This window comes from Ovis aries, chromosome 2 (genome assembly GCF_016772045.2).
Source record: "Ovis aries strain OAR_USU_Benz2616 breed Rambouillet chromosome 2, ARS-UI_Ramb_v3.0, whole genome shotgun sequence".
Classification (NCBI taxonomy): domain Eukaryota; kingdom Metazoa; phylum Chordata; class Mammalia; order Artiodactyla; family Bovidae; genus Ovis; species Ovis aries.
In genome coordinates, this window is record NC_056055.1 from 123,218,147 (window position 1) to 123,290,235 (window position 72,089).

At 38.7% G+C, this 72,089-nt stretch overlaps 1 protein-coding gene across 1 annotated transcript; it reads left to right on the forward strand.

Annotated features, from left to right (window-relative positions):
* The first annotated feature begins 20,356 nt into the window (after nt 1-20,356).
* On the forward strand, nt 20,357-25,633 carry LOC114113058 (MYND-type zinc finger-containing chromatin reader ZMYND8-like). The gene is made up of 2 exons (XM_027964731.3): nt 20,357-20,402; nt 20,630-25,633. Exons 1-2 carry the CDS (start codon nt 20,396-20,398, stop codon nt 24,124-24,126), a joined length of 3,504 nt encoding a protein of 1,167 aa, XP_027820532.1. The 5' UTR covers nt 20,357-20,395; the 3' UTR covers nt 24,127-25,633.
* Nucleotides 25,634-72,089: the final 46,456 nt, after the last annotated feature.

A 72,089-nucleotide genomic window follows, 5' to 3' on the forward strand; every position in this document is an offset into this window, starting at 1 on the left:
GACTCCAAATGCAGAGTCTTGAATAATTTTTACTGAGCTTATCACCGGTTTTACCAGCTGCAGTCATTGACTGGAACTATTTACATCTCATATGTGTTGCCTCACAAGAAATACATACTTCATATACATAAAACTGCTGTACAAATTTAGCTCCAATTTTTAAGTCAATTTTAGATTTTGACTTCTGCTTTTCTTAGAGATGTGCTCTTTTTAAAATTTCTGCATGTTTAGCATGTCATGGTTCATGATCACTGTAACAAAATTAATAATATGGAGAAAAGAAAGGAAAAAAAGAACTCATAAGTAATCCTGTTTCCCTGAGTAACTGATGTTAATGATTTGTGGTATAACCTGCCCCCACAAATTCCTTGGTCAATATGGTTTTCTTTCATTTGGATTAAATTTTTTTTTTATTATAGACTGATTTCAGATACAGCTATACAATATCTTTAAAATTTTTTTATTTTTAAATTCTATCATCGGAATATAATTGCTTTGCAATGTTCTGTTTGTTTCTGTTGTGCAATGAAGTGGATCAGCTATATGTATACACATATACCCTCTCTTTTGAGCCTCCTTCTTATCCCCACATCGCACCTCTATAGGTCACTGCAGAGCACCGAGCTGAACGCTTGACCTATACAAAACTTCACACTAGCTGTCTATTTTATACATGCACAATGTCATTTTTTATTACTAAAGCTGTAAATTAATTTCTTAATATCAAATACCTTACCAACATTCAAGTTTTCTCATTTGTATGAAAAGTTTATATTTTCTTAAATAGTTTATTTGTTCAAATCGGTATCCAAGAAAGGATTGTTCATTGTTATTGGTTATCTGCCTTATCTCTCTGTTCTGTTTCCATTCTTCTTATATTTTAAGTTATTTGCTAATGAAACTGGCTCTTTTATCTCCTCATTTTCTCCAGTCTGAATTTTAGTGACTGTGTGGCCATAGAAACACAACCTGGTTTTTGTCCCCTACATTTAGAGGCTTGATCAGGTAAATGGTTTATATCTTTTTTTGGGGGGAAGACTCTGTATAAATGGTGTATTTTGGTGTTTATTTTTTCTTTCCTTCTGCCACATCAAGTGGCAGGCATGTGGGAGCTTAGTTCTTTGGCCAGGGATCAAACTCTCACCCTTAGAATTAGAAGCATGGAGTTTTAACAAGACCGCCAGAAAAGTCACAGTATATGTACTTTTATCAAAAGAGAAAACGATTTGAGAGTGAAGGCCTAGATTTGTTCTTGCATTAGATGTTGTGAAGATGAGTAGTTTATCATTCCTTCCTACTTTATTAGCTGGGATATCTATAAAAAGAAACTCTATGCTGCTTATCAGTTGATACGGCTGTGGCTGAGTCTTGTTTCCCAAAGGAAAGGCCGGATAAAAGCTTGATTGTGTTTCTAATTGAAAATAAACTCCAGATAATGTATCTCTTAAAAAAAAAAAAAATACTGAAGCAGGTATTCTCCAGGGCAATCTTCCTGACCCAGGAATTGAACCTGGGTCTCCTGCATTGCAGGAGATTCTTTACCAACTGAGCTACAAGGGAAGCATGAAGTAGACACTTAGAGATTTTTATTTACTTAACTAAAAATAAATGAGAGTTTCAGGCTTTCATTCTGTGCACAAAAAAATATAAGTAGATGTGCTTTTATATATCTCCTTGGAAAAAAATCCTTATGATTTTCTGCAGAAAAAATACTTCCTTATCTGTATGTTTGATGCTACTAAGAATGGCTGGTTGTTTTCCTGATGGCAGATATGCTGCTATTTATCATGAGCTGTGGAAAATCTGTGAGCAGTAGTGTTGAATCAGTGGGAACATTTTCCTTCAAATTGCTAGAAATCATCAAAATGAAGCCTGTAATGCTTGTCAAGTAGGCTCTGGAATAACATTTTGTAAGTTTGGGCAGCAAAGAAATGCTTTGTCACAAAAGTGAGAATGATCTAGGTAGGATTTTTTAGGCAGTTTAGATACTAGAATGGGAACCACTGAGAAATCAGTTTATCTGACAGTCAGCAAAAATGTAAAGGGTCTCTGTAAGCATCTTGCAAAGGGAAAATTGAAATGATCAAATAAGGCATACTCTTTCAATAAATAAAAATCTACATGAAACTCTGGACATGCTCAGTAAATAAAAAGTTGAGAAGGGGACTGGCAGAGAGAGTACAGAAATCCATAGGTAAATGTTAGGTTTCATTTGCAGGTAATCACTTCATTGTGACTGCACATGAGAATTCTTGGAGTACTTAAAAAAAATACCGTGCCAGTGAAGGGCCTGGACAGATTTGTTTTGTCTTGTTTTTTGTTCCCCAAATGATTCCTATAATCTCATAAGGTCTGGGAACCACAATATTACATGACTTGCCCCCAAAACTCTATTCTAGCCATTTTTTTAGTGATGAGCAAAACCTACTAGATTAACTCCTTTATATCATCTATTATAAAACTGTAAATATTAAAGGGGAAACAAACAAAAATTACTGAAATTTAAGTGTGGTGATGCACTTCACTACATCTAAGCTTCATTATTTTACAACCAGGAAGGGAGGAAATTGTGGAATCTTCTCTGAATCGTACTAATAGAGAATTATTGTTTTTCTTCATTTTGTGGCATTTAAGGAGGTATTGTAAAAATATCAGCTTGGGTGCCCCTAAAAGTTATTGTCCCTTAAAAGAAAATAAAAAAATCTAGTTATCAGAATATTGTTTTAAGGAAGTACTTGCCAGGGAAGCTCGAATGTGAGTTGTGAACAAAAGAGAGAGACCCTAAGATCAAACTTTTATTTACTCATGTTGATGCACTTATTGTCTAATCTGTGATAGGGGAGGGACAATCTCTGTTTTGTTCATTGTCAGAGACACTCCTTCCTCGGAGTCTGAAACATAGTAGCTGCTTTGTATATGTTTATTGAAGCAGTAAAATTTATTAGAAGGGAGGGAAAAAGCTGATGGTGGGCAACCTGTAGAGAAAACATTAAGTGCCAGAGATGTCCAGGGCTGTTGGAGAGGGGAAAACGTTGCTTCTGATATAATGACCTTGGGTATCTCATAGAATTAGACTCCTGATTTTGGTGGCAAGAGAAGGATATTACTAGGCTGGATGAGTCTTGGTGAAGGGGTATACATATCATTTGGATTACCAGGCTGATGCTGGCTCCAACTCTTAGGGTTCTATCTCCTGCAGAAGCAAGAGAAGCTAGGGCCCAGGGACAAACAGCTACCATCTCAGAAGAATCACCGTTATTTCATCGTTTTAATGAACTATTCATTTTAAGGTAAGAAATACCCCACAAAAATACTCTGACATAATGAAGAGTGAGAGACTTGGAAGCATGGAAAGTTGGAGTTACTCTTTAAAGCAGTGTTTTAAGATGGATAGTTTCATTAAGTCATTGTGACTTGATTGGAATAGATTTGGATAAGCTTGTTTTTTGTTTGTTTTCCCTTAATTTTTACAGTTAAAGGAATACTTGTAATAATACACTACCTAGAGAATTTGTACCTTCATATCTTTCACACATTTCATTGGTATGATGTTATACTTTTGTATTAATTGTATTATATCATATATATTAAAATTACAACTTGATTTATATTGCCTCTTCTTTTCCTGTTCTATTTTTAATGAATTTTTCTCTTTTCAGCAACACAGGGTAAAATAAATCAGCAAGGGCAACAATAGACTTTTAACAAGAGTTTCTGAGCAAACACTACCCAAAATCTGATAATATAAATATAGGAAATGAAAAGCAACAGAAAAAGAAAATAAAAAAAATTCCACTAACATTTTTATCAGCCCTATCATATTGAACATCAACTTTTCCTTATTTATAGACATAATAATTTTCTATATTTATAAGAAAGATTTTCCTGGCAGATGGGTGATAAAAGATACCATATCAGCATTACTTTTTTTTTTTTTTCAAAATTCTGACAAAACTTTTGTCAAAACTTGTGAAGGGAATTTCAAAAGAGAGTTATTAAACTGTATTAGATAGTCATTTAATAATAGAGAAAAAGTGTTAATGTCAGCAGTTAACATCAGCCAAGTCAACCAGCATTATAACTCAATTATAACTTAGGCTAGATATGAAACAGAAGAGACACAAAAGGAAAAGTCATGTGCTGTGTTGTTTGGGAAGTACTGCCCTTAATTTGAACTCTTTTGACTGGAACATAAAATCTCAGGAAATTCAAGCCACTAGAAATTCCGCTTCTTTCTTGGCTAACATAGTAGCACTGTGTAACAGCTGAAAACCACATTTTTGTGTTTGTCATTTAATTCTCTTCTACCACCTGCGGGTGGCAAACGATCTTTCCACAGTTGCCAATTGTAGCTTTGCCATCCGATGGACAAAATGGAGGATAAATTTAACTTTCTGGAAACATTTTGATCCACTAGTTATGTATGCTCTAGATAGGCTCATTCTCATTGGTCGTCTAGAATTCGCTACTGCATAAGTGGAGTGGGTGCTGTAGGTTCAGTTAATTGGCAGTGTACTGAGATAATAATTGCTATTTGAAACTGTTCAACAAAGCTGTTTAAACTAAAGGGAGATGATGGACAAACCTATCATGAGTTTCTGTATCTAATTAGCTGAAACAATTAGGATAAAAGGAGTGACTCAGCTGAATAAGTGAACATACTTTAGAATTCTGTGTACTTGGATTCAAATTCTGCTTCTTTCTCCTTATTGCAGTGTGGCACAGAAGTAAGTTTTATTACCTTTCTAAGTTACAGTTTCTACATCTGTAATATAGGAATTATTTCTACCTTATATATTTATTCAGCCTTCCTCGGTCGCTTAGATGGTAAAAACATCCTCCTGTAATGCAGGAGATACTGGTTCAATCCCTGGGTCAAGAAGATCTACTGGAGAAAGGAATGGTTACCTACTCCAGTATCCTTGCCACGTCCATGGAGAACCCCACGGACAGAGAAGCCTGGCGGGCTACAGACCATGGGAACACAAAGAGTCAGACATGACTGAGCGACTAACACTTTCATGTACCAGACAGTGAAAAAGTACTCAAGGTGCAGTGCTCAACAAAACAACTATGGCTATTGATTTAATGGAACTTACAGCATAGGGAGGGAGGCATATATTAAGAATGAAAGTGAAAGTGAAGTCAGTTGTGTCCAACTCTTTGCGACCCAATCCTTGGAATTCCAAGGCTCCACAATCCTTGGAATTTTCCAGGCAAGAATACTGGAATGGGTTGCCATTTCCCTCTTCAGGGAATCATCCTGACCCGGGGATGGAACCCGGGTCTCCTGCATTGCGGGCAGATGCTTTTACCGTCTGAGCCACTAGGGAAGTCCACAAATAAATATATTAAGGATACCCACAAATAAATCTATTATTTCAAATTGGGAAGCTGTTGTGAAGGAAAGTATTGTGAAGTATGCAATATCATGAGAACTCAATTTAGGCTGAATAATTAGTGAAGTTTTCTGCAAATAAGTTATGTTTGGTTTGAGATTGGAATAATGAATATAGGTGTTTTGTGAAATGGAAGGAGCAAGGAAGGAAAAAAAAAAAAAACATTTTAGGAACAGGAAACAGCGTGTGGAAAGGTATAGCACTTTCAAGGAACTGACTGAAGATAAAAGGAGTAATTATAGTGTGACTTGAGGCTAGATAAAGAGATTGTAGAGGGATTTGGCCATGTAAGAATTTGAAATTTCATCTTAAAAGCCAATGAAAAAGGGTTAAAGCAGGAAAATGATAAAATCACACTTGCAATTTTAAATGGTTAGCTCATGTACTATTTGGAGAATGGACCAGGGGAGAGAGACTGGCCTAAGCTGGATGGTTCTAGGTGCAGTCTGGGGGAAATATGGTGGTAGCTTCCAATACGGTTGAGATGAAAAGATGGGATTCATAGATAGCCAAAGAAAACATCATTAGACTGGTGATTGATACAGAGAAAGGAGTGGAAAAGGAGAGACACTTGCCAGTGTTGATTCTTGTTCAGTTTTGAGGAACTGAGAATATGGTTATTCTGTTCAGTGAACAAGGAAACCTCAAAGAAGACTAGCTTTGGAGAAAGGATGTTTGGGACATGTTGAGTTTTAGGCAACTTTGACACATGTGATATATACAGGAGGTCTTCAGATTTGTAGATCTGAAGCTGTAGAAGAGGTAAAACATAATGATACAAAGTTGGGAATTATCAGTGATTTGATGTCTATTGAAGTCAAAGGTGTAGATTAGATTGCTTAGGGAGAGAGTAGAGTATAAGAAGAAAAGAAGGACAAAAACTAAGCCTTTAGGGATATCAGTATAGTCTAGGTAAAACACCAGATACAAGTGAGGGTGACTGAGAAGGAGTGACTGAAGTTTTGAGAAGAATATGGCATCCTCTAAGTATATATTTCACGCAGTAAAAACACTTTTAAACTGTTTTTGAGAGTACCTGTACTATTTTGTATTTCCACCAGCAAAATATATGATTTCTAGTTTGTCCACAATCTTGACAAGCACTGAGTAGTGTCAGTTCTTAGTCTTCAAATTTTTTTTTTCTTTTATTAGGTGTGTATCAGTTTAGTTCAGTTCAGTCACTTAGTCACCCCCGACTCTTTGTGACCCCATGAAGTGCAGCATGCCAGGCCTCCCTGTCCATCATCAACTCTGGGAGGTGCTGTAAAATCTCATTTTATAGGTGTGTATAGTAGTATCTCATTGTTTTAATTTACATTTCCCTAGTGGCTAATAAGTTTGTAACTTTTTCCACATGCTTATTATGTGTACATCTTCTGTGTGTCTTCTTTGGTGAAGTATTTGTCCAATATTTTGCCCATTTAAAAAATGGATTTTTTTTTTTGTACTGTTGAGTATTGAGTTCTTTATATATACTGGATATAAGTCCTTTGTTAGATATGTGAGTGGTATTTTCCCCCAATCTATATAGCTTTTCCTTCTCTTATCAATATCTTTTATGGGAGAAAAGTTTTTTGTCTTTCTAATCTCAGTATACCATTTTTGAATTTTATAGATACATGCTTTTGGTGTTTGATATGTGGAGGGAGTGTGTAATTTCCTTGGTTCTCTCTTACCACAAAGATTTGAAATAGTGGACCAGTGTTACAGCTGAGTTTTACTTGGTAAAGAAAGTCCATCCCTGAGGTGCGTAGGTGGGCCACTCCTGCAGGAGAGGCCCAAATCCATTTTGGCTTCCTCTTTTTATACATTTTGTCTCCTCCCCCCCCCCCCCATCTGCTTTATGCAAATAAAGGCTAACCAGGAAGGGGGCATGTTTGTTTCACCAGAGGCTCTCACTTCAGGATTCAGAGTTTTCCTTTGTTCCCTTTATGCGGGCTTTTCCCTTTCTTTGTCTGTCATTTAGCCACTACCACTTGGGACTCCTAGTTCCTATTATAACTACCTAACATATCTAAGAACTCTTTGAAAAGACCATCATTATGCTACACTGAATTTGCTTTGTACCTTTGTAAAAAGTAATTATCCATATACATGTATGGGTCCATTTCTGGATTCTCTGTTCTCTTCTGTTGATACCATATTGTAGCGTTACATTAGATTTTGAAATTAGGTAGTGTTAGTCTTTCAATTCTGTTCTTTATGCAGGTTGCTTTGTCTATTCTAGACCCTTTTTATCTCCATATGAATTTAGAATCACCTTGCCAGTTTTTACATAAAAGTCTCCTGGGCTTTTGTTTGGAATTGGGCAGAATCTGTAGAATAACTTGAGGAGAAATGAGACTAGATAAGTTTCCTTGAGAGAAGAAGTAAAATTCACATTTTGCCTGCAATGGTTATGCATTGAGTGCTTATGTTTGGGCTGGTGGGCAGAAGAAAATGTGAAATGGGCTCCAAGAAAATTAAATGTGAAAAAAGGTAAAAGAAAGAAGAATATTTGATTATTAGGAATGAAAATCCTGGTAGGGTTAAATGAATGATTATTAATTATTGTGGATTCAATACATATGCAAGAGACATTCAAAAGATACTGAGTGATTTAAATTTGAGAGAAAAGCACACTCTTTTCACATAAAAGAAACATTCAACACGTAATGGCTGCTCTAATGGATGCAAGACAGAGTAATGCTTTTAGCTGGATTGGGGAGAGATTATACCAGAAGAGTTGAACTGAATTTTTGTGCACTGTAATTTCTGTCTTAAATAAAATAACAGTAACCACTGTGATGCTATCCATTTCCCTAACTCAAATGTCTGTAATTAAGAAACTGAATTCATCCATCTCTACTTATTATGAATGTCAGAGTTTTTAAGCCTTAATAGCTTTCAGAATGCTTCTCAACTGAGGAAGATTTCACAGACTTGAATAAAAATGTCTCAAGGATATCCAGGAGCTAATGGATGACTTGTTTCCTTGTTCTCTATGTCTTTATTAATAGATACAAAGAGAGCTATATTAGATGATTTACCTCATAGACTTTAAAGTTTCTGCTTTCTTAGCCTATTTATTTCTGTTGCTATTTTAGTACTCAGTAACACTTGAAGTACTTAGATGCCTTAAGAGGTATGTAATGATTCAGAGACTAGGAGGAAGGGACTAGTCAGGGATCAGTACAGAAGATGCCTATGAGGATTGGCTAGGCAACCAAAACCCTCTCTTTTCAACATGAAAGTCTTTCAAGGTAGACTTTGTTGACTTACCAACTCCTCTGCCTCTTGCAATAACAAAACAGGAGTTAATATTTCAAATGCTTATTTTATAAAAGACAAGTTGCTAAGGTCAGCTCTTACCCTGAAGAACACTAATTTCTTTGTTTCACTGCATTTCTCAGGGCACTGTGGTTATCTGTAATAGTCCAAATCAAGGTTTGAGATTAAGTAGAGTCTATACTCTGCCGTAATCATCCTCTAAATATGAGCCATTTTCCTGAAAGGGAGTTTCTAAAAGGTCTGACATACCTCATAATCCAAGGTTTAAAACTTTGTGGAAAACCTATAAATTTATAGTGTAGATAATTTGATCTTACTTCTTAGGAAGTGATCTTGTTCTTCATCCACTTAATGCATCTGTAATATCTCAGGGCAGGACTTTGAGGTGTTCATTAAAAGTTTGTTGAATATATTGAATAATTGGTAGAACAGGGACTAGGATCTCAGTTCCCTTAATTACTAGTTTTTTTTTTCTAATTACTTTAAAAGTAAAATTTAAGTTCCAACAAATTAGACACAGTAAATAAATTCCCTTACAAGAAACCAGTTTACAAGTGTTCTGTTGTTTTTATTTTTAAACCCAACTAACAGCCCGACAGCCAACAAGTTTAAGTCTCCCTATCCTTAAAAGTTTGGAAAAGTAGTTTAAGATATTCTGCTAAGCCTCCAACAACTGACGAGTTTCCTTCCTCATATTTTGAATTGCTACTTCATTGACTCAGTCTGACACCAATATTGCATTAGCCTGCTTCACAAATGGGTAATGGAAAGATAAGGGGATTAAAACTTCTGGAGACATATTTGGCAATAAAAATATCGAATCTTTCACTAGGCTACCGACAGCATTTGGACAACACACAGATCAAATTTTGAGGCGTTCTGAGTCACAGAAATGATTTAAAGGGGCCTAGAAGCAATGTAAAATGAAACTGGATTTCAACACACCTGGGAGTTATTGGTATCTAAACATATCAGTCTCTACTTCTTTTGCAATACAAAAAAAAAAAAAAATCTAAATGTTGGCATAAAGATAATCTGGGACTGTCAAATAGAATTATTTACAGCATAGGAACTCATTAAAGGGAATATATTAAAGAGTTTTCTGAATTTTATTTTATTACAAATTCTCAAAGGCTTCCAGGGTTCTATCTGTCATCACAATTCTCAAGAGTTGAGCAGTCTTTTTAAAAAATATAAGTTGTGGAGAGTTGTTCATATAACAACAGGTGAGTTTCCTATAGGGGTGTTACATTTACCTTTATATTAAAAAATAATTTAAATTAAATAAATACTTAATCATAGTTGAAAGGCAGGCTTTCCAGGTGGCTTTAGTGGTAAAGAACCCACCTGCCAATGCATTGAGACACAGGAGACGTGGGTTTGACCCCTGGGTAGGGAAGATTCCCCTGGAGGAGAGCATGGCAACCCACTCCAGTATTCTTGCCTGGAGAATCCCATGGACAGAGGAGTCTGGCAGACTACACCCATGGGGCTGCAGAGTCGGACATTACTGAGGCGACTTAGCACACATAGTTTAAAATGTCAAAAAATGTTAAATGTTATGAAAAACAGTCATACCTGCAACCTTCCCAACACTATCTTACAGTATTTTGGTAATTACTTCTAGTATTTATCTCCATGTGTGTGTATTAGTCACTCAGTTGCGTCCAACTCTGTAGCCCACCAGGCTTCTCTGTTCATGGAATTCTCCAGGCAAGAATACTAGAGTGGGTAGCCATTCCCTTCTCGAGTGTCTCCTCCTGACCCAGGGATCCAACTCGGGTCTCCTGCATTGCAGGCAGATTCTTTACTGTCTGAGCCACCAGGAAAATGCATTTACTTCCATATATCTAACCAACTAAATACTCCATTACTTTGCTTTGTCATTTTTGAACATTATGTGTTGACTTTCTCCTGTAGTGATTGCAGATTTTATGTCTCTTATGACCCCCTTTTCTGCTTCTTTAACTATGTATGGTGATATTAAATTTTTCTCTTAAATCCATAGTTACTCCTCCTATAGTATGATAATATGAAAAAGATTAACTACCAAGCCAAGTAGTTTACCTTGTTTACATTTCTGTTTTGTACAACATTTTGCTTTGCAGCTAAGAATCATGCTCTTCCTGCTTTAGAGAATTACCTAGTTTTCTTTTCCTTTTGTTTATTTTTTTCTTTCATTTGCTTAATTTTCTTTAGTCTATGACATCTCTGTTCTTCTGTCCTCTGTAAAATGCCTTCTATTACAGTTTTCCTCAGTCTTATCAGTTAGTATATCTACTCCAGTGTTGTTTGTCTTTGGTAAATTAATCATAAATCTGACATAATTCCACTCTCCGCAGATATAGTTGCTTGCTAAGATCTGCTGAAATGCTATTTTGGGAACTCCTGTTTCCTCTCCCCTTGAATCTCTAATTTCCGTATTTCTTTTCCTTGCCCTATCTTCTCTGGTAAATCCATGATATTGAATTCATGAGAAGTAAAATTTTAATATCCTTAGTGTCAGATAGGGTTTTCTTTTTTCTCTACCCTATTCTTTGACTAATAATTTGGATTGATACACACATTGAGGCCAGAAATGATTTGGCCTTGGCAATAAGAAGGTCATGTTCCACTGCCTTCTGATCTTCATAATGTTTTTTTCTCATTCTCTTTGTGTGACCTAATCCTTCTAGGATCATCTGTTTTTTCTTGTTCTGAAACTCTATAACGATGTACCTTGATACAGATCTTTTTACATCCATTTTGCTAGGCAGTATTCAAAGGACACCCATTTCCTTCTGTTTAAGAAAATCTTGTATTTTTTGTTTAAAATAATTTACTTTCTTTTAGTTTCCTTGTTTCTTTTTTTTAAAGGACTACTTCTTCATCCCAACTTAATCAAGATATAATTGACATATATCATTGTGTAAATTTAAGATGTACAACAGGATAAATTTGATATATGTGTATACTGAGAAATGATTACAACATTGCTGCTGCTGCTGCTGCTGCTGCTGCTGCTAAGTCGCATCAGTCGTGTCTGACTCTGTGCGACCCCATAGACGGCAGCCCACCAGGCTCTCCCATCCCCGGGATTCTCCAGGCAAGAACAGTCGGTTGCCATTTCCTTCTCCAATGCATGAAAGTGAAAAGTGAAAGTGAAGTCGCTCAGTCGTGTCCGACTCTTTGCGACCCCATGGACTGCAGCCTACCAGGCTCCTCCACCCATGGGATTTTCCAGGCAACATTACAACATTAGAATTTCTAGAAATTCTTTAATTTCCTTTTGGGCATTCTGTGCCATCCCATAGTTCCTTCATTCCTTTCTTTATTTTCTCTCTCATCCTCTTTTCTTCCTGCTCCTCCCCTTCCCTCTTTCCCCCTTGTTCTCTTTCTTTCTCTCTTTCTTTCTCTTCTCTCTCCCTTCCTGTCTTCCTGCTATTCTTCTCTTCCTGGCCATCACCTTCTCTCTTAACACATTCTGGAAGATATATTTGACTTTATCAACTAACCTTTCTTCACTCATGATAAAAAAAAAAAAAACCAAACATGCTTCATTTGCCATATTTTTAATACCTGAGAACTTTATCTTGCTCTATAAATATTCATTTTGATGCATGTAATATTTTTTCCTTTAATAATTGGGATAGTCATTTTTTAGCTCACTGATAGTATCATTTATAGCTTACTATAAAATTTCTTCTGTTCCTGCCATTCTCTGTGTCATCTGAGTGTTTTTCTTTTCTTCTTGTTGATTTGGTATATATTTCCATGTGGTGATGTATGGCAAAACCAATACAATATTGTAAAGAAATTAACCTTCAATTAAAATAAATAAATTTATATTAAAAAAAGAAAAAGAGAGAAATTTTTGTATGTTTGATATTCTTGACTTTCCATTCATTTTAGAATGAGTCGCTGAAACACTAGTGGAAATTATGTGCATTGTTGGGCATGGATAAATCATAGCTTTTTCTCTAGGATCATCAAGTAATCAATCAATGTTATTATTTTTTTTAACTTTGAACCTTCAAATGTCTGTATATGAAATGAGGGATTGACTAATTTTGTCTGTAAAGGACAGATTAATATTTTAGGTTTAATGGGTGCTTTATAGTAATCATCACAACTGCAGATTGTTGCCAACTTACAATGGCTTGACTTAAAGATTTTTTGACTTTGTGACTGTGTGAAAGTGATATGCATTCAGTAGAAACCATACTTCAAATTTTGAATTTGGCTCTTTTTTGAAGCTGTGATATGCAGTAGGACACTCTTATGTGATGCTGGGCAGTGGCAGAGAGTCACAGGTCCCAGTTAATCACACGATCATAACAATAAGCAGTCAATATGCTGACAACCATTCTGTACCCATACAACCATTATTTTTCACTTTAAGTGAAGTATTAAATAAATTACATGAAATATTCAAAACCTAATTATAGAATAGGCTTTCCATTAGATGATTTTGCCCAACTGCAGGCTAATGTAATTATTCTGAGTACATTTAAAGTCGGCTAAGCTAAGCTCTGGTATTTGGTAGGTAAGGTGTATTAAATGCATTTTCAATTTAAGATATTTTCAGTTTATGATGGGTGTATTGGGAAGTCTAAGTTGAGGAAGATCTGTACTCAACTCTGGCCTTATAGTGAGTGAATGAAGCCACAGGCAATAGTGAATGAATGTGTGTGGTTGTGTTCCAATAAAACTTTATTTATTAAAAAAGTAGTAAACTAAATTTGGCCTGAAAGCTCTAATTTGCTGACCCCTGACAGAGAACATTACTTTTAGGGCTTCCATTTCTTTAGAAATGATTTCTCGAAACTTTTTACCAGGAGTTGAAGATAAGGCAGGAAATCAGTGTTCTAGACCCGGGCAGGGAAAGGCAGCTGAGGGTTGTACCATTTAATATGGAAATCCTCATTTATTGGTTAATCTTTACCCACTTCTGCTTGACATCCCCAAATCCTATACTCCTGTAGTTCAATTCCTCAATAATATTTCTCAACCTAATGTGCATAGGAAAAACCTGAGGATCTTAAAGTGCAGGCTCAGATATATAAGGTTTAAAGCTGGACTGGAGAGTCTATATTTCTGATAAGCTTCTGAATGATGTTGATGCTGCTGATCCTCAAAGAACATTTTGAATTGCTAGCAAGGGAATAAATACCATATTTTCTATGGATAGAAGAGAGAAGAAATCTAGTTTTCTCTCTACAGGCTTTCAAACAATCCTAATGTTTCTTGCCCCATTTTTCACTCAGGCCTTCCATGGCTCAGATCCCTGAGTCTTTCTATTGACTAGCTTTTTGTCAGTGTCCTTTTCTATAGGCAGCTAGATTTTCAATTCATGTTCTGGTCATGTTTACTTATTTATTTATTTTTTCATTTATTCTCCAATTTTGTGTATATATTTGGGATTCCTTTCTTTGTTTTAATGAGGATGGAGCTTGTACTTTGCACTTTGTAAAAAGCATTTGGAATAATATTTTTGAGGACGGAAAGAAGAACATGTTTGAATTTGAGACTGAATTAGAAAGTAGACTATCACAAAATATTTTCTTGAACTATTTAATCAGGCATAATAACAAATCAAATTTTTATTATATCCAACCTGAAATGGTAAAGGAATTTAAATGCACATATATAAGTAACTTCTGGAATATTTCAAAATATTTGCTGAGGGACAATCATGATTATTTATTTTTTGACTTTGGATTTTGTCAGTTTTGAATTTGTTACTGAAGGGATCCTTAAGAAGAGCTTCGTTTCTCCAATTTCATTATCTGAATTTATCCTTTGAACTATTTATATTCATATTAAAATAAATCAGAGAAATAAACACTTTGTATCATGGAATTACTTATGGCAAATCTGAATCAGTATTCTTGAGCTTCCCTTGTGGCTCAGCTGGCAAAGAGTCTGCCTGCAATGTGGGAGACCTGGGTTTGATCCTTGGGTTGGGAAGATCCCCTGGAGAAGGGAAAGGCTACCCATTCCAATATTCTGGCCTAGTGTCGCAAAGAGTAGGACAGGACTTAATGACTTTCACTTTCAACCTGAACCAACCTTAGGAAGTAGATAAGATTTGTTTTCATTATCCTAATTCCAAACAAAAATAGCATGCCTTGACTTATCCCTGAGGTCTCCTCTTTGCCTAAAAAGCTTCCCCTCTATTTTATGACTCAAAATTTCATGTGCTAGATATTTGCTCTCTATCATTCTTTGATGGCCTTCATCACAGATTAAATATTCTGAATCATAACATAATTTGTCTGTTTAATATGTTATGGATAACACATCATTAATGTAATGGATCTCTAAATGGTATTTGAGTAGTTATGATAGTAGGCATATTGTTGTTCTGATAGCCAGAAATTATTATCTGAATGCTTTGAATCATAACAATTTGCTCTGTCTAAAAGAGTATTAGATTGAAAATCATAAAGATTGCCATAAGCAGTAAGACATTGGATAAATTAAATTTCTCTAAAGTAGGGCATTAGGTTAGATTCACTTGAAAATATGTTATTCTAACTTTGTGTCCTTCTACACATATTAGTCATGTTAAGAACATATATATGTATATACACTATGTGTGTGTGTGTGTGTGTGTGTGTGTGTGTGTGTAATCATTTTGGTACTTGGAAGCGCAAAAGCCAAATTGCATCCATATGTAAATTCTTTCTGAAGATTATGTGACTGTTGTGTATGTTAGGTAGGAATATATCTTAAAATTACAGTTTACATGCAGAAATTTCATAAGAAAGTATTATTAAGTTAGAATATTTTATTTTTATAGAATAAAGCCATGGAGAAGTTCAGTTCAGTTCAGTCACTCAGTGGTGTCTGACTCTTTGCAACCCCATGAATAGCGGCACGCTAGGCCTCCCTGTCCATCACCAACTCCCAGAGTTCACTCAGACTCATGTCCATCGAGTCACTGATGCCATCCAGCCATCTCATCCTCAGTCGTCCCCTTCTCCTCCTGACCCCAATCCCTCCCAGCATCAGAGTCTTTTCCAATGAGTCAACTCTTCGCATGAGGTGGCCTCATGCGAAGACAGAGCAAAGTACTGGAGCTTCAGCTTTAGCATCATTCCTTCCAAAGAAATCCCAAGGCTGATCTTCAGAATCGGCTGGTTGGATCTCCTTGCAGTCCAAGGGACTCTCAAGAGTCTTCTCCAACACCACAGTTCAAAAGCATCAATTCTTTGGCACTCAGCCTTCTTCACAGTCCAACTCTCACATCCATACATGACCACAGGAAAAACTACCGCCTTAACTAGACTGACCTTAGTAGGCAAAGTAATGTCTCTGCTTATGAATATGCCATCTAGGTTATTCATAACTTTTCTTCCAAGGAGTAAGATTACTTGCAATATATTTCAAAATATACAGGTATTCAAAATTCCTTTTTCTTCCCTCATATTATTATTTCTGATGATAATAAAATGAGTGCATTCTTATGAAAATTCCAATATGGATGATTACTTGCAGTGTGGAACCTTTCCTTCCAGAAATATTATCAATTATATAATTTTGTTTAATATTAAAGGATAATATCATATATAATATTCTATAATTTGATTTTCATATTTTTTAAAATTATAGGTAATAATTAATTCTATGTGTGTGTGTTCTGTCGCTCATCATATCTGACCCTTGGTGACCCCATGGACTTTTGCTTGCCAGTTCCTCTATATATGAAATTTCTCAGGCAAGAAAACTAGAATGTGTTGTCATTTTCTACTACAAGGGATCAAACCTGCAACTCTTGCATCTCCTGCATTGGCGGGTGGATTCTTTACCATTGTGCCTACCTGGGAAGCCCAGTGAATTCTATAAAGGGCAATAAAATATTTCACATTATAGAATCTGATTTCATAGCCATATCCATAAAACTCTAGCTAGTTATAAAAATGTTGCACCCTAATGAATAAAATGTTATCCCCTAATAAATTTTCTCATTCTAATTTATAACTTAATTTGTAACTCTAATTTATCTCCTATTTTGACAAGAACATTTCAATTTTAATCATTTATGATTAAATAGCAAACTAATGAATGTGAATAATATTTCTTAAAAACCTTATTGCCTTAATATTATGAGATCTTATTAAATTTTTGCTGTTTTGGTGAAATGTATGAATTATACTTTGGTGAAATTATGATAATATGGATTATTAAAAATTATTAGATATGTGAGTGCTGACAGAATTCTAAAGTTTGAACAAGGATGTCTCTAGATTTTGTGCAGAGGAACTACTTTTTATTTTACTGCAGACTTGAGCTGTTGGGAAGTTGAGAGTGAACAGCAAAGGAAGTGGTTATGCTACCTGTACATTCTAGGAATCCACAGATAAAACTGAAATTATCCAGGATATCCAAGTCTCTTGTTTGATTGAGCAATGGACTGGTGATGAAGGTTCAACCCCTTCAGGCTTTTCTTTTCTAGGATGTTCCTTTTGAAGAGCCAGAGGAGTGTGTTTGAGAAGACTAAAAGTGTACGTTAAAATTATACCACTTTGAAACATTTGCATGTATTTCTGATTTGCTAGTTTCTCTTACCTTGCCATCTAGATCTTCTTCTATCAGAGTCGATCCTCAGCAAAGATAAAGGATAGGATTTACTTGGAATTGATTTCTCAAAGAAATGATGACTTGTCTTCATGGCAATTTTCCATGATAGAAACAGGGGCTACAGAGTTGACTCTAAGATTTAACTTCATCTTACTCTTAATAACTGTTTTCACAATGGTCCTCTGACCAAGTTTTAGAATGGATGGACTACTTCACCACTTTCATGCATCTCCAACATTTACTAATGACGTTTACTAAAGATTTGTGAATTGGTCTCTTTGGATCCTTATAGCTTCTAGCCCTACACACCAGGCAGGACTTCATGCCAGGAGAGCTATGTATATATACCAACCAGACAATGGAAGGTCTAAACCAGGGCTGGCAATTATGTAGCAACTGTGCTTCCATTCTCGACTCCTGCACCCATGGCAGACATACCTAATCCAACATGGCATTCTTTCTCACTAGGCTTAAACATGACCTCAGAATTCTTTCCACAAATTGTTTAAGAACCTAGTCCCAAGTTTCCAAAGTTTGTATATAAAGTAAAAATTAATTGGTCATATGTCCAAATAAAGAGACAAAAACTCAAGAGAAACTAAGATCACTTCCTGTCAGATCAGTCACTTTAGTAACCCTTTTCTTTCCTGGGTCTGCATTTTATCCTCATGATATTAGTCTCAGATGCTTTGGATTTCAGACTTTATGTTCTTTGCCTCTTCTTTTTGGCTTCCTCCACTGATTCAAGCAGGCCTCTCTAGCGGAAGAGTACTGTGGTAATTGTTCAGTTCAGTTCAGTTGCTCAGTCGTGTCGGACTCTCTGTGACCCCATGGACTGCAGCATGCCAGGCTTCCCTGTCCATCACCAATTCCTGGAGCTTACTCAGACTCATGTCCATTGAGTTGGTGGTGCCATCCAACCATCTCATCCTCTGCCAACCCCTTCTCCTTCCACCTTCAATCTTTCCCAGAATCAGGGTCTTACACAATGAGTCAGTTCTTCGCATCAGGTGGCCAAAGTTTTGGAGTTTCAGCTTCAGGATCAGTCCTTCCAATGAATATTCAGGAGTGATTTTCTTTAGGATTGACTGGTTTGATCTCCTTGCAGTCCAAGGGACTCTCAAGTCTCCAATACCACAGTTCAAAGCATCAGTTCTTTGGTGTGCAGCTTTCTTTATAGTCCAACTCTCACATTCATACATGACTACAGGAAAAACTATAGCTTTGACTAGATGGAACTTTGTCCACAAAGTAATGTCTCTGCTTCTTAATATGCTCTCTAGGTTGGTCATAGCTTTTCTTCCAAGGAGCAAGCATCTTTTAATTTCATGACTGCAGTCACCATCCACAGTGATTGGGGGGGGGCCCTCAAAAATAAAGTATCTCACTGTTTCCACTGTTTCCCCATCTATTTCTCATGAAGTGATGGGACCAGATGCCATGCTGTTAGTTTTCTGAATGTTGAATTTTAAGCCAACTTTTTCAACTCTCCTCTTTCACTTTCATCAAAAGCTATTTAGTTCTTCTTTGCTTTCTGCAATAAAGGTGGTGTCATCTGCATATCTGAGGTTATTAATTTTCTCCCAGCAATCTTGATTCCAGCTTATGCTTCATCCAGCCTGGCATTTCACATGATGTACTCTGCATATAAGTTAAATAAGTGGAGTGACAATATAGAGTGTTGATGTACTCCTTTCCCAATTTGGAACCATTATGTTGTTCCATGTCCAGTTCTAACTGTTGCTCTTGACCTGCATACAGATTTCTCAGGAGGAAGGTTAGGTGGTCTGATATTCCCATCTCTAGGCAAGAGTGAACATTGACATTTTAGGAATCAGTTAACTAAAAGGGACTGGAATGAGTGAATTTAACTATTACCATTGTATCTACTACTGTGGGCAAGAATCCCTTAGATGAAATAGAATAGCCATTATAGTAAACAAAACAGTCTAAATGCAGTACTAGGAGGCAATCTCAAAAAATGATAGAATGACATGTTTGTTTCCAAGGCAAACCATTCAGTATCACAGTAATCCAAGTCTATGCCCCAACCAGTAATGCTGAATAAGCTGAAGTTGAACTGTTCTGTGAAGACCTACAGGAACTTCTAGAACTAACACCCCAAAAAGGTATCCTTTTCATCATAGGGGACTGGAGTGCAAAAGTAGGAAGTTGAGGAACACTCAGAGTAACAGACAAATTTAGCCTTAGAATACAAAATGAAGCAGAACAAAGGCCAACTGAATTTTGCTAAGGGAACACACTGGTCATAGCAAACAAGAGAAGACTACACATGGACATTACCAGACGGTCAACACCGAAATCAGATTGATTATATTCTTTGCAGCCAAAGATGGATAAACTCTATACAGTCAGCAAAAATAAGACCAGGAGCTGACTGTGGCTCAGATCATGAACTCCTTAATCCAAATTTAGACTCAAATTGAAGAAAGTAAGAAAAAACCCTAGACCATTCAAGAATGACCTAAATCAAATCCCTTATGATTATACAGTGGAAGTGACAAATAGATTCAAGAGATTAGATATGATAGACAGAGTACCTGAAGAACTATGGACAGAGGTTAATGATACTGTACAAGAGGCAGGGATCAAGACCATCCCCCCAAAAAAGGCAAAAAGGTTGTCTGATGAGGCCTTACATATAGCTGAGAAAAGAAAACAAGCTAAAGGCAAAGGAGAAAAGAAAGATATACCCATTTGAATACAGAGTTCCAAAGAATAGCAAGGAGAGATAAGAAAGCCTTCCTCAGTGATCAATGCAAAGAAATAGAGGAAAGCAATAGACTGGGAAAGACTAGAGATCTCTTTGAGAAAATTAGAGATACCAAGGAAAAATTTCATGCAAAGATGGGCTCAATAAAGGACAGAAATAGAATGGACCTAACAGAAGCAGAAGATATTAAGAAGAGGTGACAAGAATACACAGAAGAACAATACAAAAAAGATCTTCATGACCCAGATAACCACAATGGTGTGATCACTCACCTAGAACCAGACATCCTGGAATGTGAAGTTAAATGGGCCTTAGGAAGCATCACTACACACAAAGCTAGTGGAGTTGATGGAATTCCAGTTGAGCTATTTCAAATCCTAAAAGATGAAAAGAGAGGCTAGGCCCTCCGAACGGCAGAGCTTTCTCAATGGCAGGTCTTGAACCAACCTTCTAGATGGCGATGAGGAAGGAAAGGCGATTCCTGAGACTGGAGAACTCAGACTCTGTCTCCCAAACACACATGTGAGAGCATCTCAAATTAGCGTGCACCCAAATCCTCCAGAAGCCTGCTTAAACCCCAGATTGCTGGGCCCTGCTCCAGTTTCTGATTCTGTAGATCTGACATGGAGCCTGAGAACATGCATTTCTGGCAGATTCACAGATCCTGGCTCCACAGAGAGAACAGCCCAGAAAAGAAAGTTCCCCAGCCCTCCTCATTCCTCCAATGGCCACTCGCCACAGGACACATCCCCAAGTCCCATTAAAAAGAAAAAGAAACCCGGCTTACTGAACAATAACAATAAGGAGCAGTCAGAACTAAGACATGGTCCGTTTTATTATATGAAGCAGCCACTCACCACAGACCCTGTTGATGTTGTACCGCAGGACGGACAAAATGATTTCTACTGCTGGGTTTGTCACCGGGAAGGCCAAGTCCTTTGCTGTGAGCTCTGTCCCCGGGTTTATCACGCTAAGTGTCTGAGACTGACATCGGAACCAGAGGGGGACTGGTTTTGTCCTGAATGTGAGAAGATCACAGTAGCGGAATGCATTGAGACTCAGAGTAAAGCCATGACGATGCTCACCATCGAACAGTTATCATATCTGCTCAAGTTCGCCATTCAGAAAATGAAACAGCCAGGGACAGATGCATTTCAGAAGCCTGTCCCATTGGAGCAACATCCTGACTATGCAGAATACATCTTCCACCCCATGGACCTTTGTACATTGGAAAAGAATGCTAAAAAGAAAATGTATGGCTGCACAGAAGCCTTCCTGGCTGATGCAAAGTGGATTTTGCACAACTGTATCATTTACAATGGGGGAAATCACAAATTGACACAAATTGCAAAAGTAGTCATCAAAATCTGTGAGCATGAGATGAATGAAATTGAAGTTTGTCCAGAGTGTTATCTAGCTGCCTGCCAAAAACGAGATAACTGGTTTTGTGAGCCTTGTAGCAATCCACATCCTTTGGTTTGGGCAAAACTGAAGGGGTTTCCATTCTGGCCTGCGAAAGCTCTGAGGGATAAAGATGGGCAGGTGGATGCCCGTTTCTTTGGACAACACGACAGGGCCTGGGTTCCAATAAATAATTGCTACCTCATGTCTAAAGAAATTCCTTTTTCTGTGAAAAAGACTAAAAGCATCTTCAACAGTGCAATGCAAGAGATGGAGGTTTACGTGGAGAACATCCGCCGGAAGTTCGGAGTTTTTAATTACTCTCCATTCAGGACACCCTACACGCCCAACAGCCAGTACCAAATGCTGCTCGACCCCTCCAACCCCGGTGCTGGTGCCGCCAAGATGGACAAGCAGGAGAAGGTCAAGCTTAGCTTTGACATGACGGCATCGCCCAAGATCCTGATGAGCAAGCCGATGCTGAGCGGGGGCGCAGGCCGCAGGATCTCCTTGTCCGACATGCCTCGCTCCCCCATGAGTACAAACTCCTCCGTGCACACGGGCTCTGATGTGGAGCAGGACGCTGAGAAGAAGGCCACGTCCAGCCACTTCAGCGCCAGTGAAGAGTCCATGGACTTCCTGGACAAGAGCACAGCTTCACCAGCCTCCACCAAGACAGGACAAGCGGGGAGTTTATCCGGCAGCCCAAAACCTTTCTCTCCTCAAGTATCAACGCCAGTCACCACGAAAACGGACAAGACACCCACCACGGGAAGCATCCTGAATCTTAACCTGGATCGAAGCAAGGCCGAGATGGACCTGAAGGAGCTGAGTGAGTCTGTCCAGCAGCAGTCTACTCCTGTTCCTCTCATCTCTCCCAAGCGACAGATTCGCAGCAGATTCCAGCTAAATCTCGACAAGACCATAGAGAGTTGCAAAGCACAACTAGGCATAAATGAAATCTCGGAAGATGTTTATACGGCTGTTGAGCACAGCGATTCGGAGGATTCTGAGAAGTCAGATAGTAGCGGTAGTGACTCTATCAGTGATGAGGAACAGAGGTCCAAGAACGAGCCAGAAGATGCTGAAGACAAAGAGGGGGCTCGGATGGACAAAGAGCCATCTGCTGTCAAAAAAAAGCCCAAATTGCCGAACCCAGTGGAGACGAAAGAGGAGCTGAAAGTCAGCACGTCACCAGCCAGTGAGAAAGCGGACCCAAGCTCGGTCAAGGAGAAGACAAGCCCCCAGCCTGAGAAGGACTTTTCAGACAAAGCAAAACCCTCGCCTCATCCCACAAAGGATAAGCTGAAGGGAAAAGATGAGACGGATTCCCCAACAGTGCATTTGGGCCTGGACTCCGATTCAGAGAGCGAACTTGTCATAGATTTAGGAGAAGCCCATTCTGGGCGGGAGGGTCGAAAAAATAAGAAGGAACCCAAAGAACCATCTCCCAAGCAGGAGGTTGTAGGTAAAGCTCCACCATCCACGCCAGCGGGCAGCCAGTCTCCCCCCGAAACGCCGGTCCTCACCTGCTCATCCTCCCAAACTCCCACGGCTGGAGTCACGGCCAGCACCACGTCCACAGTCACGGCCCCCGCCACCGCCGCCGCTGCCGCCGCCGCCACCACCACCACGGGGAGCCCGGTGAAAAAGCAGAGGCCGCTTTTACCGAAGGAGACTGCCCCGGCTGTGCAGCGGGTCGTGTGGAACTCATCAACTGTCCAGCAGAAAGAGATCACACAGAGCCCATCCACCTCCACCATCACCCTGGTGACCAGCACCCAGTCGTCGCCCCTGGTCACCAGCTCAGGGACCACTAGCACGCTCGCATCTTCAGTCAGCGCAGACCTGCCCATCGCCACCGCTTCAGCTGATGTCACTGCAGACATCGCCAAGTACACTAGCAAGATGATGGATGCAATAAAAGGCACGATGACGGAAATATACAACGATCTTTCTAAGAACACTACCGGAAGCACAATAGCCGAGATCCGCAGGCTGAGGATTGAGATAGAGAAACTCCAGTGGCTGCACCAGCAGGAGCTCTCGGAAATGAAACACAACTTGGAGCTGACCATAGCGGAGATGCGGCAGAGCCTGGAGCAGGAGCGGGACCGGCTCATTGCCGAGGTGAAGAAGCAGCTGGAGCTGGAGAAGCAGCAGGCGGTGGACGAGACCAAGAAGAAGCAGTGGTGCGCCAACTGCAAGAAGGAGGCCATCTTCTACTGCTGCTGGAACACCAGCTACTGTGACTACCCCTGCCAGCAGGCCCACTGGCCCGAGCACATGAAGTCTTGCACCCAGTCAGCTACCGCCCCTCAGCAGGAAGCAGACCCTGAGGTAAACACAGAAACACTAACTAAATCATCCCAGGGCGCCTCCTCCAGCACTCAGGCAGCCCCCACGGAAAGCAGCGCCTCGAAAGAGAAGGAGACACCAGCTGAGAAAAGCAAGGACGGTGGCTCGACCGTCGACCTCTCTGGCTCCAGGGAGACGCCCTCCTCCATTCTCTTAGGCTCCAACCAAGGCTCTGTTAGCAACAGGTGCGACAAGCAACCTGCCTCTGCCCCAACCTCCACAGACCACCAGCCGCACCCCAACTACCCAGCCCAAAAGTACCATTCCCGGAGCAGTAAATCCAGTTGCTGGAGCAGCAGCGAGGAGAAGCGAGGGTCAGCCCGCTCCGAGCACAATGCCGGTACCAGTTCGAAGAGCCTCATCCCGAAAGAGTCCCGCCTGGACACCTTCTGGGACTAGGGACACGCTGGGACACAAGCTGCCCGCCCCATGGAGGGAAACAACCCAGACACCAGGGAAACCGGAAACCGCAAAGAAACGTGAGTCCGGAAGACCGCCACCCTCAGCCTGGAGGATGCCAGCCATTCAGACTCGGCCTCTGCGCCCGGCACAGAGGGCCGCCCACACTACATCACGTCCGGCGATAGCCTTGACTGAGGACTGTTCCACCCACGTGAAACCTTTGCTTTAGATGTAAATAATGTACAATTTGTGGATGTCATCGAGCCTAGAGTACCTTCCCCTTTTTATATTTGTACTGACTTTAACTTATAAAAAAAAAAGAGAGAGAGGAGAAAAAACAATAAAAAACAGAAAACACACCCAACAACAAAAATAATGTTTGAATGCTGGAGAAAGGATGGTCAGCCAGCCCGTCTGTGACGGGTGCGGAGAGGGCGCGGGGCTCGCTTTGGGGCGCACAGCTCCTATTCCTCTGATGCCCCGTGAGCAGTTTCCATTCGTATGTCTGTACACAGCACGTTGGGATCAGGAATTTCCAGCACAGAATTCGGTGCTGCTGTGGACAACATCACATGCCCCCATTGGCCCCTTTCAAATACTACGTTATCATGTTACAAAAGGCAAGCTCTCTGGACCAGAAGGACACACGGAGGAGCTCGTTAATTTTATGTGATTTCCACGATGACTCTACTCCTATAAAAGGGAAAAAAGACAAAACAAAACAAAACCCCACATCCTTGTTTACAGAAGATTAGCTAGAACCAAGCCCCGCTCAGCTCAGTTTGCCGAAGAGAGGACCGTAGAAAGCGTTCGAGTCAGAAGCTCCGAAACAGAGAGTTTTTCTTTGCTTTGTGGTTCCTTTAAAGACACTCACACCCGCTTGGTAAGAGATGGCCGTGCTTCACGGAAGTGAGAAGTCAAAGGCGAGACGCACGCGGAGAGGACATTTGAGTCTGAGATGAAGCATGTATGTAATATTTATACGATGGAATTGTACGTTTTTATGTCAGCATGAAACCAAGGCAGTTTGAGGGGGAGCAGGACGCCGCCGTGCTGTCAACACTACGTATGCTGTAGATCCTTTTGTATGTTGTGTAAAACAAGAAGCATTGAACAGAGCAAAAAGGTGATGTATGTATATGAGAAAAATCAATTGTACGATATCATTCCAGTACATTCTGTTGTACATTTTAGTCTCGTTCCCTTTCTCTCCATTGTTGATAAGAGGATGCGAACTGTACAGTTTCCAGCTAGTTACCCATATTAGAGAAGAAATAAAAAAGAGAGTCCTAGAAGAAAACAGGAAAGAACATTTGTCGATTGCAGTTGTCAAAAAAACAAAACAACAAAAAAAAAAACCCTAGCCTAGCTGGCCTTATTTGTGAAGCATAATTGCTTTTAGCATATGGAAGTATTTTTTCACATTTTCTTTGTATAAAATTTGTATTAAACTTAAATATCTTTTTTGAAAAAAAAAAAAAAAACAAAAACAAAAAAAAACAAATCCTAAAAGATGATGCTGTGAAAGTGCTGCACTCAATATGCCAGCAAATTTGGAAAACTCAGCAGTGGCCACAGGACCGGAAAAGGTCAGTTTTCATTCCAATCCCAAAGAAGGCAAGGCCAAAGAATGCTCAAACTACTGCACAATTGCACTCATCTCACATGCTAGGAAAGTAATGCTCAAAATTCTCCAAGCAAGGCTTTAGCAATAAATGAACCATGAACTTCCATATGTTCAAGTTGGATTTAGAAAAGGCAGAGGAACCAGAGATCAATCTGCCAACATCCACTGGATCATTGAAAAAGCAACAGAGTTCCAGATGTTGTATTGACTATGCCAAAGTCTTTGACTGTGTGGATCACGACGCATTGTGGTATTGGTTCCTAATGGTAATAGATTTGTATCCTGGCTCTGGCTTTTCAAGCTGTTATTTAAATCTTTTGTGTCCAGGTTTCATTCTTTCTAGAATAAATGCTGTGATATACAATACATGATGTAATCTGTTTGAAAACATTTCAATTTAACATTACATAAATGTTAGGTGTGTTTATTATTGAGGAGGATTCAATTTCAGTATTCAGCTAAAATGTGGAAACCCTATAGGTTATGTTGAAAAAGTGAAATATATTAATTAGAATGCTGTGTGCACCTATTGATGTGAGTCTGAGTGAACTCCAGGAGTTCATGATAGACAGGTAGGACTGGTGTGCTGTGGTTCATGGGATCGCAAAAAGTTGGACACGACTGAACAACTGAACTGAACTGAACTCTGCACCTATTATTTTTGGTCAGGTGGATTACATTTGAAATATATGAAAATATGATAGTTTGATCATGAGTGGCATAAAGCTACATGAAGACATACTAAAATTGCTCACTAAACTCAGTAGATCCTGGACTTCTGCTTAAACAACTGTAAATGTTTAAAGAGGCTGTCTTTTAAATTCTTAGCCCCAATTGCTCTATCACTATTTGGACAGCACTCCTGGAGAGGCCCATGGGCAGAGGAGCCTGGTGGGCTACAGTCCATGGGATTGCAAAGAGTTGGACATGACAGAAGCTACTTGGCATGCACACACTAATTTAATTCCAGGTAGAAATATTATGCAAGTGTCATTGTAGATATAGTCTTTCTCTTTCCTTAGATGGTAAATTTGGGAAAATTACAATAGATTTTCCCAGTGCTCACATATCCAAATTCAAAGTTGACCTCTCAGTCAGATTTGTAAGATTTGAACTGGTATTGCAAAGTCACTTGAATTCATTCCTAGACAAGGTTTGTTGTGGACTGCCTCATTAAAATAGTCATTCAAAGTAAATGGATTTGTATATGGTATAATAAGGAAGACATTTCCCTGGTGGCTCAGATAGTAAAGAATCTGCCTGCAATGTGGGGGACCTGGGTTCAATCCCTTGGTTTGCAAGATCCCCTGGAGAAGTGGATAGCAACCCACTCCAGTATTCTTGCCTGGAGAATCCCATGGACAGAGGGGCCTGGTGGGCTAAAGTCCATGGGGTTGTGAAGAGTTGGACAAGACTGAGCAACTAAGCATAGCACAGTAAGTTTGTCAGTTAATATACGCTCACATACCCAATTATTCTAGCTAAAATACATTTCACTCAGTCCCTTCTTCCTTCGTGGCCATTTTTATACCTCAAGATCCTCTCTTTTGGCTATAGTTAAGTGGACCAGGACGGAGAACTGATAGTAAGAAGAGTACAGTCAATAGATGGGCTCAATAGCAGCCTGTTACTTGCTCTGCTGTAAACAGGTAAATTAGGTCAATCAGATTCTTGCTCTTGGGAGTCTGAACTGGAAAGCACAGTCTGTTAGCAGTAAGCATAACAGCCAAAAGGATGCTGTGAGGTAGTTCCTGCACTGGTGTCATGTACAAAAGGAGTTTATGAGGCAGCAAAAACTGGATAAACAGAGGAAACCACATAGCAAATATGAATGCTGTGGATAAGGAGAGAGAACAGTGACACTAAGAAAGCTAATTTAGCTATGGGTGGAGAAAGAAGTTAGTCAGCTCTTAAAGCTGATTCTGGACCAGGTCCTGTATCATTACAACTAATTGCCCTTAGCTGAAATAAATTAAGTGTATCTTTTTTCCTTGCCTAACCAATCCATGTGCTAATAAACATACATGATTCAACTTTGTCTTGCAATCACACTTTATTCTGATGATTATTTTGAATACTTCCTTGTTAAGAAATGTGCAATAATATGGAGATGAAATAAAATTTTGCTAGGATCTATATCTTTTAATACTTTACCATTGCATTAGTGCCTGATAAATTTATGGTGGCAGTCATGCCTGAGAGATTTAAAAGATTGTTTTTATTTCATTGTAAATAAGCTACAGAGAAGCAGCTTGTTTTCTGTAACAAATTGTGAAAGTACAGGGCACCAGTTTTTGAAGTGAGCCTTGGGCAGATGTTAGGAATGCAGTAACATGTTGGGGAATATATTTTCATTTAAGAATGGCACCAAGTCTGGATAAGGACACTAGAGCAGTAAAACAGATGTAGGGATCATATTAAAGGTGCTGATGTTGTAACTTGAAATGTCCTGGGTGGCTGTTTTCACTTTTCTATTTCATCAGGAAATTTTCATGGCTTAATAATGTATGTTTAATTGTTATCCAGGAAAGGTAATTCATTTTCTGTAGATAGCAGTCAGAATTTGAAAATAAGAGGTATGTTACATTTAAGATAGCTCTAAGAATATGTTTTAGTTTTGTTTTACTTGATAAGTATATTGCAAAAATATATTTAAAAAAGGGAAACAGACTTCTATGAAAGCACTCGCACATAGGTGTAAAGCTAGGCCACTATCAAAAGGTATATTCTGACTGCAAGAATATGCATATATTTATATTTATCAGCATCTTGGAGGTGATTTAAAAGATTTTATGGACTGTGGTTTGGAAATGTAAATTGTTCTATCTTCTCTAAAGATAGCTTATCTTTTCAAAAATCTTTCATTCACAATATTTATTACTGATTTTATCACATCTGATTTATGTTATTTTCATAAATTGTTTCTTAGGGTACAATTGTACTTGGTTAAATAGTAATTTAAAATCTGTCTTCCAAGACTATAACAGAACTGTGCTGGCATGATATATTTTTTGAAGTGTGTTTTACTTGAGGACTATCATATTTCTGAAACTGGCAGTTCTAAATGAAATAACTGTTTAAACTTCTTGCCAGGAGAGAGTTTACCTGGTAAGAAAAATATTGGAACTCGCCAAGAAGGAAGATGTTTTAATTTATATTTCATTATAGCTACAAAAAATGTGTTTTAGTATTTTAGGAATATATATTTTTTCTGTGTTGCCTTCTCTGAAGTTTGAGTCAATTACTCACTTTATGGAGTCATAACCCTATGGAATTTTTGGTCCATTTTGTTTCCTATAACTGATGAAAACTGGGAAGGACAAATGTACCAATTGTTTGAAATCATATATTAATTTTTTTTTAAGTTGGGAGAAAACCCAGATATAATACTCTGGAAACTGTCATCTTAATGGTGGTAAAATAATGGTACAGTATTTTTGCTTTTATTATCCAGTTCAGTTTAGTCGCTCTGTCGTGTCCAACTCTTTGCGACCCCATGAATCGCAGCACACCAGGCCTCCCTGTCCATCACCAACTCCTGGAATTTACCCAAACTCATGTCCATCGAGTCAGTGATGTCATCCAGCCATCTCATCCTCTGCCATCCCCTTCTCCTCCTGCCCCCAATCCCTCCCAGCATCAGAGTCTTTTCCAATGAGTCAACTCTTTGCACGAGGTGGCCACAGTATTGGAGTTTCAGCCTCAGCATCAGTCCTTCCAATAAACACCCAGGACTGATCTCCTTTAGGATGGACTGGTTGGATTTCCTTGCAGTCCAAGGGACTCTCAAGAGTCTTCTCCAGCACCACAGTTCAAAAGCATCAATTCTTCCGTGCTCAGCTTTCTTCACAGTCCAACTCTCACATCCATACATGACTACTGGAAAAACCATAGCCTTGACTAGATGGACCTTTGTTGGCAAAGTAATGTCTCTGCTTTTGAATATGCTATCTAGGTTGGTCATAACTTTCCTTCCAAGAAATAAGTGACTTTTAATTTCATGGCTGCAATCACCATTTGCAGTGATTTTGGAACCCAGGGAAATAGTCTGATGTGGTTTCTACTGTTTCCCCATCTATTTCTCATGAAGTGATGGGACCAGATGCCATGCTGTTAGTTTTCTGAATGTTGAGCTTTAAGCCAACTTTTTCAGTTTCCTCTTTCACTTTCATCAAGAGGCTCTTTAGTTGTTCACTTTCTGCCACAAGGGTGGTGTCATCTGCATATCTGAGGTTATTGATATTTCTTCCAGCAATCTTGATTTCAGCCTGTGCTTCCTCCAGCCCAGTGTTCTCATGATGTACACTGTACATAAGTTAAATAAGCAGGGTGGCAATATACAGCCTTGACTTACTCCTTTTCCTCTTTGGAACCAGTCTGTTTTTCTATGTCCAGTTCTAATTGCTGCTTCCTGACCTGCATATAGGTTTCTCAAGAGGCAGGTCAGGTGGTCTGGTATTCTCATCTCTTTCAGAATTTTCCACAGTTTATTGTGATCCACATAATCAAAGGCTTTGGCATAGGCTTTCTGGAACTCTCTTGCTTTTTCGATGGAAAAGGTCAATTTTCATTCCAATCCCAAAGAAAGGCAATGCTAAAGAATGCTCAAACTACCGCACAATTGCCCTCATTTCATGCTAGTAAAGTAATGCTCAAAATTCTCCAAGCCAGGATTCAGCAATATTTGAACCGTGAACTTCCAGATGTTCAAGTTGGTTTTAGAAAAGGCAGAGGAACCAGAGATCAAATTGCCAACATCCACTTTTATTATTACCTGTATATAAAAAGTCAGAAAATAAAGAATACATTTCTGTAACTACTGTATTGAAAATTATTTTTGAAATTATTTGACTAAAGAAAACATTTTTTACCAAGTAGAAACTTTTATCATTTGACTCTGAGAAGTATTGGACCAAACAAAATTTAGATAGTATCTTTTCATGTATTATTTCTGCTATTTCCTGGTAATGAAGTTATGAAATTGTTTTCAAGAATAAGGAGCTTTTTAGAAATGCTGTGGAGAACTAGTGATGAATATAACATACAATCTATGAATATTATCTATTTTGAGTTATGTTTTACCCATCTTTTGATGTATATATTATTACCACAAACTTGTGCTTATGAAAAAATAAAAATAACCGTATTTGTAGACATTACAGTATGTGAATTCTTTATATGATTTGAATTCTTTATATGATTTGATCATTACAAACATGTATTGACTTGGTGGGTAGCATGTATATTCCCACAAGCTGAAAAGGGATTATTTAAATAGTACGCCTGCAAATTTTGGTCAATAAAACTAGAGCAAATCCAGTGTCTTGGGTTCAGATGCAGTACTCTGTTCCTATAGAGGTCGCTGTCTCTTAACAAGCAATGAAGGCACATTCAGGTAAAGTACTTATTTTCTTGGCTTGAGAGTAATGTAAATAAACTAATAACTACCCAAAATAAAATATATTTTTAATGTCATTAAATAGTGGAAAGAGCAATGCAGTACAAATTATATATTAACCCTCATTTTTAAGTTGATCAAGATCAAGATTTATAAAAGTCCTACACTATTATATAAAATTAAAATGTCTTGGGTACAGCAACAAACATTTCACTTAGTATTGAAATTGTGTTGATAACCTTTTACTAGTTTGAATTCTCAACCTTTTATGTCTAAAAGTGTGAGAATTAACTGCTATTACTGGTTCTGTAATTAATCCTAAAAGGGGAAGATGTAGGAGGTAGATGAGTTAAAGTTTCCTTTTAATTGAACACAGTCCTTTATTTGCCATAAATATATTTCCTAAGTTACAAGGCAAAAAATGTGTCTTAAACAAGAATTCTACTCTTTGATGAATTAGAATATTTAGTTGAGAGCCAGTGCCAAGAAAAAGTTCAGAGAGAATTTTATTTTTAGAGGACTCATCTCCCTGTTAACAAGAATAATGAAATGAGTGAATCATATAATGCAATTGGAGCCTGGTCCTGGCAATTATGCAGCCATTTACCCCTCAGTGACAACTTGGGAGCTAGAGCTTCAGCACATTCTGGGTGTTGATTTCCTACAGGGACATGTTTATGTTGTAGATGAAGCACAGGCTGCTTGGAAGGCTTCAGATGGTTCTATTGGGTTGAGGATTAATGAGGTTAAATTAACTCAGTCACTTAATGCACATTTTATTGAGGTTCAAGCTGTTCAGACTGTTGCTGTTAATATGAGTAACCCAGAATGTTGCCAGTTAAGTGTAAGTTACACATCAGGGATGCCAGGGTCATTAGTGACAGAAAGAAAGCAATTTTATTTGGTCATGACATTTATCATAAAGGCATTCTCATGTTTACATATACATATATATATTTAAAATATTATGTAAAAGATACCTATAACTATCTTTAAAAACATAAGAATGCCTGTATGGTATATATGTGATATATATACGTGTATGTATGCATATATATATATTATAATATTTACTCCAAAACATCATTTATTTAGGGGTATTGTTGTTACCTCAGATAGAATTATGATCTTACCTTTAAATAATTTTGTGCTGATTTCCCAAAATAAAGCGTTGAAGTAAAAAAGTAAAGTGAAATGAACAAAATTTCCTTCTCTCATCAGCTGTGCATATGAGGAACATCTTGGATAAATGTTTTGTTCTAAACCCTGTGATATCATAAACCTGAAAAGCTCCTATGTTGAGAAGATTGAGTCAGACCCATGATGTAACACCCGAGTATCTATTCATTCACTAACTTATTCACTCATTGTTTTTTGACCATCTGATATATGCTACCACTTATACTAATGCTGAGGATAGATAGTTCTAGCTCCCTTACATTTAGTATGTTTATTAGCTTCTCCATTTAAATATGCATATCTTACATTATCAAAGGCTTTATGACTTCTTGTGGAGCTTTCATAGGTGTACTACTGGCTTTAAAATAATGATTTCTAGATGCTCATAAAGTAAATAAACCCCCTAGGTGATGGAATCTAATAGTCACATAAATTGCTCCATTTTTACTCTAGACAACAAAGTTAGCTTAGAACAGCATAAATGACAACACCCTCCTGTACCAAAGGGCCCCACACAGATGCTTTACTGTCTTTTTGTGCAAGTACTATAAAGCTCTCATAATATATAGAATCCCATGACTTATTCCACTTCTTATAGGCTGAGTTTTCACTTGAAATGTCTGTTTTACTCTCAGGACATGCATAAGGACATTGGAAAAAATAATCCAGAGTACATCTGCGGAAAAGAACGCACGCATGCACCCCTTGAATAAAGAGATCATGGCAAGGCTCCAGGAGTCTAAGTGCATACTTGCCTAGAAAAACTGGTGCACAGTATGTTGCCACTTCTCTCTACCCATGGCACAGCACTCCCCTGGTTTGGAAGCAGGGCTTTGGCATTCCTACTGAGAACAGGGCACTGAGAAGTGATTGCTAGAGGGAAGAACCATTAGAGTTGCCAACCACCACTGTAGTTTTATTATTCTTCTTTTCATTTTTTTACTGCTATTTTCTGATAATTCTCCAGCTTAAAGGAACAAACGGTATTTATTTGATACAACAAATTCTTTTTAACTGCCAAGTGCTTTTGTAGGCTTTTGAACTTGAATCTGGCCCTTCAGATATTTGGGAGTGGGGAACAGAAGAAGAGCTAGAGGTCATATAAAATCATAGTGATACAAAGCTGTATTTAGTCTCATAGCCAAGACACACATACGTCATGGCTCCGAGACTATAGGTACTCAATGTATTTTGGTTTCTATTTTTGCTGGTCTTCCATATCTGCATGGAGTAGCCTAGGTGTACATAGACCTTTGAAATAGCCAGAGGTGTTTGTCTTTAACTTGGCTGGATATCAGAAATTACTGAAATTCATTTCCCTATGAAAATAAAACCATTGGTATAAAAGGAAAATTTGGAAATTAACTACTTTTATGATGTATATGTAGTATTATATAAACCAAAATTTAAAATATGCCTGGAGGTGTTTAATGCTGAATTATTTTTTGGCATATCTATATGCCTAAGCATGATGTACTCTGCATATAGGTTAAATAAGCAACGTGACAATATACAGCCTTGATGTACTTCTTTCCCAATTTTGAACCAGTCTGTCATTCCATGTCTGATTCTAATTGTTGCTTCTTGACTTGCATACAGGTTTCTGAGGAGGCAGGTAAGGTGGTCTGGTATTCCCATCTCTTTAAGAATTTTCCAGTTTGTTGTGATCCACACAGTCAGAGGCTTTAACATAGTCAATAAAGCAGAAGTAGATGTTTTTCTGGAATTCTCTTGCTTTTTTTATGATCCGATGGATGGTTGCAATTTGATTTTTGGTTCCTCTGCTTGTCTAGATCCAGTTTGTATATCTGGAAGTTATTGGTTCACATATTGTTGAAATTTGGAGAATTTTGAACATTATTTTGTTAGCTTGTTAGTTGAGTGCAATTGTGTGGTAGTTTGAACATTTTTTGGCATTGCCTTTCTTTAGGATTGGAATGAAAACTGACCTTTTTCAGTCCTGAGGCCACTGCTGAGTATTCCAAATTTGCTGGTATATTGAGTGCTTATTTAACTTATATGCAGAGTATATCATGAGAAATGGCAGGCTGGATAAAGCCCAAGCTGGACTCAAGATTTCCAGAAGAAATGTCAGTAACCTCAGGTATGCAGATAACACCACCTTTTCGGCAAAAAGTGAAGAAAAACTAAAGAGCCTTTTGATGAAGCTGAAAGAGAAGAGTGAGAAAGCTGGCTTAAAACTCAACTTTCAAATACTAAGATCATGGCATCTGGTCTCATCACTTCATGGCAAATAAATGAGGAAACAATGTAAATAATAACAGACTTTATTTTCTTCGGCTCCCAAATCACTGCAAATAGTGACTGCAGCCATGAAGTTAAAAGACACTTTATCCTTTGAAGAAAAGCTATGACCAACCTAGATAGCATATTAAAAAGCGGAGACATTACTTTGTGGACAAAGGTCAGCCTAGTCAAAGCTATACGTTTTCCAGTAGTCATGTATGGATGTGAGAATTGGACCATGAAGAAGGCTGAGCACCAAATAATTGATGCTTTTGAACTGTGGTGTAGGAGAAGACTCTTGAGATTCCCTTAGATGGCCAGGAGATCCAGCCAGTCCACCCTAAAGGAAATCAACCCTGAATATTTATTGGAAGGACTGATGCTGAAGGTGAAGCTCCAGTAATTTGGCCACCTGATGTGAAGAGCTGATTCACTGGAAAATACCCTGATGCTGGGCAAGATTGAAAGCAGGAGGAGAAGGGGACCACAGAGAATGAGATGGCTGGATGGCATAAACCATCTATGAGTTTGAGCAAGCTCCAGGAGATGGTGAAGGACAGGGAAGCCTGGCATGCCGCAGTCCATGGGGTCACAGAGATTCAGACATGAGTGAGTGACTGAATAACAACAATATGCCTAAATGGGTTGATTATTTATTAAAAATGAAAAAATGTATTTTTTCAAGGTCATTAGAATTTTTTAAAACAACATATGCTATAAAGTTAAGATAAAAACATTCTAAAAGAAAAATGTCCAGAGATTGGTGAAAGTTGGACTTTCAGAGTATGATAGAAGGAAATGCACAAGATAGAAATATGCTGATATGGTCAGTTTTTAGAATAAAATATTAAAGCATTTTAAAAACATGACAATAATAGATGTGATATCTCTTCAGTATACTGAAATTAATACTATAAAGAAATTTCAAACACATAGAGTTCTGGGGACAAGGTCAGAAGATTTATAAGCCTATTTTACCTTGACATGACAGAAATACCCTTTATCTTTTAATAAAGAACTGAAATAAAGCTTTGAAAGAAATGGTACGTTTTCTTTGATATCTCAGTATGCTTCCTATGAAAATATATCAATATGGGAATTAATTTTTCCCTTATCATATAAAATACATTATATCTTATGCTGCTACTGCTACTGCTGCTGCTAAGTCACTTCAGTCGTGTCCGACTCTGTGCGACCCCATAGACGGCAGCCCATCAGGCTCCACTGTCCCTGGGATTCTCCAGGCAAGAACATATATCTTATATGTATATATACATATATATATATATATATACACATACATATATATATATATATATATATATATATGTCTTCAGTTCAGTTCAGTCACTCAGTCGTGTCTGACTCTTTGCAACCCCATGAATCACAGCATGCCAGGCCTCCCTGTCCATCACCAACTCCCGGAGTACACTCAAACTCATGTCCATCGAGTCGATGATGCCATCCAGCCAACTCATCCTCTGTCATCCCCTTCTTCTCCTGCCCTAAATCCCTCTGAGCATCAGGGTTTTTTTTTCCAATGAGTTGACTCTTCGCATGAGGGCCAAATTATTGGAGTTTCAGCTTCAGCATCAGTCCTTCCAGTGAACACCCAGGACAGATCTCCTTTATGATGGACGGTTGGATCTCCTTGCAGTCCAAGGGACTCTCAAGAGTCTTCTCCAGCACCACAGTTCAAAAGCATCAATTCTTCCGTGCTCAGCTTTCTTCACAGTCCAACTCTCACATCCATACATGACTACTGGAAAAACTATAGCCTTAACTAGATGGACATTTCTTGGCAAAGTAGTATCTCTGCTTTTGAATGTGCTATCTAGGTTGGTCATAACTTTCCTTCTAAGGAGTAAGTGTCTTTTAATTTTATGGCCACAATCACCATCTGCAGTGGTTTTGGAGCCCCAAAATAAAGTCTGACACTGTTTCCACTGTTTCCCAATCTATTTCCCATGAAGTGATGGGACCAGATGCCATGATCTTCATTTTCTGAATGTTAAGCTTTAAGCCAACTTTTTCACTCTCTTCTTTCACTTTCATCAAGAGGGTTTTTAGTTCCTCTTCACTTTCTGCCATAAGGGTGATATCATCTGAATATCTGAGGTTATTGATATTTCTCCTGGCAATCTTGATTCCAGCATGAGCTTCATCCAGCCCAGTGTTTCTCATGATGTACTCAGCATATATGTTAAATAAGCAGGGTGACAATATACAGCCTTGACATGCTCCTTTTCCTGTTTGAATGGGAGCTGACTGTGGCTCAGATCATGAGCTCCTTATTGCCAAATTCAGACTTAAATTGAAGAAAGTAGGGAAAACCACTCGGCCATTCAGGTATGACCTAAATCAAGTCCCTTATGATTATACAGTGGAAGTGAGAAATAGATTTAAGGGACTAGATCTGATAGACAAAGTGCCTGATGAACTATGCACGGAGGTTCATGACATTGTACAGGAGAAAGGGATCAAGACCATCCCCATGGAAAAGAAATGCAAAAAAGCAAAATGGCTGTCTGAGGAGGCCTTACAAATAGCTGTGAAAAGAAGAGAAGCAAAAAGCAGAGGAGAAAAGGAAAGATATAAGCATCTGAATGCAGAGTTCCAAAGGATAGCAAGGAGAGATAAGAAAGCCTTCCTCAGTAATCAATACAAAGAAATAGAGGAAAACAACAGAATGGGAAAGACTAGAAATCTCTTCAAGAAAATTAGAGATACCAAGGGAACATTTCATGCAAAGATGGGCTCAATAAAGGACAGAAATGTTATGACTTAACAGAAGCAGAAGATATTAAGAAGAGGTGGAAAGAATACACAGAAGAACTGTATAAAAAAGATCTTCATGACCCAGATAATCACGATGGTGTGATCACTCACCTAGAGCCAAACATCCTGGAATGTGAAGTCAAGTGGGCCTTAGAAAGTATCACTATGAACAAAGCCAGTGGAGGTGATGGAATTCCAGTTGAGCTACTTGTCTTTTATTATTCAAGTAATTTAACTTCTATGCAGAGTACATTATGAGAAATGCTGGACTGGAAGAAACACCAAGCTTGAATCAAGATTGCTGGGAGAAATATTAATAACCTCAGATATGCAGATGACACCACCCTTATGGCAGAAAGTGAAGAGGAGCTAAAAAGCCTCTTGATGAAAGTGAAAGAGGAGAGTGAAAAAGTTGCCTTAAAGCTAAACATTCAGAAAACGAAGATCATGGCATCCGGTCCCATCACTTCATGGGAAATAGATGGGAAACAGTGGAAACAGTGTCAGACTTTATTTATTTGGGCTCCAAAATCACTGCAGATGGTGACTGTAGCCATGAAATTAAAAGATGCCTACTCCTTTGAAGAAAAGTTATGACCAACCTAGATAGTATATTCATAAGCAGAGACATTACTTTGAGGACTAAGGCCCGTCTAGTGAAGGCTGTGGTTTTTCCTGTGGTCATGTATGGATGTGAGAGTTGGACTGTGAAGAAGGCTGAGCGCCGAAGAATTGATGCTTTATGAACGGTGATGTTGGAGAAGACTCTTGAGAGTCCCTTGGATTGCAAGGAGATCCAACCAGTCCATTCTGAAGGAGATCAACCCTGGGATTTCTTTGGAAGGAATGATGCTAAAGCTGAAGCTCCAGTACTTTGGCCACCTCATGAGAAGAGTTGACTCATTGGAAAGGACTCTGATGCTGGGAGGGATTGGGGGTAGGAGGAGAAGGGGGCGACCCAGGATGAGATGGCTGGATGGCATCACAGACTCGGTGGACATGAGTCTGAGTGAACTCCGGGAGATGGTGATAGCCAGGGAGGCCTGGCGTGCTGTGATTCATGGGGTTGCGAAGAGTCAGACATGACTGAGCAATGACTGAACTGAACTGAAGAAGAGTTAATAATAAGAGCAGGGTGTTTTATTAAAAAATAATTTAATTGAAAATAATAAAAGAGTATATGGAAAACAAACTTGGAAGAGGTAGAATATTTAGGGTCAATTAAGTCCAAAAACTTTATGACTTAGGTTTTCAGAATATATTACCTGTCTTCCACTTTGTTTTTCCAGCCTCCCCTCCTATATTATCTTGCTACAGTAAGCTTAATTGCTCATGTCAGTTGTCATTAACACAAAAGGGAAAAGAATTTGGCAAGAATTTCAGCTGATATTTTTTAGAGCTACCAAATAAGATCTGTGATAAAATATTTGAATGATGCATAGGACAACGTAAAGCAGAAAGCTAGTATATTCTAGTTTGGGTAGAATTGCCCTGTTACGTGCTGAGGTCATGCAAGACTATGAAGATAAATATGTACTGGGTATTTTCAGTAGACAGTCTGATGTGTTCTGCATTATCCAATTGTATTGACAATAGAATCTTGGCACAATAAATTCTAAACACAGGGAGGGGAGTGATAATATACTAAATGTGAATTGTAGATTGAAAACAAATTATCTTGGTGGTTCTTTCTCCATATAATCTCAGATTTTTAGTTGATTTTGACACTTTATGGGTATACATTTTACAATACTGTTTCAAATATCCATTATCTTTGTTTTTATCTCCTGTCCTCAAGAGTTAAAACTAAAAAAAAAAATCATGTTATATAAGAGAGCACAAGGTCAAGATTCTGGAGTATTAATCATGACACTGGTACTAAGAAATTAGTTAAGAGGAACAGAATAAAAGCTCTAAAAATATGATTCAAATTTGAAACTTAAAATATCTTCAGAGTTTAATTCCTGTGTTCAGGAATGATAAAATACCGGGTGTCAATATGAAAAGTTTTCTAGATTGATTTTCTAGATGATTACCAGGAGATAAGGGTGTGTGGATAAACTGGGAGATTGGGACTGACATATACACGCTAATATCTATAAAATAAATAACTAATAAGAATGTACTATATACCACAGGGAAGTCTAGTCAATACTCTGTAATTGTCTGTATTGGAAAAGAATCTCAAAAAGAACGGATATATGTTTTATATATAAATGATTCAATTTGCTGTGTGCATAAAACTAACACAACACTGTAAATTAACTTATACTCCAATAAAAATTTAAAACAATATTAAGTAATAAGTAAAAGTATAAATGTGAGCATTCTTACGGATGAAAGATTGGAGGTATAGAGAGAATGTGTAATAGAGGAAGTTGATTGATACTCTGTGCCGGGAAAATCTTCCCTAAGTATGTGACATTTGAGTTTCTGTTGAATGATAAATAATCATCTGAGTGTAGAGTCTTGGCTGAAGGAAATGCAGCATGCACTGTGGGTTAAGTTTTGTATCATAAAATATATATGAAGTCCTCATTCCAGTATTTCATAAAAGGACCTTTTTGTAAATAGGATCATTGCAGATACAATTAATTGTTAAGATGAAGTCTTTCTGAAATAGGATGGGCCCTTAATCCAGTATTACTGGTACCCGAATAAGAGGAGAAAGGACACAGAGACACAGACACATGAAGAAAAATGCTATGTGATGACGGAGGCAGAGACTGAAGAGCTGTAGTTGCAAACGAAGAAGAACCACAACTCCTGGGAGCCATCAGACTCTTGGAAGAGGACAGAAAGAGTCTGTCCTAATTTACAACTGCTTGGCTAGCTGAATTATTAATAACATCTACTTTCACTCTCAAAAGCACTCTGGTTTGTGTGATAAGCTAAATGATTACTTTGGTTATAACTGACTAATTGCTTTACTTAGAACTTGAAGGAAAAAAAATATGCCTCTTGGACCTAAAAATTATTTTGAACTGAAGGTAATTAAGAAGTAGCAAATTCAGGGAAAGCTCTGTCCACTTTCTCCTTTTTTTGTCCAAACATAGAATGAGTCTACACACTTGTCAGCCCAGATAGGCAGCAGAGGAGTCTGCAGACAAACCTTACTCTGTCAGTTTCCTCTATTACATTTATCTTGTCACAGTTTGCCACCCATGGAAGCCAAAACCATTTTCTTTTATCCTGTCATTTCTCCACAAATTTATTGTTCTGTGTTGAAGATACCATGTAAGCTGGGATACTAAGTCGCTTCTTTGAGTGGCTTATTGACTGGTTTCTCCGAGGTATATGTTAAAATACACATGTTCATAAACATTTGTTTTTCTCTTGTTAATCGGTCTCTCATTATGGGGACCCCAGCTGAGAACTTAGAAAGGGTAGAAGGAAAAGGACTTTATCCTCTTGTATAGCTCTTTCCAAATTCTTATGTTTAATGCTTTGAGAAGTCCACTGGGTCGCTGAGGGTGGGACTCGACTGAGCGACTTCACTTTCACTTTTCACTTTCATGCATTGGAGAAGGAAATGGTAACCCACTCCAGTGTTCTTGCCTGGGGAATCCCGGGGATGGGGGAGCCTGGTGGGCTGCCGTCTATGGGGTTTCACAGAGTCGGACATGACTGAAGTGGCTTAGCAGCAGCAGCAGCAGCAGGAGAGATGTATTTGTTCTTTCCCAGGACTCATTCCTTTCTTTCTCACCAGTTGAGTCTCAGTTTTCCTTTGAAGAGTTTACACCACTTCACTGTCATCTATGAAGGTTGATTCAAGGGTAGATTTCTATGGCTTTACTTTATTGTTAAGTCCTATTCCATTGAGCACGGTGGTTGAATTAGGGCGAGATACATGACACATTTAGGGATATTGGGAGACCCTGAATTCCAGGACCTTGTATGGGAGGGAAAAAGACTCATGATGAATTTTTACTAGCCTGAATCTAGAACTGCTACTGGAATTTTATTCATGTGAATTAAAATTTGTCACTTATCGTTTAAGCTAGATTGATTCAAGTTTTGTCACCTATAAAATGTTAAGTTCTAAGTGTAGGTTATCCTTCCATAATTGATGTTATGTTGTACTAGTGAACGTATATTTCCTGGGGTGGTAGGGGTGGGGAAGTGCGTGCGTGGATGTTAAGTAGAGTTTGTTGTCTGTTGAAGGAAGGCAAAAGATAAAATATTACGCTCCCCTCTAATATATATTTTTTACAATATTACAATGAATGACATTTAATTAACCATAAAAACATATCCAGACTACTTATGCCTTGCTGTTTACTCATTTTTACAGATATGGACTCCGTCTCTAGCATCTCACTGTCTTTTCTTATAGTATTTAACCAGTCTGACCTATTTGGAAACTTAAATATATTCTTTAGGTCCTACCAGAGCATCTAGTCCTGCTTATGTTACATTTCCCTGAATAGGAGTGATTTTGAAGATCTGATTCTGGGATTTCTGCATCAGGAATCTATCTACCTTGTATCAGATGCCTTCAGCCACTGTGTTAGGTACACATGTGGTCAATAGTAATGAGGGTGCAAGATTTACTTCCCATGCTTACCTTTTGCATTTCAAGGTCGTATGGGTTTTATTATTATAATTTAGATATACACACAGGCTGGATAATTGAGGAACATGTAATGAAGACAATATTTACAAGGTTTCGAGAAAGCAGCTTACCCTGAGGCTTGTAGCAGCAGTAAGCCTTTAAGGATACTGGGCTGGGGGTGGGGGTGAGGGTGAGTTTGGGGGGTTGGGAGGGGTGGGGAGTGGTTACTAGAACCTGAAGTCTCAGGGATGTTGTACACCTTACGTTTAATGGGTACATTTATGCAATATATTAAAACCAGGAGTCTTAGTCATTTGAAGGGAATATACGGAAACCTTTTTGAAAACTAAGAGAATAAAGTTTTTTGATTTATCAAATCAGATTTCCCTAACTGATGAGAGAGCTTGAGAGAGGAGAGGGAGATAGGGAGAGGGAATGAGGGATGGATTGCTCTGATTCATAAAGTATTAAAGTACCTTGGCATTATGGGCATATATTATTTTTTAAAATATAACTTTATTTACTGTAATCGGTGGCTGATTACTTTACAATATTGTATTGGTTTTGTCATACAGTGACATGAATCAGCCACAGGTGTACATGTGTTCCCCATCATGAACCCCCCTCCCACCTCCCTCCACATCCCATCCCTCTGGGTCATCCCCGTGCACCAACCCCTAGCACCCTGTATCATGCATCAAACCGGGACTGGTGATTCATTACTTACACATATGATAATATACATGTTTCAATGCCATTCTCCCAAATCATCCGACTCTCTCCCTTTCCCACAGAGTCCAAAAGACTGTTCTTTACATCTGTGTCTCTTCTGAAATCTTGCATACAGGGTTAAAGTTATCATCTTTCTAAATTCCATATATATGCATTCAGTTCAGTTCAGTCGCTCAGTCATATCCGACTCTTTGTGACCCCATGAATCGCAGCACGCCAGGCCTCCCTGTCCATCACCAACCCGCGGAGTTCACTCAGACTCACGTCCATCGAGTCCGTGATACCATCCAGCCATCTCATCCTCTGTCGTCCCCTTCTCCTCCTGCCCCCAATCCCTTCCAGCAGCAGAGTCTTTTCCAATGAGTCAGCTCTTCGCATGAGGTGGCCAAAGTACTGGAGATTCAGCTTTAGCATCATTCCTTCCAAAGAAATCCCAGGGTTGATCTCCTTCAGAATGGACTGGTTGGATTTCCTTGCAGTCCAAGAGACTCTCAAGAGTCTTCTCCAACACCACAGTTCAAAAGCACCAATTCTTCGGTGCTTAGCCTTCTTCACAGTCCAACTCTCACATCCGTACATGACTACTGGAAAAACCATAGCCTTGACTAGACGGACCTTAGTCCGCAAAGTAATGTCTCTGCTTTTGAATATACTATCTAGGGTGGTCATAACTTTTCATCCAAGGAGTAAGCATTTTTTAATTTCATGGCTGCAATCACCATCCACAGTGATTTTGGAGCCGAAATAAATAAAGTCTGACACTGTTTCTACTGTTTTCCCATCTATTTCCCATGAAGTGATGGGACCGGATGCCATGATCTTCGTTTTCTGAATGTTGAGCTTTAAGCCAACATTTTTGCTCTCCTCTTTCACATTCATCAAGAGGCTTTCTAGCTCCTCTTCACTTTCTGCCGTAAGGGTGGTGTCATCTGCATATCTGAGGTTATTGATATTTCTCCCGGCAATCTTGATTCCAGCTTGTGCTTCTTCCAGCCCAGCGTTTCTCATGATGTACTCTGCATAGAAGTTAAATAAGCAGGGTGACAATATACAGCCTTGACATACTCCTTTTCCGATTTGGAACCAGTCTGTTTTTCCATGTCCAGTTCTAACTGTTGCTTCCTGACCTGCATACAGATTTCTCAAGAGGCAGGTCAGGTGGTCTGTATTCCCATCTCTTTCAGAATTTTCCACAGTTTATTGTGATCCACACAGTCAAAGGCTTTGGCATAGTCAATAAAGCAGAAATAGATGTTTTTCTGGAACTCTCTTGCTTTTTCTATGATCCAGCGGATGTTGGCAATTTGATTTCTGGTTCCTCTGCCTTTTCTAAAACCAGTTTGAACATCAGGGAGTTCATGGTTCACGTATTGCTGAAGCCTGCCTTGGAGAATTTTGAGTATTACTTTACTAGCATGTGAGATGAGTGCAATTGTGTGGTAGTTTGAGCATTCTTTGGCATTGCCTTTATTTGGGATTGGAATGAAAACTGACCTTTTCCAGTCCTGTGGCCACTGCTGAGTTTTCCAAACTTGCTGGCATATTGAGTGCAGCACTTTCACAGCATCATCTTTCAGGATTTGAAATAGCTCAACTGGAATTCCATCACCTCCACTAGCTTTGTTTGTAGTGATGCTTTCTAAGGCCCACTTGACTTCACATTCCAAGATATCTGGCTCTAGATTAGTGATCACATCATCATGATTATCTGGGGTCATGAAGATCTTTTTTGTACAGTTCTTCCATGTATTCTTGCCACCTCTTCTTAATATCTTCTGCTTCTGTTAGGTCCATAGATTTCTGTCCTTTATCGAGCCCATCTTTGCATGAAATGTTCCCTTGGTATCTCTAATTTTTTTGAAGAGATCTCTAGTCTTTCCCATTCTGTTGTTTTCCTCTATTTCTTTGCATTGATTGCTGAAGAAGGCTTTCTTATGTCTTCTTGCTATTCTTTGGAAATCTCCATTCAGATGCTTATATCTTTCCTTTTCTCCTTTGCTTTTCACCTCTCTTCTTTTCACAGCTATTGGTAAGGCCTCCCCAGACAGCCATTTTGCTTTTTTGCATTTCTTTTCCATGGAAATGGTCTTAATCCCTGTCTCCTGTACAATGTCACGAACCTCATTCCATAGTTCATCAGGCACTCTGTCTATCAGTGCCCTTATACCTATTTCTCACTTCCACTGTGTATGTATTAGTATACTGTATTGGTGTTTTTCTTTCTGGCTTACTTCACTCTGTATAATAGGCTCCAGTTTCATCCACCTCATTAGAACTGATTCAAATGAATTCTCTTTAATGGCTGAGTATTACTCCATTGTGTATATGTACCACAGCTTTCTTGTCCATTTGTCTGCTGATGGACATCTAGGTTGCTTCCATTTCCTGGCTATTGTATATAGTGCTGTGATGAACATTGGGGTACACATGTCTCTTTCAATTCTGGTTTCCTTGGTGTGTATGCCCAGCAGTGGGATTGCTAGGTCATATGGCAGTTCTATTTCCAGATTTTAAAGGAATCTCCACACTGTTCTCCATAGTGGCTGTACTAGTTTGCATTCCCACCAACAGTGTAAGAGGATTCCCTTTTCTCCACACCCTCTCCAGCATTTATTGCTTGTAAACTTTTGGATAGCAGCCATTCTGATTGGTGTGAAATGGTGCCTGATTATGGTTTTGATTTGCATTTCTCTGAAAATGAGTGATATTGAGCATATTTTCATGTATATTTTAGCCATCTGTATGTCTTCTTTGGAGAAATGTCTGTTTAGTTCTATGGCCCATTTTTGATTGAGTTGTTTATTTGTCTGGAATTGAGCTGCAGGAGTTGCTTGTATATTTTTGTGATTAGTTCTTTGTCACTTGCTTTGTTTGCTATTATTTTCTCCCATTTTTAGGGCTGTCTTTTCACCTTGCTTGTAGTTTCATTTGTTGTGCAAAAGCTTTTAAGTTTAATTAGGTCCCATTTTTTATTTTTGCTTTTATTTCCAATATTTCTGGAGGTGGGTCATAGAGGATCCTGCTGTGATTTATGTCTGAGAGTATTTTGCCTATGTTTTCCTCCATGAGTTTTATAGTTTCTGATATTAAGTTTAGATCTTTAATCCATTTTGAGTTTATTTTTGTGTATGGTGTTAGAAAGTGTTCTAGTTTCATTCTTTTACAAGTGATTGACCAGTTTTCCCAGCACCACTTGTTATAGAGATTGTCTTTTCTCCATTGTATATTCTTGTCTCCTTTGTTGAAGATAAGGTGTCCATAGGTGCGTGAGTTTATCCCTGGGCTTTCTATTTTGTTCCATTGATCTATATTTCTGTCTTTGTGCCAGTACGATACTGTCTTGATGACTGTGGATTTGTAGTACAGCCTGAAGTCAGGCAGATTAATTCCTCCAGTTCCATTCTTCTTTCTCAAGATTGCTTTGGCTATTCAAGGTTTTTTGTATTTCCATACAGATTATGAAATTATTTTTTCTAGTTCTGTGAAAAATACCATTGGTAGCTTGATAGGGATTGCATTGAATCTGTAGATTGCTTTGGGTAGTATACTCATTTTCATTATATGTGAAGGAACTGATTCTTCCCCTCCATCAGTTCAGTTTAGTCGCTCAGTTGTGTCCAACTCTTTGCGACCCCATGAATCGTAGCATGCCAGGCCTCCCTATCCATCACCAACTCCCGGAGTTCACTCAGACTCATGTCCATTGAGTCGGTGATGCCATCCTGCCGTCTCATCCTGTCATCCCCTTCTCCTCCTGTCCCCAATCCCTTCCAGAATCAGAGTCTTTTCCAGTGAGTCAACTCTTTGCATGAGGTGGCCGAAGTACTGGAGTTTCAGCTTCAGCATCGTTCCCTCCAAAGAAATCCCAGGGCTGATCTTCAGAATGGATTTGTTGGATCTCCTTGCAGTCCAACGGACTCACAAGAGTCTTCTCCAACACCACAGTCGAAAGCATCAATTCTTCGGTGCTCAGCCTTCTTCACAGTCCAACTCTCACATCCATACATGACCACAGGAAAAACCATAGCCTTGACTAGATGGACTTTAGTCAGCAAAGTAATGTCTCTGCTTTTGAATATGCTATCTAGGTTGGTCATAACTTTTCTTCCATGGAATAAGTGTCTTTTAATTTCATGGCTGCAATCAACATCTGCAGAAATTTTGGCGCCCCCCAAAATAAAGTCTGACACTGTTTCCAATGAACATGGTTTATTTCTCCACCTATTTGTGTCCTCTTTATTTCTTTCACCAGTATTTTATACTTTTCTATATATAAGTTTTTTGTTTCTTTAGGTAGATATATTCCTAAGTATTTTATTGTTTTTGGTGCAATGGTGAATGGAATTGTTTCCTTGATTTCTCTTTCTGTTTTCTCATTGTTTGTGTATAGGAATGCAAGGTTGATTTTATATCCTGCAACTTTACTATGTTCATTGATTAGCTCTAGTAATTTTCTGGTGCAGTCTTTAGGATTCTCTGTGTAGAGGATCATGTCATCTTCAAAGAGTGAGAGTTTTACTTCTTCTTTTGCAATCTGGATTCCTTTTATTTCTTTTTCTGCTCTGATTGCTGTGGCCAAAACTTCCAAAACTATGTTGAATAGTAGTGGTGAGAGTGGGTACCCTTGTCTTGTTCCTGACTTTAGGGGAAATGCTTTCAATTTTTCACCACTGAGGATAATGTTTGCTGTGGGTTTGTCATATATAGCTTTTATTATGTTGAGGTGTGTTCCTTCTATTCCTGCTTTCTGGAGAGTTTTTATCATAAATGGATGTTGAATTTTGTCAAAGGCTTTCTCTACATCTATTGAGATAAAAATATGGTTTTTATTTTTCAATTTGTTAATGTGGTATATTATGTTGATTGATTTGCAGATATTGAAGAATCCTTGCATCCCTGGGATAAAGCCCACTTAGTCATGATACATGATCTTTTTAATATGTTGTTGAATTCTGATTGCTAGAATTTTATTAAGGATTTTTGCATCTATGTTTATCAGTGATATTGGCCTGTAGTTTTCTTTTTTTGTGGCATCTTTGTCAGGCTTTGGTATTAGGGTGGCCTCATAGAATGAGTTTGGAAGTTTACCTTCCTCTGCAATTTTCTGGAAGAGTTTGAGTAGGATAGGTGTTAGCGCTTCTCTAAATTTTTGGTAGAATTCAGTTGTGAAGCCGTCTGGTCCTGGGCTTTTGTTTGCTGGAAGATTTCTGATTGCAGTTTCAATTTCCATACTTGTGATGGGTCTGTTAAGATTTTCTATTTCTTCCTTGTTCAGTTTTGGAAAGTTGTACTTTTCTAAGAATTTGTCCATTTCTTCCAAGTTGTCCATTTTATTGGCATGTAGTTGCTGATAGTAGTCTCTTATGATCTTTTGTATTTCTGTGTTGTCCATTGTGATCTCTCTATTTGCATTTCTAATTTTGTTGATTTGATTTTTCTCCCTTTGTTTCTTATTTTATTTTTTTAATATTTATTTTTACTTTATTTTGCTTTACAATACTGTATTGGTTTTGCCATACGTTGACATGAATCAGCCACGGGTGTACATGAGTTCCCAATCCTGAACCCCCCTCCCATCTCCCACCCAATATCATCTCTCTGGATCATCAATACAGTATACTAACACATATATATGGAATTTAGAAAGATGGTAATGATAACCCTCTATGCGAGACAGCAAAAGAGACACAAATGTATAGAACGGACTTTTAGACTCCCTTTGTTTCTTGATGAGTCTGGCTAATGGTTTGTCAATTTTATTTATCCTCTCAAAGAACCCGCTTTTGGATTTGTTGATTTTTGCTATGGTCTCTTTTGTTTCTTTCGCTTTAATTTCTGCCCTAATTTTAAAGATTTCGTTCTTTTTACTAACGCTGGGGTTCTCCATTTCTTCCTTTTCTAGTTGCTTTAGGTGTAGAGTTAGGTTGTTTATTTGACTTTTTTCTTGTTTCTTGAGGTAAGCCTGTGTTGGTGTGAACCTTCCCCTTAGCACTGCTTTTACAGTGTCCCATAGGTTTTGGTTGTTGTGTTTTCATTTTAATTCATTTTTAGCATATTTTGTTTTCTTTTTTTATTTCTTCTGTGATTTGTTGGTTATTCAGCAGCGTGTTGTTCAGCCTCCATATGTTGCAATTTTTAATAGTTTTTCTCCTGTAATTGAGACCTAATCTTACTGCATTGTGGTCAGAAAATATGCTTGGAATGATTTCAATTTTTTTTGAACTTACCAAGGCTAGATTTATGGCCCAGTATGTGATCTATCCTGGAGAAGTTCCCGTGTGCACTTGAGAAAAAGGTATTATTCATTTTGGGGGGTGAAATTCTTATAATATCAATTAGGTCTAACTGGTCTATTGTATCATTTAAAGTTTGTGTTTCCTTGTTAATTTTCTCTTTAGTTGATCTATCCATAGGTGTGAGTGGGGAGTTAAAGTCTCCCACTATTATTGTGTTATTGTTAATGTCCCCTTTCATACTTGTGAGCATTTGTCTTACATATTGTGGTGCTCCTATGTTGGTTGCATATATATTTATAATTGTTGTATCTTCTTCTTGGATTGATCCTTTGATCATTATGCAGTGTCCTTCTTTGTCTCTTTTCACAGCCTTTGTCTTAAAGTCTATTTTATCTGATATGAGTATTGCTACTCCTGCTTTCTTTTGGTCTCTATTTGCATGAAATATCTTTTCCAGCCCTTCACTTTCAGTCTGTATGTGTCCCTTGTTTTGAGGTGGGTCTCTTGTAGACAACATATATAGGGGTCTTGTTTTTGTATCCATTCAGCCAGTCTTTGACTTTTGGTTGGGGCATTAAACCAATTTATATTTAAGGTAATTATTGATACCATTGATACCCGTTGCCATTTACTTTATTGTTTTGGGTTTGAGTTTATACACCCTTTCTGTGTTTCCTGTCTAGAGAAGATCCCTTAGTATTTGTCTGAAGTTGGTTTGGTGGTGCTGAATTATCTCAGCTTTTAGAAGGCAATGGCAACCCACTCCAATACTCTTGTCTGGATAATCCCATGGACAGAAGAGCCTGGTAGGTTGCAGTCCATGGGGTCACTGGGTGTCAGACACGACTGAATGATTTCACTTTCACTTTTCACTTTCCACTTTCATGCATTGGAGAAGGAAAAGGCAATCCACTCCAGTGTTCTTGCCTGGAGAATCCCAGAGACGGGAGAGCCTGGTGGGCTAATGTCTATGGGTCGCACAGAATCAGATACGACTGAAGTGACTTAACAGCAGCAGCAGCAGCAGCAAAGGTTTTGATTTCTCCTTCATATTTGAATGAGATCCTTGCTGGATACAGTAATCTGGGCTGTCAATTTCTTTTCTTTCATCACTTTAAGTATGTCCTGCCATTCCCTCCTGGCTTGAAGAGTTTCTATTGAAAGATCAGCTGTTATCCTTATGGGAATCCCTTTGTGTGTTATTTGTTGTTTTTCCCTTGCTGCTTTTAATACTTGTTCTTTGTGTTTGATCTTTGTTAATTTGATGAATATGTGTCTTGAGGTGTTTTGCCTTGGTTTATCCTGTTTGGGACTCTCTGGGTTTCTTGGACTTGGGTGATTATTTCCTTCCCCATTTTAGGGAAGTTTTCAACTATTATCTCCTCAAGTATTTTCTCATGGTCTTTCTTTTTGTCTTCTTCTGGGACTCCTATGATTCTAATGTTGGGGCATTTCACATTGTCCTAGAGGTGTCTGAGGTTGTCCTCATTTCTTTTAACTTTTTTTCCCCCTCTCGGCTTCATTTATTTCTACCACTCTGTCTTCTGCCTCACTTATCCTATCTTCTGCCTCTGTTATTTTACTGTTGTTTCCCTCCAGAGTGTTTTTGATCTCATTCATTACATTATTCATTATATATTGACTCTTTTTTATTTCTTCTAGGTCCTTGTTAAACATTTCTTGTATCTTCTCAATCATGTCTCAGGCTATTTATCTGTAACTCCATTTTGTTTTCAAGCTTTGGATAATATTCACTGTTATTATTTGGAATTCTTTATCAGGTAGATTCCATACCTCTTCCTCTTTTGTTTGGTTTGGTGAACATGTATCCTGTTCCTTTACCTTCTGGGTATTTCTCTGCCTTTTCATCTTGTTTATATTGCTGTGTTTGGGGTAGCCTTTCTGTTTCTGGTAACTTGTGGTTTCTCTTTATTGTGGGTGGGATTGGCCGTGTGGCTTGTCAATGTTTCCTGGTTAGGGAAGCTTGTGTCAGTGTTCTAGTGGATGGGGCTGGATTTATTCTCTCTGGAGTACAATGAAGTGTCCAGTAATGAGTTTTCAGATGTCAGTGTGTTTGGTGTGACTTTGGGCAGCTTGTATATTGAAGCTCAAGGCTATGTTTATATTTTGCTGGAGAATTTGCATGGCATGTCTTTCTCTTGAACTTGTTGGTCCTTGGGTGGTGCTTGATTTCAGTGTAGATACGGAGGCATTTGATGAGCTCCTATTGATTAATGTTCCCTGGAGTCAGGAGTTCTCTTGTTCTCAAGATTTGTACTTAAGCCTCCTGTCTCTGGTTTTCAGTCTTATTCTTACAGTAGCCTCAAGACTTCTCTCTCTATATAGCCCAATGATAAAATATTTAGGTTAATGATGAAAAGTTTCTCCACAGTGAGGGACACCCAGAGAGGTTCTCAGAGTTACATGGAGAACAGAAAAGGGAGGAAAGAGATAGAGGTGACCAGGAGGAGAAAAGGGGGAATCAAAAGGGGAGAGAGCAAGCTAGCCAGTAATCACTTCCCTATGTGCTCTCCACAGTCTGGATCCCTGAGACATGTTCACGAAGTTATACAGAGAAGAGAAGGGGGAGGAAGGAGATTGAGGTGGCCAGGAGGAGAAAAGGGGGAATCAAAAGAAGAGAGACAGATCTAGCCAGTAATCAGTTCCCTAAGTGTTCTCCACAGACCAGAATACACAAAGAGATTCACAGAATTGGATAGAGAACAGAAGGGGGAGGGAGGAGATAGAGGCAACCTGTTGGAGAAAAAGGAGAGTCCAAAGGGGGAAAGAGCAATCCAGCCAGTAATCTCGCTCCCAAGTAAAAATGGGTACCAAAGATTGGGTTCTTAAAGGTACAAAATTGATAACAAATACCAAAAGCAAAGATTAAAAATCTAGAGTAGAGGTTAGATTCTCAAAAATACAACATTAAAGAAAAAAAACAAAGTCTCAAAAATTATGATATATATATATGAAGTTTGCTTTATTTAATTTTTTAAAATATAAATTTATTTGTTTTAATTGGAGGCTAATTACTTTACAATATTATATTGATTTTGCCATACATCAACATGAATCCACCACAGGTGTACACGTGTTCCCCATCCTGAACTCCCCTCCCACCTTCCTCCCTGTACTATCCCTCTGGGTCATCCCACTGAAGTTTGCTTTAAAAATAAGGTCTTGCTTTTTTTTTTTTTTTTTGCAAAGTAATGGTAGGTTATAAAAATGAAAATTAAAGGTAAATAGAGGACTTAAAAATTAAAAAAATTAATTAAAAAATGATAATAGTAAAAATATATCTAGGACTTTCTCTGGTGTTGTTGTGGCTAGTGTAGGGTCAGTTCATCTTCAGATAGTTCCTTGATCTGGCTATACTTCTCAAGATATATAGGCCCCTTCCTATGTAGTCAGTGCTAGCTGCAGGGTTTTAATCTATTGCACCTGTCACTTCCAAGGCAGTTCCCTCTGTTTTAGCTTCTTCTGTTTGCAGGTCTCTTCAGTGTCTAATTTCTGCCCTGACACAAGTGGGCAGTGGTGGACACTTTTTAGGCTCACTTGTTCAGTCGTTCTGTGGGGAGGGAGGAACACTGCAAACAAATATCACTGGCGTGTGTGTGGAGTGCTCACAGTGTCTCAGCCACACTGGGTCTGTCCCTGCTCACAGCATGTGTGCTTTCCCAGTCTCCATTGCTCAGGCTCTAGGTTGCTCTTCCAGAAACTGTCAGAGGTGGGCCCTGGGTTGCCTACACTTCTCAGGCCTACTCAGCTCAGGTTCAGGTTCTCAGGTACTCCACAAAGGTGCAGACTTGGTTGGGCCTGCGTTTTGTGCCCTTCCCAGGTCTGAGCAGCTCAGGTGACCAGGTGCTTGGTGAGCGCCTTCACACCCAGTTGGAGGCTGCATCTTATCACCTCCCCTGTCCCTGCCGCTTGGTTTTCTGGGTGTACAACTGGCACACCTTCTCAGGTGTGCTGTGTGTCTCTTTTGGGGAGCTGATCTCTGGCTGCGACCCTCCCGGTCGATGTTGACCTTCCAGAATCCCAAGAAGTCTTGGTTAGCAACGAAGTCTGCTTGCAGTTTGGTAGATGATGCCTCTCTGGGGCTATGATTGCCCTCTTCTGGCTCTGGCTGCCCTTGCTTGCCTGTTTCCGGTGGGGGATGGGCCAGTCAGAAGCCTGCTAGCTCTGCTCAGTCCTTTGTTCTGTGAGTGGTGTCTTAGATTAGGGCTTTTCGCAGAATAGCTATCCCACATTCTGAGTTGCTATCTCAAGTTAGTTCCCTCAGATTGCCCTCGGGGCATTCAGGCCCAGTCCTTACCCTAAGCAATGCAACCAGTGCCTCCCTGCCCAGCCCCTGCTTGTTAGTGGCAGATGCGAGCACAGTGCTGCTTCTCCCCTGGGATTTACCCTTGGGCAGGTAATCTGTGGGGGTTTATTATTTATTTATTTTTCCTCCAGGTTATGTTGCCCTCTGAGGTTCCAAGGCTAACCACACTCACCCACCACTCTCACTCGCCTGTGAGAGTGTTTCCTGGTGTTTGGAAACTTCTCTCTCTTTTAAAACTCCCTTTCCAGGACGGATCTCTGTCTTTACCTCTTTTGCCCCTCTTTTTATCTTTGATATTTTTTCCTACCTCCTTTCAAAGACAGTGGGCTGCCTTTCTGGTTACCTGATGTCTTCTGCCAGCATTCAGAAGTTGTTTTGTGGAATTTGCTCAGCGTTCAAATATTCTTTCAATGAATTTGTGGGGGAGAAAGTGGTCCCCCTTCTTATTCCTCCACCATCTTAGGACTGCCCACTTGGCATATATTATTTCAAAATGTACGCATATAAACAGGATGTTAATTGTTAGTGGGATACCATTATTTTATGTTATATTTTAGCTTAGTACCACTTGATTTACCCAAAATTGAACTTTAACAACCTTAAGCATAAAAACAAATTCTAACTCTATTCTTTTTTCCTCTATAGTATTTTGCAGTATTTATTTCTGCTGGATTATCTAATTGTATCATGTTTATGAGTTGTATCTTGTAGAATTCAACCCTTTCTGTGCGTCCTTTGAGCTATTTAGTGCATCAGTCCAATCGCTCAGTCGTGTCCAACTCTTTGCGACCCCATGAATCATAGCACGCCAGGCCTACCTACCATCACAATCTCCCGGAGTTCACTCAGACTCATGTCGATTGAGTCCGTGATGTCATCCAGCCATCTCATCCTCTGTCTTCCCCTTCTCCTCCTGCCCCCAATCCCTTCCAGCATCAGAGTCTTTTCCAATGAGTCAGCTCTTCGCATGAGGTGGCCAAAGTACTGGAGATTCAGCTTTAGCATCATTCCTTCCAAAGAAATCCCAGCGTTGATCTCCTTCAGAATGGACTGGTTGGATCTCCTTGCAGTCCAAGGGACTCTCAAGAGTCTTCTCCAACACCACAGTTCAAAAGCGCCAATTCTTCGGTGCTCAGCCTTCTTCACAGTCCAACTCTCACATCCATACATGACCACAGGAAAAACCATAGCCTTGACTAGACGGACCTTAGTCAGCAAAGTAATGTCTCTACTTTTGAATATACTATCTAGGTTGGTCATAACTTTTCATCCAAGGAGTAAGCGTCTTCTAATTTCATGGCTGCAGTCACCATCTACAGTGATTTTGGAGCCCAAATAAATAAAGTCTGACACTGTTTCCACTGTTTCCCTATCTATTTCCCATAAAGTGATGGGACCGGATGCCATGATCTTCATTTTCTGAATGTTGAGCTTTAAGCCAAATTTTTCCACTCTCCTCTTTCACTTTCATCATGAGGCTTTTTAGCTCCTCTTCACTTTCTGCCATAGGGTGGTGTCATCTGCATATCTGAAGTTATTGAGATTTCTCCCAGCTTGTGCTTCTTCCAGTCCAGCATTTCTCATGATGTACTCTGCATAGAAGTTAAATAAGCAGGGTGACAATATACGGCCTTGACGTACTCCTTTTCCAATTTGGAACCAGTCTGTTGTTCCATGTCAAGTTCTAACTATTGCTTCCTGACCTGCATACAGATTTCTCAAGAGGCAGGTTAGGTGGTCTGGTATTCCCATCTCTTTCAGAATTTTCCACAGTTTATTGTGATATGCACAGTCCAAGTCTTCGGCATAGTCAATAAAGCAGAAATAGATGTTTTTCTGGAACTCTCTTGCTTTTTCCATGATCCAGCAGATGTTGGCAATTTGATCTCTGGTTCCTCTGCCTTTGCTAAAACCAGCTTGAACATCAGGGAGATCACGGTTCACATATTGCTGAAGCCTGGCTTGGAGAATGTTGAGTATTACTTTACTAGCATGTGAGACGAGTGCAATTGTGCAGTAGTTTGAGCATTCTTTGGCATTGCCTTTCTTAGGGATTGGAATGAAAACTGACCTTTTCCAGTCCTGTGGCCACTGCTGAGTTTTCCAAATTTGCTGGCATATTGAGTGCAGCACTTTGACAGCATCATCTTTCAGGATTTGAAACAGCTCAACTGGAATTCCATCACCTCCACTAGCTTTGTTCGTAGTGATGCTTCCTAAGGCCCACTTGACTTCACATTCCAAGATGTCTGGTTCTAGATTAGTGATCATCATGATTATCTGGGTGGTGAAGATCTTTTTGTACAGTTCTTCTGTGTATTCTTGCCACCTCTTCTTAATTATCTTCTGCTTCTTTAGGTCCATACCATTTCCGGTCCTTTATCGAGCCCATCTTTGCATGAAATGTTCCCTTGGTATCTCTAATTTTCTTGAAGAGATCTCTAGTCTTTCCCATTCTGTTCTTTTCTTCTATTTCTATGCATTGATTACTGAAGAATGCTTTCTTATGTCTTCTTGCTATTCTTTGGAACTTTGCATTCAGATGCTTATATCTTTCCTTTTCTCCTTTGCTTTTCGCCTCTCTTCTTTTCACAGCTATTTGCAAGGCCTCCCCAGACAGCCATTTTGCTTTTTTGCATTTCTTTTCCATGGGGATGGTCTTGATCCCTGTGTCCTGTACAATGTCACGTACCTGATTCCATAGTTCATCAGGCATTCTATCTCTCAGATCTAGGCCCTTAAATCTATTTCTCACTTCCACTGTGTAATCATAAGGGATTTGATTTAGGTCATACCTGAATGGTCTAGCGGTTTTCCTACTTTCTTCAATTTGAGTCTGAATTTGGTAATAAGGAGTTCATGATCTGAGCCACAGTTAGCTCTTGGTCTTGTTTTTGTTGACTGTATAGAGCTTCTCCATTTTTGGCTACAAAGAATATAATCAATCTGATTTCAGTGTTGACCAACTGGTGATGTCCATGTGTAGAGTCTTCTCTTGTGTTGTTGGAAGAGGGTGTTTGCTATGACCAGTGCATTTTTTGGGCAAAACTCTATTAGTCTTTACCCTGCTTCATTCCACATTCCAAGGCCAAATTTGCCTGTTACTCCAGGTGTTTCCTGACTTCCTACTTTTGTATTCCAGTCCCCTATAATGAAAAGGACATGTTTTTTGGGTGTTAGTTCTAAAAGGTCTTGTAGGTCTTCATAAAACCATTCAACTTCAGCTTCTTCAGCATTACTGGTTGGGGCATAGACTTGGATAACTGTGATATTGAATGGTTTGCCTTGGAGACAAACAGAGATTATTCTGTCGTTTTTGAGATTGCATCCAAGTACTGCATTTCAGACTCTTTCGTTGACCATGATGGCTACTCCATTTCTTCCAAGGGATTCCTGCCTGCAGTAGTAGATATAATGGTCATCTGAGTTAAATTCACCCATTCCAGTCAATTTTAGTTCACTGACTCCTAGAATGTCGACGCTCACCCTTGCCATCTCTTGTTTGACCACTTCCAATTTGCCTTGATTCATGGACCTGACATTCCAGGTTCCTATGCAATATTGCTCTTTACAGCATCAGATCTTACTTCTGTCACCAGTCACATCCACAACTGGGTACTGTTTTTGTTTTGGCTCCATCCCTACATTCTTTCTGGAGTTACTTCTCCACTGATCTCCAGTAGCATATTGGGCACCTAATGACCTGGGGAGTTCCTCTTTTGGTATCCTATCATTTTGCCTTTTCATACTGTTCATGGGGTTCTCAAGGCAAGAATACTGAAGTGGCTTGCCATTCCCTTCTCCAGTGAGCCACATTCTGTCAGACCTCTCCACCATGACCCGGCCGTCTTGGGTTGCCCCACAGGCATGGCTTGGTTTCTTTGAGTTAGACAAGGCTGTGGTCCTAGTGTGATTAGATTGACTAGTTTTCTGTGAGTATGGTTTCAGTGTTTTTGCCCTCTGATGCCCTCTTGCAACACCTACCGTCTTACTTGGGTTTCTCTTACCTTGGGCATGGGGTATCTCTTCATGGCTGCTCTAGCAAAGCACGGCTCCTGCTCCATACCTTGGACGAGGGGTATCTCCTCACTGCTGCAGTTCCTGACCTTCAACATGGGATAGTTCCTCTAGGCCCTCCTGTGCCTGCACAGCCACTGCTCCTCAGGTTACTCCTCCTGGCCCCCTGCCCTGGCCTCGGGCGTGGGTGGCTCCTCCCAGCTGCCAGCCCTGGCCTCAGGTTCAAGGTGGCTCCTCAGGGTCACTGCCCCTGGCCTCGGGCGTGAGGTGGCTTCTCCCGGCCACCCCTGACCTCGGATGCAGGGTGTCTCCTCCTGGCCACCACTGGCCTCAGACGTGGGGTAGCTCCTCCTGGCTGCCACTGACTTCAGACTCAGGGTAGCTTTTCTCGGCTGCCACCCCTGACCTCAGACTCAGGGTAGCTCCTCTCGGCCGTTCGTGCACCATCACAGCCTGGCACTCTAGGCCACTGCCCCTGACCTTGGACGTTATATTTTTATATCTTTAGAGGATTGTTGCAAAGGCCTGTCTTCAGCCAACATTCTGGGTATGTTCTTTAGACTTCTGTTTAAAAAATGTGAATACACTTTTTCCCTGTTTATTGTGCCATTTTTTGTTCATGTATTTATCTCCATCAAAAGATGCATTATTCATCCAGCAATGATCTAAACATATTTAATATGTGCTGAGACCTATGAGAAACATTGGTAATGCAGAAATATTCATTGTCAACATAGGAAGACTATGTTATAGAAAATTCAAATCTCTAGAGCAGATCTATTTTAAACTATAATATTGTTCAGTCACTATGTCTGACTCTTTGCAACCCCATGGACTTCAGCACACCAGGCTTTCCTGTTCTTTGCTATCTCACGGAGCTTGCTCAAACTAATATCCATTGAGTCAGTGATGCCATCAAACCATCTCATCCTCTGTCACCCCCTTTCTCCTTTTGTCTTTAATCTTTCCCTGCATCAGAGGCTTTTCCAATGAGTTGCTCTTCACATCAGGTGGCCAAAGTATTAGAGTTTCAGCTACAGCATTAGTCCTTCCAATGAATATTCAGGGTTGATTTCATTTAGGATAGACTGGTTTGATCTCCTTGCTGCCCAAAGAACTCTCAAGAATCTTCTCCAGCATAACAGTTTGATAATATCAATTCTTCAGTGCTCAGCCTTCTTTATAGTCCAGCTCTCACATCTGTATCTGACTACTGGAAAAACGATAGCTTTGACTATACTCACTTTGTCGGCAAAGTAATGTCTCTGCTTTTTAATATGCTGTCTAGATTTGTCATAGCTTTCCTTCCAAGGAGCAAGCTTCTTTTAATTTCATGGCTGCAGTCACCATCCACAGTCGTTTTGGAGCCCAAGAAAATAAAATCTGTCACTTTTTCCTCTTTTTCCTCATCTATTTGTCATGAAATGATGGGGCTGTGTACCATGATCTTAGGTTTTTGAAAATTGAGTTTTAAGCAAGCTTTTTCATCCTCCACTTTCAGCTTCATCAAGAGGTTCTTCAATTCCTCTTTACTTTCTTCCATTAGAGTGGTATCATCTGCATATCTGAGATTGTTGATATCTCTTCTGGCAATCTTGATTCCACCTTGTGACTCATCCAGCCCAGAATTTCTCATGATGTACTCTGCACGTAAGTTAAATAAGCAGAGTGACAATACACAAACTTGATGTACTCCTTTCCCAGTTTGGAAACAGTCTTGTTCTATGTCCAGTTCTAACTATTGCTTCTTGACCTGAATACAGCTTTCTCAGCAGAAAATTAAGGTGATGGTATTCCCATCTCTTTAAGAATTTTCCACAGTTTGTTGTGATCCACACAAAGGCTTTAGTATAGTCAATAAAGCAGATGTTTTTTCTGGAATTCTTTTGTTTTTTTGATGATCCAATGGATGTTGGCAATTTGATCTCTGGTTCCTCTGCCTTTCCTAAATCCAGCTTGTACATCTGGAAGTTCTTGGTTCACATATTGCTGAAGCCTAGCTTGAAGGATTTTGAGCATTACCTTTCGAGTATGTGAAATGAGTGAAACTGTGTTGTAGTTTGAACATTCTTTGGTATTGCCCTTCTTTGGGATTGCAATGAAGACTGACCTTTTTCATTATATTTTGTTTGCCCTTGATCACCTCCGGCCAAACAAGCTATAACGAATTAAGCCTACTCATGGTAGAAATTGTCAGTGTCCTGCTTATAACCCTTCAGTCCACTTGAGAGTTCACAGGGAAGCAAACGTGCTAAATACTGCTGTCCCCTGTATTCTTCTAACCAGGAGGTAGGAGCTGTCACAATAAGCAGTTATTGTAGTCAAAAGTAATGGGGTTGGTGAAGAAATTCCTCATCATCTCAGTATGAATTGTGAGGTGCATTCTACTTGGCTCTCTGTGAGGTCCCTAGAGAAACTGAGCCCCAGTTGTCACATTAGCAACTAACATTCTTTAGTGACTTTCTTCTTTGTTCTCCTCATTTGCTGATTCCTATACATTGTTCACTGGGACCATATAGCAAAGAAACCACTTGCAACTTCAGGTTTATCTAAGGATCTGCTTTTGAAAAACCACACTAAGGTATTTAAATTATAAAGTTTTGGTGTTTCTATTTTCAAGTGTTTTTCCTTTTGAATCTTTTAATCTTTTTTGCTAGAACATCTTAGAAATGAGCTGTTTTGTTGGCTCTTTGAAAAGATTTTTTTTCATTATCTGACTCAAGGTTTCTTCCTGCCTTTGGCAAATTGAAAAATGAGTGTCCCTGAAGGACCAACAGTCACCAAAGATAAAGTATCACTTAACATTTTGTGCCCCCACCATATTTCTGCTTCAGGCAAGTGCCAGAATGGCAGAGACAATTATCTTGATTTTTGAAATAATAAAGCTAATAATTTTATAAGATTGCATATCAATATGAATTTGTTTTTTCAGACCCTGTTTACTAGTCCCATTTCAGATTTTGTTCTAATAGTAGACTTCTTTTGATACCAACTCTTTTATCCTTATTTGTTCTCTTTTTGGAATATTTGACTCATTAAAAGGGGCCATAGATAGTTTTATTTCTTTTCAGTGAGACAGAAAGTGTGATGTGTATTACAAAATATACTTTCTTTAAATCTTTGCAAAATTTTATAGGTGGTTCCAAATACTCATAAACATATACACATATATTTAGTACTGATGTATATAAAACACATATGTATATATAAAACATGTAGCCACACATGAAATAGAAAGGAGTAATTACAAGGAAAATAATAAAGAAATATGAAGAGTGTAACAGTTTCAGCTTCAATTTTCTGTCATTAGTGCCTGCAGTTAGAACTGGCCTTAAGTATAATTATAGTAAGACTATCGAAATGCCTATTTTAACCTCAAATATCTTCTTCCTTAATTCCTTCAAGTGGCTTAAAACTCTTATGAGTATCTTATAATTTAGAACTTATTAAAACATCTTAAACATCTTATCAGTATCATAATTTGGAAATTATTAATAAAAAGCATGTGATAAAGTTGCAAGAAAATAACATTTCCTTGTATTTTCACCAAAAGAACAAAGGGGTTATATAAAATTACATATGCTTATCATTTTAAATACATTCTGATAAATGTAATTTCATTATCTGCATGTTCAGGATTAGCTAGCTAATGTGTTAGCAGGAGCAAAATAGAATGACATGCTCACTAGTCCCCATTTCTGAGAGATCAGGGTTATCCTCGCAGCTGAGGGAGGCGAAGTAAATGTTAAAAATTTGACATGGTGTCAGTACAATATATTGCAGAGTTGAAGGCAGTTGAGTGAGCAGAATAACTCCAGAGACTCAGAAAAACTGAAAAGAGGAGTGGAAGATAAGAGTATAAATTATTGACAACAAATCTATTGAACATTTGTTTCCAGGACCAAACTTGATGAAAGATTAAAATAATCACTTATAAGAGGAATGACTATAGTGAAGACAAGGAAATATGAAATGTTGGGACTCATGATGATAGGAATTCTTTTTTTTTTTTTTTCTTTTTCCAAAACTCTCTTCTTTTTCAGCTACTAAATTTTTTTTCTTTTTCTCCCTTCCCTCCCTCATTCCTCTTCCTCTTGCGCCTTCTTTCTTTCCATTCTTCTCTCCCTCATCCTCTTTCTTTCTTTCATATACGTTTCTGTATTAGTTTATCATTTTTAATTTTCAATTCAGTTCAGTCTCAGTTGTGTCTGACTCTTTGTGATGCCAAGGACTGCAACACACCAGGTTTTCCTGTCCATCACCAACTCCCAGAGCTTGCTCAAACTCATGTCCATCGAGTCAGTGATGCCAGCCAACTATCTTATCCTCTGTCATCTCCTTCCCCTTCTGCTTTCAATCTTTCCCAAGATTAATGTCTTTTCCAATGAATCAGTTCTTTGTATCAGGTGGCTAAAGTATTGGAGTTTCAGGCACAGCATCAGTTCTTCCAATGAATATTCAGGCTGATTTCCTTCAGGATTGACTAGTTTGATCTCCTTGCAGTCTGAGAAACTCTCAAGAGTCTTCTCAACAGTTCAAAAGCATCAATTGTTTGATGCTCAGCTTTCTTTATAGTCCAACTCTCACATTCATACATGACTACTGGAAAAAACATAGCTCTGACTAGATGGACATTTGTTGGCAAAGGAATATCTCTGCTTTTTAATATGCTATCTAGATTGGTCATAGCTTTTCTTCCAAGGATCAAGCATCTTTCAATTTCATGGCTGCAGTCACCATCTCCAGTGATTTTGGAGCCCAAGAAAATAGTCTGTCACTGTTTCCACTGTTTTATCTATTTGCTGTGAAGTGATGGGACCAGAAGTCATGATCTTAGTTTCCTGAATGTTTTAAGTTTTAAGCCAAATTTTTCACTCTCCTCTTTCCCTTTCATCAAGAGGCTTTTTAGCTCCTCTTCACTTTCTGCCATAAGGGTGGTGTCATCTGCATATCTGAAGTTATTGATATTTCTCCCGGCAATCTTGATTCCAGCTTGTGCTTCCTCAAGTCCAACATTTCACATGATGTACTCTGCATATAAGTTAAATAAGCAGAGTGACAATATATAGTCTTGACGTACTCCTTTTCCTATTTGGATTCAGTCTGTTGTTCCATGTCCAGTTCTAACTGTTTCTTCCTGACCTGCATACAGATTTCTCAAGAGGCAGGTGAGATTGTCTGGTATTCCCATCTCTTTCAGAATTTTCCACGTTTGTTGTGATCCACACAGTCCAAGGCTTTGGCATAGTCAATAAAGCAGAAAGAGATGTTTTTCTGGAACTCTCTTGCTTTTTCCATGATCCAGTGGATGTTGGCAATTTGATCTCTGGTTCCTCTGCCTTTGCTAAAACCAGCATGAACATCAGGGAGATCACGGTTCACATATTGCTGAAGGCTGGCTTGGAGAATTTTGAGCATTACTTTCCTAGCATGTGAGATGAGTGCAATTGTGCGGTAGTTTGAGCATTCTTTGGCATTGCCTTTCTTAGGGATTGGAATGAAAACTGACCTTTTCCAGTCCTGTGGCTACTGCTGAGTTTTCCACATTTGCTGGCATATTGAGTGCAGCACTTTGACAGCATCATCTTTCAGGATTTGAAACAGCTCAACTGGAATTCCATCACCTCCACCAGCTTTGTTCGTAGTGTTGCTTTCTAAGGCCCACTTGACTTCACATTCCAAGATGTCTGGCTCTAGATTAGTGATCACATCATCATGATTATCTGGGTCATGAAGACCTTTTTTGTACAGTTCTTCTGTGTATTTTTGCCACCTCTTCTTAATATTTTCTGCTTCCGTTAGGTCCATACCATTTCTGTCCTTTATCGAACCTATCTTTGCATGAAATATTCCTTTGGTATCTCTAATTTTTTTGAAAAGATCTCTAGTCTTTCCCATTCTGTTGTTTTCCTCGCTTTCTTTGCATTAATCACTGAAGAAGGCTTTCTTATCTTTCCTTGCTATCTTTGGAACTCTGCATTCAGATGCTGATATCTTTCCTTTTCTCCTTTGCTTTTCGCCTCTCTTCTTTTCACAGCTATTTGCAAGGCCTCCCCAGACAGCCATTTTGCTTTTTTGCATTTCTTTTCCATGGGGATGGTCTTGATCCCTGCCTCCTGTACAATGTCATGAACCTCATTCCATGGTTCATCAGGCACTCTCTCAGATCTAGGCCCTTAAATTTGTTTCTCACTTCCACTGTATAATCATAAGGGATTTGATTTAGGTCATACCTGAATGGTCTAGCAGTTTTCCCTACTTTCTTCCATTTGAGTCTGAATTTGGTAATAAGGAGTTCATGATCTGAGCCACAGTCAGCTCCTGGTCTCGTTTTTGTTGACTGTATAGAGCTTCTCCATCTTTGGCTGCAAAAAATAGAATCAATCTCATTTCAGTGTTGACCATCTGGTGATGTCCATGTGTAGAGTCTTCTCTTGTGTTGTTGGAAGAGGGTGTTTGCTATGACCAGTGCATTTTCTTGGCAAAACTCTATGAGTCTTTGCCCTGCTTCATTCTGCATTCCAAGGCCAAATTTGCCTGTTGCTTCAGGTGTTTCCTGACTTCCTACTTTTGCATTCCAGTCCCCTATAATGAAAAGGACATCTTTTTTGGATGTTAGTTCTAAAAGGTCTTGTAGGTCTTCATAAAACCATTCAACTTCAGCTTCTTCAGCGTTATTGGTTGGGGCATAGACTTGGATAACTGTGATATTGAATGGTTTGCCTTGGAGACAAACAGAGTTTATACTGTCATTTTTGAGATTGCATCCAAGTATTGCATTTCAGACTCTTTTGTTGACCATGATGGCTACTCCATTTCTTCTGAGGGATTCCTGCCCGCAGTAGTAGATATAATGGTCATCTGAGTTAAATTCACCCATTCCAGTCCATTTTAGTTCACTGATTCCTAGAACGTTGACGCTCACCCTTGCCATCTCTTGTTTGACCACTTCCAACTTGCCTTGATTCATGGACCTGACATTCCAGGTTCCTATGCAATATTGCTCTTTACAGCATTGGATCTTACTTCTGTCACCAGTCACATCCACAGCTGGGTATTGTTTTTGTTTTGGCTCCATCCCTTCATTCTTTCTGGAGTTATTTCTCCACTGATCTCCAGTAGCATATTGGGCACCTAATGACCTGGGGAGTTCCTCTTTTGGTATCCTATCATTTTGCCTTTTCATACTGTTCATGAGGTTCTCAAGGCAAGAATACTGAAGTGGCTTGCCATTCCCTTCTCCAGTGGACCACATTCTGTCAGACCTCTCCACCATGACCCGGCCATCTTGGGTTGCCCCACAGGCATGGCTTGGTTTCTGTGAGTTAGACAAGGCTGTGGTCCTAGTGTGATTAGATTGACTAGTTTTCTGTGAGTATGGTTTCAGTGTTTCTGCCCTCTGTTGCCCCTTACAACACATACCATCTTACTTCGGTTTCTCTTACCTTGGGTGTTGGTTATCTCTTCACGGTTGGTCCAGCAAAGCACAGCCGCTCCTCCTTACCTTGGACGAAGGGTATCTCCTTACAGGCTCCGTTCCTGACCTTCAACATGGGATAGTTCCTCTAGGCCCTCTTGTGCCTACTCAGAAAAGATAATAATATCAGTAACAAAAAGGATAAGAAAGATTATTTAAGTGTGTATTTTTGTTTTCTTTTCTGAGTTTTGTGCATTTGAACTCTTTGAGTCCTTAAAAAAACACTGTAGAGTAACCACGATATTAATGCTTATTTGAATAAAAAGGACTATGAGACAAAAGGCAGTGTAGTTACTTGTATAAGTCATGGCAACAGAACTCATATTTTATTATGTGTAATTTAGCAAAAATCCTTTGAAATTTTTGTGAATGGAGAGATGTTCTTGGCTTATTTATATTGCTGAAAACAGTTCAAGAAGAAAGGGAAAACTAAGACTAATAATTGAGAAATTTGAAGTTACTAAAATATTATTTCCCAAAAGACTATAGAATCATAGGATTTTATTGGTGAGCTATTATAGAAAACAGATAATACATTTACAAAGTCACTTGATTTAGCCTATAATGTTACCATAATCCTGTTGTCCAAAGCTGATATCACACAAAAATGAGAGGCTGTTTTATGAATGCAGCCACAACTGTCCTAAATGAAATATTTTCATATCATGTTCAACTTTACATTCAAATGAATTGCCTGTACAAAGTGTTACACTTTCTCTCCTCTATCTAGGTTATGTCAGTCTTATTTTGCTTTCTTATTACTCTGTATTAAAATAGGTTTTCAGTTTTAAGATCATCTTCTGACATTTCTGACATGTAATCTGCCTTGATGTTGAGTGGTGCCCTTCACTACAGTAGCTGTGGTCTATTAATTCATAATAAAAACATGGCACTTGAAGACATAACACAAAAGGTAAATGTAACAAGAAAGGGAAAATTATCTTTCCTGGAAGGCGATTTCACAGCCTCCCACTGATCCAGGAACAATGCCTGTATCTTGAATTTCACTAGGGAGCATAATTCCAATGGAGACAGAATGAAAAAATGGGAACACCTACACATTCTATGAATATCATTATATTCTATGCAAATGATTTAGAAACAGGCTTTAAGGGATACCAAATGGAAATGACCTCTTACAAGAATTCCAAATATGATGACCTAATTTGAATTTTTCTTTAAATATACTGCTTCTTAATATATGAGTTTCATGAAAATGCCTGTATTTTAATGTTTGAGTCATTAATAAAAATATTTCCTAGAGATATACTTAGGTAATATCCTTGATATACATCACTGCAAGAGTAATATCTGAACAATGAGCAATAACTAATTACTTCTCAAAGTTTATGCTCTAAACAGTATTTTACTACTCTGTTTTTGAGTATCTCATGAGTTACAGTCAAAAGCCTTGTGAAGCCAAGATACATGACTATTTGTTCCCCTCCATTTATTGTATAAGGCTATCAAAGGGAATATTATTGGACTGACATGATTTGTTGTTCACCAAGTCATTGTGGTTATTACCCTGCCTCCTGTACTTTCTAGAGCTTTACAAATTGCTTGTGGGGGATCTGTTCTACTATCAGGAAAGATGTCGACGTTAAGGTAAATTGATCTCTAATTTCAAAAGTGTTGTCGTATCCTGAAAGTGAGTGTTCAGTCATTCAGTCAGGTCTAAGTCTTTGTGACCCCATGGACTGTAGCCTGCCAAGTTCCTCTGTCTATGGAATTCTCCAGGCAAGAATAGTGGAGTAGGTTGCCATTTCTTTCTCCAGGGATCTTCCTGACCCAGGGACTGAATCTGGGTCTCCTGCATTGCAGGCATATTATTTACTGTTTGAGCCATATCCTACATCTGATCAACTGCTCACCTTCTAACTTTCTCAGTCCCTTAGAAAAGAAGATATATACATCACCTGTTTCAGTCGCTTGAAACATATATAGCTTATTGCTGTTAAAATTTTAGTAAAATCCTTAGTTAACCGAAGTCATATCTAAGTCACAGTAGTTCGTATCTCAAAGTGTCTGGCATTTTGTAGTAATTTTGGAACATCTTCCTCTGTCTTTTGTTACATCAAAGACATTTGGCACAAATTTCAATATTTTCAATAATTGGGACTGACCTTAGGTAGTTTTTTGGGGGAAATACACTTGAAAAATCTTTCTTGTATTTGACCATATGAAATGAAATATTTATTGTCACAATCCCCACCCATTTACCTTGGCTTGAAGGAGTGATCTTGTGCAAAATTATTAAAAGCAGCATTTTCAAGTTCAAAGATGAGCATTTTTGTTCTCTATATTACTATTTGTTCCACGATAAGAATAATTCAGCTCACAACTCAGTCACACAAGTACTTTTCTTAAGGCCAATACCATATTATTAAACTTTAATTGAAGTATAGTTGATTTACAATGTGTTAATTACTGCTGTATATCAAAGTGATTCAGTTGTATATATAACTGAATATATATACACATTCTTTTTTATATTCTTTTCCACTATGGTTTATCACAGGATATTGAATGTAATTCTCTGTACTATACAGTAGGACCTTGTTTATTCACTCTCTCTATCAAAGTGTATATCTGCCAATCCCAACTTCTTACTGTATCCTTCCCCCAACCCCTCTGCTTTGTCAACTACCAGCCTGTTCTCTGTGTCCATGATTCTGTTCCTGTTTCATAGAAAGGGTCACTTGTGTCGTATTTCAGCATGCACATGTAAGTGATATCATATGTTGTTTGTCTTTCTCTTTTTGGCTTCACTTACTACGATGATCTCTAGTTGCATCCATGTGGCTGCAAGTGGCATTATTTTGTTCTTTTCTAATGACTGATAGTATCCCATTGTATATATGTACCACATCTTCTTTATCCTTTCATCTGTTGATAGATATTTAGGTTATCTCACGTCTTAGCTAGATCCACACTGTCAAAGGCTTTAGTGTAGTCAATGAAGCAGAAGTAGATATTTTTCTGGAATTCCCTTGGTTTTTCTATGACTCAGCAGATGTTGGCAATTTGATCTCTGGCTCCTCTGCCTTTTCTAAATCCAGCTTATACATCTGGAAGTTCTTGGTTCATGTACTGTTGAAGCCTAGCTTGAAGAATTTTGAATCAAGCTGGTTTTAGAAAAGGCAGAGGAACCAGAGATCAAATTGCCAACATCTGCTGGATCATGGAAAAAGCAAGCGAGTTCCAGAAAAACATCTATTTCTGCTTTATTGACTATGCCAAAACCTTTGACTGTGTGGATCACAATAAACTGTGGAAAATTCTGAAAGAGATGGGAATACCAGACCACCTGACCTGCCTCTTGAGAAATCTGTATGCAGGTCAGGAAGTAACAGTTAGAACTGGACATGGAACAACAGACTGAATCCAAATAGGAAAAGGAGTACGTCAAGGCTGTATATTGTCACCCTGTTTATTTAACTTCTATGCAGAGTACTTCATGAGAAATGCTGGGCTGGAAGAAACACAAGCTAGAATCAAGATTGCCAGGACAAATATCAATAACCTCGGATATGCAGATGACACCACCCTTATGGCAGAAAGTGAAGAGGAGCTAAAAATCCTCTTGATGAAAGTGAAAGAGGAGAGTGAAAAAGTTGGCTTAAAGCTCAACATTCAGAAAACGAAGATCATGGCATCCGGTCCCATCACTTCATGGGAAATAGATAGGGAAACAGTGGAAACAGTGTCAGACTTTATTTTTGGGGGCTCCAAAATCACCACAGATGGTGACTGCAGCCATGAAATTAAAAGACGCTTACTCCTTGGAAGAAAAATTATGACCAACCTGGAGAGCATATTCAAAAGCAGAGACATTACTTTGCCAACAAAGGTCTATCTAATCAAGGCTATGGTTTTTCCAGTGGTCATGTATGGATGCGACAGTTGGTCTGTGAAGAAAGCTGGGCGCCGAAGAATTGATGCTTTTGAACTGCGGTGTTGGATATGATGCTTGAGAGTCCCTTGGACTGCAAAGGAGATCCAACCAGTCCATTCTGAAGGAGTTCAGTCCTGGGTCTTCATTGGAGGGACTGATGCTAAAGCCGAAACTCCAATACTTTGCCCACCTTATGCAAAGAGTTGACTCACTGGAAAAGACTCTGGTGTTGGGAGAGACTGGGGGCAGGAGGAGAAGGGGACGACAGAGGATGAGATGGCTGGATGGCATCACTGACTCGATGGACATGAGTTTTAGTAAACTCTGGGCGTTGGTGATGGACAGGGAAGCCTGGTGTGCTGCGATTCATGGGGTTGCAAAGAATCAGACACTACTGAGCAACTGAACTGAACTGAACTGATTTTGACTGCTGCATGATTTCTCATTGTAGTTTTCATTTACATTTTTCTGATTATTAGTAATGTTGAGAATCTTTTTCATGGGTTTGTTGGCCATTTGTATATCTTCTTTGCAGAAATGTCTATTCAGGTCTTCTGTCCATTTTTGGATTGGATTCTTTATTTTTTTTATTGTTGAGTTGTATGAGCTGTTTGTATATTTTGGAAATTAAATCCCTGTTGGTTGGATCGTTTGCAAATATTTTCTCCCATTTTGTAGGTTGTCTTTTCACTTTGTTTATGATTTCCATTGCTGTGCAAAAGCTTGTAAGTTTGATTAGAACTTTGTTTATTTTTGCTTTTTATTTCCATTTATTTCCATTTGTTTATTTTTGTTTTTATTTCCATTGTCTTGGGAGACTGGCCTAAGAAAACATTAGTATGATTTATCTCAGATAATGTATTGTTTCTGTTCTCATCTAGGAATTCTTTGATGTCATGTCTTATGTTTAAGTCTCTAAGCCATTTTGAGTTTGTTTTGTGTATGGTGAGAGATGTGTTTTAACTTTATTAATTAACATGCGGTTGTCCAACTTTCCCAGTACCACTTGTTGAAGAGACTATCTTTCTCCCATTGTGTATTCTTATTAAGTCTAACATTACAAAGTTGTTACTGGCTAAACATTTTCTGTCTAGCTTGGTACCTGCCCCTTTCCTGGCGTTATAGCTAGGGAGAGCAGACTTTTCTGGAGCTCTTTTGATATATGCCTGTTGGTATTTCCAGCTGACTCACTTCTCCAGAACCTTGTCTGGGATATGTAAAACACAAAGAGGACAAAACCCAGGAAAGTCACTGCCGCATCCCTTTTTGGGCCCTGAGACCCCTAGTCCATCTATCTCCTTTTCACTTTTCAGCATTTCGTATTTGTTTTATACATTATCTCTAGGGAATATAGCTGTTAATAGTGGGAAGAGTAGGAAAAGTGAAGTTGTTTTTTGTTATTTGTGATAGTTATTTCTATAAAGTCACCAGGAACACTGAATTAGCAAATGCTCAACAGGAAATTTCCTATAGGAAAGTCAGGGTTAGGGTTCTGTGAGCCTCTGTTCTCAGTATTTTCATCAACTGATCCATACACAAACTTGTTTGATGTGTAATGTCAGATTACTTAGTATATATTGTTGATGCAATGAAATTCAGCTCAGGGCCAACAGCACTATAATTCAGGTCTGAATAGAGCTTATCTAATGCATGTCTTTTCTGCATAAATTACATCATGGCTTTCCTGAACCTAGGGACACTAGACAGCACCAACAGTATATCTGAGGACCGTTTTAAGCAGTGAAATAACCAACATAAAGCATAAAAATGGAAAAAAAAGTATCACTAAATAGTCTGTGAAAAGAATTTGTTTATTGTGTGAGAGCTAATACAAGAAGAGAGAGCATCATCTTGTTTCATCTCAGCTGGGAATGTGCACCATGGGTGACTCAAATTTGTGACTGCTCTGCACATGTCTACAAATGACTGTGTAAGCACCATGAGTATTGATTTTGGAGTTACAAATAAATTGTAGAGTGCGGGTCAATTCATAAATACGAAATTGGTGAATAATGGGGATTGACTGCAAATCTACTCTGTCTTTCTGTAAGTGGAAGTCAACTCTCACTTTTATAATTTTGTATTTACATTTAGGTCTTTAGACTGAATTTTCAATGTTGTGACTTTATCCTTTTCTATAGAGAGTTAGTTGACTCAACACCTTATCATGAAGAACCATCTTTGATAGACAATTAAGTTGTTCTCTAATATCTTTATCTCTTTTTTCCCTTTAGTAGTAAGAGCTTTATTTTTACCTGAGTGTATAGCTGGTTAGAGTAAGACTACATTTTGCAGTCTTTGGATTAAAATTCTTTAGATATTTACTTAAAGTAACATGCAGCCACCTTCACCATTCCTCTTTTGTACTGGTAGGAATGGGCATGCGTTCTTGGAGCTCTAGCATCTGTCTTAGCATAAGTGAGAAGCATGTGCTGAGCACACCAAAGCAGCAAGATATTAATAGAAAAGCCTGAGTCTCTCCTGATTTGATGAAGATCCTGTGTACACTTTTTACTAAGTTCATTTTATGTGTAAGAATAATTAGATTTTATCTTATTAAAGCCACTGTTGTTTTGGGTTTTGTCACTTGCAGTCAAACCTAAGCTGGCACTCTATCCTGTGTGTAATGAATAAAACAAAACAAAACAAAAATGCTATTATATTAAACTCCACTATATATAGATACATAGTGTAGTTCCTTAACCTACTATATTGTTACATTCATAATTCTGTGTCTTCACAACTCTGATACTCTTTAAGAGCCTTTATACTTTCAGCATACTTTTTAAAAAATCTAGGATAAATTTCACATATATTCTTTCTCAATATGTCTTTGACTAGACTTGTGAATTTCTACTTTCATAAATGTTGGAATCAATTTAACTAATTTTTAGAAGAATTGAAGGATATATATTCTTATATCAGGAAACCATATGTTCACCTAACAGAGAGATGAGATTTTGATTAGATTACATCAGATTGATAAATTCAATTACAGTAAATTGACAGCTTCACAATTTAAATGTTTCCCACTCAATAAACTTACTGCTTTGTTTGTTGGGGCCTTATTTTTGTCCTTAAGTAAAGTTTTATAAATTTCTTTTTTAAAATTTTAAATCTTGTTTTGGAGTGTAACCGATTAACAGCGTTGTGATAGGGACAGCAAAGAGACTCAGTCATATATATATATATATATGTATTCATTCTTCCCCAAACTCCTCTCCCATCTAGGCTGCAACTTAACATTGAACAGAGTTGCCGGTGCTATATAGTATGTCCTTGTTGGTTATCCATTTAAAATATAGCAGTGTGTACCTGTCCATCCTAAACTCCCTATATCTTATTGATTTCTTTATGTAAATCTTACACAATTTTTATCAGGTTTCCTAGGTATTCTTTAATTTCGATTGAGGTTGGCCAGGGAATGATTTTCCCACGATTTTTTCTATTTGTTTTCTGTGTAATCATGAAGTATACGGCAGCTATCAG